Raw genomic sequence first — 63,110 nt, forward strand, 5'->3', positions numbered from 1 at the left:
CACAGAAAAAAGCATACACATACACACTCCCAAAAAGAGAAAAAGGAAAAAAAAATATATATATATATATAAAAAGGAAGAGAACAACCAAATCAATAAACAAATCTACCAATGATAATAAACTCTAGATACTAAACTAAGATAAACATAAGTCCAGAAACAAATTAGATGCAGAAAGCAAACCCCAAGTCTACAGTTGCTCCCAAAGTCCCCTGCCTCAATTTTGGGATGATTCATTGTCTATTCAGGTATTCCAGATATGCTGGGTACATCAAGTTGATTGTGGAGATTTAATCCACTGCTCCTGAGGCTTCTGGGTGAGATTTCCCTTTCTCTTCCTTGTTTGCACAGTTCCTGTGGTTCAGCTATGGATTAGGCCCTGCCTCTGCATGTAGGCCACCTGAGGGCATCTGTTCCCCACCCAGACAGGATGGGCGGGTTAAAGTAGCAGCTGATTTGGGGGCTCTGGCTCACTCAGGCTGCGGTGAGGGAGGGGTACGGAATGTGGGGTGAGCCTGAGGTGGTAGAGTCCGGCGTGACATTGCAACAGCCTGAGGCACGCCATGTGTTCTCCCAGGAAGTTGTCCCTGGATCACGGGACCCTGGCAGTGGCGGGCTGCACAGGGTCCACAGAGGGGAGGTGTGGATAGTGACCTATGCTTGTACACAGGCTTCTTGGTGGCTGCAGCAGCATCCTTAGCATTTCATGCCTGTCTCTGGTGCCCGTGCTGATAATTGCAGCTCACTCCTGTCTCTGGAACTCGTTTAGGCAGTGCTGTGAATCCCGTCTCCTCAGGCACCCTGAAACAATGGTCTCTGGCCTCTTAGGCAGTTCCAGACTTTTTCCTGGACTCCCTCCTGGCTAGTTGTGGTGCACTAGCGCCCTTCAGGCTGTGTTCACGCCGCCAACCCCAGTCCTCTCCCTGGGACCTGACCTCTGAATCCAGAGCCTTAGCTCCCAGCCCCCACCCGCCCCAGTGGGTGAGCAGACAAAACTCTCAGGCTGGTGAGTGCTGGTTGGCACCGATCCTCTGTGTGGGAATCTCTTCTGCTTTGCCCTCTGCCCCCCTATTGCTGTGCTCTCCTCTGTGTCTCCGAAGCTTTCCCCCTGCAAACCCCCGTCTCCACCAGTGAAGGGGCTTCCTAGTCTGTGGAAAATTTTCCCCTTCACAGCCCCCTCCCAGAGGTACAGGTCCTGTCCCTATTCTTTTGTCTTTGTTTTTTCTTTTTTCATTTGCCCTACCCAGGTACGTGTGGAGTTCCTTGCCTTTGGGGAAGTCTGAGGTTTTCTGCCAGCGTTCAGTAGGTGTTCTGTAGCAGTTGTTCCACATGTAGATGTATTTCTGATGTACTTGTGGGGAGGAAGGTGACCTCCACGTCTTACTCCTCCACCATCTTGAAGGTCTTCTCCCATGATTCTTTTTGAATCATGGTTTCCTCAGTATATGCCCAGTAGTGGGATTGCTGGGTCATATGGTAGTTCTATTTTTAATTTCTTAAGGAACCTCCATACTGTTCCCCATGGTGGCTGTATCAATTTACATTTCCACCAACAGTGCAAGAGGGTTCCCTTTTCTCCACACCCTCTCCAGCTTCTATTGTTTGTAGATATTTTGATGTTGGCCATTTTGACCGGTGTGAGGTGATACCTCATTATGGTTTTGAATTGCATTTCTCTAATGATTAGTGATGTTGAGCATCCTTTCATGTGTTTGTTGGCAATCTGTATATCTTCTTCGGAGAAATGTCTACTTATGTTATCGGCCCATTTTTGGATTGGGTTGTTTGTTTATTTGACATTGAGCTGCATGAGCTGCTTGTATATTTTGGAGATTAAACCTTTGTCAGTTGCTTCGTTTGCAACTATTTTCTCCCATTCTGAGGTTTCTCTTTTTGTCATGTTTATGGTTTCCTTTGCTCTACAAAAGCTTTTAAGTTTCATTAGGTCCCATTTGTTTATTTTTGTTTTTATTTCCATTTCTCTAGGAGGTGGGTCAAAAAGGATCTTGCTGTGATTTATGCCATAGAGTGTTTTGCCTATGTTTTCCTCAAGAGTTTTATAGTGTCTGGCCTTACATTTAGGTTTTTAATCCATTTTGAGTTTCTTTCTGTGTATGGTGTTAGGGAGCATTCTAATTTCATTCCTTTACATGTAGCTGTCCAGTTTTCCCAGCACCACTTATTGAAGAGGCTGCCTTTTCTCCAGTGTATATTCTTGCCTCCTTTATCAAAGATAAGATGACCATATGTGTGTGAGTTTATCTCTGGGCTTTCTATCCTGTTCCATTGGTCTATATTTCTGTTTTTGTGCCAGTACCATACTGTCTTGATTACTGTAGATTTGTGGTATAGTCTCACGTCAGGGAGCCTGATTCCTCCAGCTCCGTTTTTCTTTCTCAAGATTGCTCTCACTATTCAGGGTCTTTTGTGTTTCCACACAAATTGTGAAATGTTTTGTTCTAGTTCTGTGAAAAATGCCATTGGTAGTTTGATAGGGATTGCATTGACTCTGTAGATTGCTTTGGGTAGTAGAGTCAGTTTCACAATGTTGATTCTTCCAATCCAAGAACATGGTATATCTCTCCATCTGTTTGTATTGTCTTTAATTTCTTTCATCAGTGTCTTATAATTTTCTACATACGGTCTTTGGACTACTTTGGAAGGTTTAATCCTAGGTATTATATTCTTTTAGTTGCAATGGTAAATGGGATGGTTTTCTGTAATTTCTCTTTCTGACTTTTCATCATTAGTGTATAGGAATGCAAGAGATTTCTGTGTATTAACTTTGTATCCTGCTACTTTACCAAATCCATTGATTAGCTCTAGTTGTTTTCTGGTAGCATCTTTAGGATTCTCTATGTATAGTACCATGTCATCTGCAAACAGTGAACGTTTTAATTCTTCTTTTCCCATTTGGATTCATTTTATTTCTTTTTCTTCTCTGATGGCTGTGGCTAACACTTCCAAAACTATGTTGAATAATAGTGGTGAGAGTGGGCAACCTTGTCTTGTTCCTGATCTTAGAGGAAATGGTTTCAGTTCTTCACCATTGAGGACGATGTTGGCTATGGGTTTGTCATATATGACCTTTATTATGTTGAGGTAAGTTCCCTCTATGCCCAGTTTCTGGAGAGTTTTTATCATAACTAGGTGTTGAATTTTGTGAGACACTTTTTCTGTGTCTACTGAGATGATCAAATAGTTTTTTTCTTCAGTTTTTTAATGTGGTGTATCACATTGATTGATTTGAGTGTATTGAAGAATCCTTGCATCCCTGGGATAAATACTATGTGATCATGGTGTATGATCCTTTTGATGTGCTGTTGGATTCTGTTTGCTAGTATTTTGTTGAGGATTTTTGCATCTATGTTCATCAGTGATATTGGCCTGTAGTTTTCTTTCTTTGTGACATCTTTGTCTGGTTTTGGTATCAGGGTGATGGTGGCCTCGTAGAATGAGTTTGGAAGTGTTCTTCCCTCTGCTATATTTTGGAAGAGTTTGAGAAGGATAGGTGTTAGCTCTTCTCTAAATGTTTGATGGAATTCACCTGTGAAGCCATCTGGTCGTGGGCTGCTGTTTGTTGGAAGTTTTTAAATCACAGTTTCAATTTCCGTGCTTGTGATTGGTCTGTTTTTATCTTCTATTTCTTCCTGTTTCAGTCTTGGAAGTTTGTACTTTTCTAAGAATTTGTCCATTTCTTCCAGGTTGTCCATTTTCGTGGCATATAGTTGCTTGTAGTACTCTCTTATGATCGTATGTATTTCTGCACTGTTAGCTGTTACTTCTCCTTTTTCATTTCTAATTCTGCTGATTTGAGTATTTTCCCTTTTTTTCTTGATGAGTCTGGCAAGTGGGTTATCAATTATGTTTACCTTCTCAAAGAACCAACTTTTAGTTTTATTGATCTTTGCTATTGTTTACTTCATTTCTTTTTCATTTGTTTCTGATCTGATCTTTATGATTTCTTTCCTTCTGCTAACTTTGGGGTTTTTTTTTTTGGTCCTTCTTTCTCTAACTGCTTTAGGTTTAAGGTTAGGTTGTTTATTTGCGATTTTTCTTGTTTCTTTTTCTGGTATTGCTATAAATTTCCTACTTAGAAAAGCTTTAGCTGCATCCCATGGGCTTTGGGTCGTCGTGTATTCATTGTCATCTGTTCCTAGGTATTTTTTGATCTTCTCTTTGATTTCTTCAGTGATCTCTTGGTTATTTGGTAGCATAATTTTTAGCCTCCATGTGTTTGTATTTTTTCCAGTTTTTTTTCCTGTAATTGATATCTAGTCTCATAGCGTTGTGGTCGGCAAAGATACTTGATACAATTTCAATTTTCTTACATTTACCGAGGCTTGATTTGTGACCCAAGATATGATGTATCATGGAGAATGTTCCATGAACACGTGAGAAGAAAGTGTATCCTGTTGGTTTTTGATGGAGTGTCCTATAATATCAATTAAGCCTATCTGGTCTAATGTGTCATTTAACGCTTGTGTTTCCTTATTGATTTTCATTGTGGATGATCTGTCCATTGTTGAAAGTGGGGTGCTAAAGTCCTCTACTATTATTTTGTTACTGTCGATTTCCCCTTTTATGGCTGTTAAAATTTGCCTTAGGTATTGAGGTGCTCTTATGTTGGGTGCATACATATTCACAATTGTTATATCTTCCTCTTGGATTGATCCCTCGATCATTATGTAGTGTCCTTCTTTCTCTCTTGTAATATTCTTTATTTTAAGTCTATTTTGTCTGATATGAGCATTGCTACTCCACCCTTCTTTTGATTTCCATTTGCATGGAATAACTTTTCCCATCCTCTCACTTTCAGTCTCTATGTGTCCCTAGGTCTGAAGTGGGTCCCTTTCAGACAGCATATATATGGGTGTTGTTTTTGTATCCATTAAGCCAGTCTGTGTCTTTTGGTTGGAGCATCTAATCCTTTTACATTTAAGGTAATTATCGATATGTATGTTCCTATTACCATTTTCTTAATTGTTTTGTGTTTGTTATTGTAGGTCTTTTCTTACTCATGTGTTTCCCTCTCAGAGCAGTTCTTTTAGCATTTGTTGTCAAGCTGGTTTGGTGGTGCTGAATTCTGTTAACTTTTGCTGTCTGTAAAGGTTTTAATTTCTCCATCGAATCTGAATGAGATCTCTGCTGGGTAGAGTAATCGTGGTTATAGGATTTTCCCTTTCATCACTTTAAATATGTCCTGCCACTCCCTTCTGGCTTGCAGAGTTTCTGCTGAATGATCACCAGTTCACCTTATGGGGTTTCCCTTGCATGTTATTTATTGCTTTTTCCTTGTTGCTTTTAATATTTTTCTGTGTCTTTAATTTTTGCCAATTTTATTACTATGTGTCTCGGTGTGTTTCTCCTTGGGTTTATCCTGTGTGGGACTCTCTATGCTTCCTGGACTTGACAGACTATTTCCTTTCCTATGTTAGGGAAGTTTTCAACTATAGTCTCTTCAAATATTTTGTCAGACCCTTTCTTTTTCTCTTCTCCTTCTGGGATTCGTATAATTCGAATGTTGGTGTGTTTAATGTTGTCTCAGAGGTCTCTGAGACTGTCCTCAATTCTTTTTATTCTTTTTTCTTTATTCTGCTCCACAGCAGTTATTTTGGCCATTCTATCTTCCAGCTCACCTATCCATTCTTTTGCCTCAGTTACTCTGGTATTTATTCCTTCTAGAGTATTTTTAATTTCATTTATTGTGTTTTTTATCACTGTTTGTCCTTGTTAAACGTTTCTTGTGTTTTCTCCATTCTATTTCCGATATCTTGGATCATCTTAACTATCATTACTCTGAATTCTTTTTCGGGTAGACTGCTTATTTCCTCTTCATTTTTTGGTCTGCTGGGTGTTTACCTTGCTCCTTCATCTGCTGCATATTTCTCTGTCTTCTCATTTTGTTTAACTTACTCTATTTGGTGTCTCCTTTTCACAGACTGCAGTTTCCTAGTTCCCATTGTTTCTGGTGTCAGCCCCCAGCGGCTACGTTTGGTTCAGTGGGTTGTGTAGGCTTCCTGGTAGAGGGGTCTGGCCCCTTGTTCTGGTGGGTGGGGCTGGGTCTTGTCTTTCTGGTGGGCAGCGTTGCATCCATTGGTGTGTTTTGGTTTGTCTGTGAACTTAGTATGACTTTAGGCAGCTTCTCTTCTAATGGGTGGGTATGTGTGCCTATCTTGCTACTTGTTTGCCATGGGGAGTCCAGCATTGGAGCTTGCTGGCTGTTGGGTGGAGCTGGGTCTTAGTGTTGAGACAAAGCTCTCTGGGAGAACTCTCGCCAAGTGATATTATGTGGGGTCAGGAGTTTTCTGATGGTCCAATATCCTGGACTCGTCCCTCACACCTCAGAGTCTCTGGCCTGACAGCCATCCAGAGCACCAAGATGCTGCCAGGCACACCGCTTAGAAGAAAAGGAAGAGAAAGAAAAGAAAAGAAAAGAAAGAAAACAAAAACGTAAAAACGAACAGACAGAACCCTAGGACAAATGGTAAAAGCAAACCTATGCAGACAAAATCTCACCAAGAAGCATACACATACACACTAACAAAAAGAGAAAAAGGGAAAAAATGTATATATAAGAAAGGACGTGAGCAATCCAACCAATAAACAAATCCACCAGTGATAATAAGCGCTAAATACTAAACTAAAATAAACATAAAACCAGAAAAAAACTAGATGCAGAAAGCAATCCGAGAGTCTACAGTTGCTCCCAAAGTCCATCTCCTCCATTTTGGGAACATTCGTTTTCTATTCAGGTATTCTTCAGATGCAGGGTTTATCAAGTTGACTGTGGAGATTTAATCTGCTGCTCCTGAGGCTGCACGGAGAAATTTCCCTTTCTCTTCTTATTTCTCATAGCTCCTGGGGTTCAGTTTTGGTTTTGTCTCTGCCTCTGCCTATAGGCTGCCCTCAGGAGTCTGTTCCCCACCCAGACAGGAGGGGGTTAAAGCAGAGGCTGATTAAGGCTCTCTTGCTCAGTCAGGCTGGGGGTAGGAAGGGGTATGGTAGTCATAATTGGAATGCGGGGTGAGCCTGAGGCGGCAGAGGCCGCCATGACATTGCAACAGCCTGAGGTGCACCATGTGTTCTCCCAGGGAACTTGTCCCTGGATCATGGGACCTTGGCAGTGGCATGCAGCACAGGCTCCTGGGGGGGGTGTGGATAGTGACCTGTACTTGCACACAAGCTTCTTAGTGGCAGTGGCAGCAGTGTTATTCTCTGGGGTCTGAGCTGATAGCCACGGCTCACACCCATCCCTGGAGCTCGCTTAGGCGGTACTCTGCCTTCTGTGGACACCTGGGAAGGAATCCTGTCTCCTTGCGAACCGCAAAACAAAGGTTTCTTGCCTCTCTGGCAGGTCCAGACTTTTTCCTGGACTTTGTCCCAGCTGGCTGTGGTGTACTAGCCCACTTCAGGCTGTCTTTACACAGCCAACCCCAGTCTTCTCCCTGGAGTCTGACTTCCAAAGCCTAAGCCTCAGCTCCCGGCCCCCACCCACCCCAGCAGGTGAGCAGGCAAGCCTCTCAGGCTGGTGAATGCCGGTCAGCACCAATTTTTTGTGCAGGAATCTCTCCACTTTGCCCTTTGCACCCCTGTTGCTGCACTCTCCTTTGTGGCTCTGAAGCTTTTCCCCCAAACACCCCCGTCCCTGCCAGTGAAGGGGCTCCCTAGTGTGTGGAAACTTTTCCACCTTCACAGCTCCCATCCCTATTCTTTTGTCTCTGTTTTTTCTTTTGCCCTACCCAGGTACGTGGGGATTTTCTTGCCTTTTGGGAAGTCTGAGGACTTCTGCCAGGGTCCAGTAGGTGTTCTGTAGGAGTTGTTCCACATGTAGATGTATTTTTGATGTATTTACGGGGAGGAAGGTGATCTCCATATCTTACTCCTCTGCCGTCTTGAAAGTCTCTTCCAATTTTTGGTTTTCTTCTCATTTAGTTTACTCTTTTTTTCTTCCTTCATAAGATTAAATCAAAGATAATTAATTTGACATCTTCTTAATCATCTTATATAAAAGCATTTATGATACAAATTTCGCTTGATGCACTGGTTTAGCTGAATCCCATAACTTTTGATATATATGCTTTTAAAATTCAATTCAAAATGTATTCATATTTCTTTGTGATTTCCTCTTTCAAATATGGGTGTTGTTTAATTATCAAATATTTGGCTGTTTTTCAGACACTCTTCAGTCATTGTTTTCCAGCTCAATTCCATTATACTATAGGACACACATTACATACTGTCAATTGGTTTAGATTTGTTAAGTTTATTTTATGGCTCATAATATGGTTAATCTTGGTGCACATTCCCTGTGCACTTGAAGAAAAGCATATATTCTGCTGTTGCAGGTTAGCGTGTTCTAAAAATGTCAATTAGATACAGTTAGTTGACAGTGTTGTTCAGTATTTCTCTATTCTTACTGATTTTCTCTTTACTTGTTGTATAAATTGAGAGAGGAGTGTTGAGGTCTCCAGCTATAATTGTGGATTTGTCTACTTCTTATAGTTCTATTTGTTTCATGTATTTGGAAGTATTTTTTAAGGGCATATACATTTAGTATTGTTAGGTCTTCTTGGAGAGTTGATCTCTTCATCATTATATAATGTGTCTCCTTATCTCTGAGAATATTTCTGGTGTTGATGCTGATACAGACTGAATGTTTGTGTCTCTCCCATCCCCTGCCAAATTCGTATGTTGAAATCTAATCCCAGTGTGATAGTATTTGGAGGTGGGGGCCTTTAGGAGGTGATTAAATCATGAAGGCAGAGACCACGTGAATGGAATTAGTGCCCTTATAAAAGGGACCCCAGAGAGATCCTTCATTCCTTCTACCATGAAAAGATACAGAGAGAAGGTGGCTATCTATAAACCAGGAAGCAGACCCTCACAACACAGCAAATCTGCCAGTACCTTGATCTGGACTTTTCAGCCTCCAGAACTGTGAGAAATAATTGCTTGTCATTTAAGACAGATAGTGTATGGTGTTTTTGTTATAGCAGCCAGAATAGACTAAGACAGAAATTAATACTGAGAAGTGGGGTGTTATTGTAACATATACCTACAAATGAGGAAACTTCTTTGTAGCTGTGTACTGGGTAGAGGATGAAAGAGTTCTGAGGTGCATGCTAGAAAAAGCCTACATCTTCATGAAAGGAACTTTCAAGGCAATTCTGGTGAGGGCTCAGGAAAAGTTAGGAGAGTGGTAGAAAAAGCCTCAGTCTTCTTAGAGAATACCTAAGTAGTCCTAAACAGAATGCTGGTAGAAATATGGATGGTAAAGACCATTCTGATGAGGTCTCAGCTGTAAATGAGGAACATGTTACTGGACAATGGAGGAAAGGTAATCATTGTTATAAAGTGGCAAAGCACTTGGCTAAATTGGGTTTGTGTTCTAGTGTTTTTTGGAAGATACAACTCATAGGAAATAAAATTGGATATTTAGCTGAGGCAATTTCTAAGCAAAGTGCTGAAAGAGTGGCTTGGCTCCTTCTGGCTATAATAAAGTGTGAGAAGAGAGAAATGCCTTAAAGATGGAATTGTTACTGAAACCACAGAAAAACAAAGGATCATAAGAGACTACTACAATCAACTCTATGAAAATAAAATGGCCAACCTAGAAGAAATGAACAAATTCTTAGAAAAGTACAACTTTCTGAGACTGAACCAGGAAGAAATAGAAAATATGAGCAGACTAATCACAAATATGAAACTGAAACTCTGATAAAAAAAATATCCAACAAACAAAAGTCCAGCACCAGGTGGCTTCACAGGTGAATTCTACCAAATATTTAGAGAAGATTTAACACCCATCCTTCTGAAAGTCTTCCAAAAAACTGCAGAGGGAAGAATACTCCCAAGCTCATTCTACAAGGCCACCATCACCATGATACCAAAATGAGACAAAGATATCACAAAAAAAGAAAATTACAGGCCAATATCACTGATGAACATAGATGAAACAAATCCTCAACAAAATATTAGCAAACCAAGCCCAACAACACATTAAAAGGATCACAAACCCTGAACAAGTGGGATTTATCCCAGGGATGAAAGGATTCCTCAATATATGCAAATCAACCAATGTGGTACACTACATTAACAAATTGAAGAATAAAAACCATACAATCATCTCAATATATGCAGAAATATCTTTTGACAAAATTAAACCCCATTTAAGATAAAAATTCTCCAGAAAGTGGGCATAGAAGGAACATACCTCAACATAATAAAGGCCATATACGACAAACCCACAGAAAATATCATTCTCAAAAGTGAAAAACTGAGAGCATTTCCTCTAAGGTCCGAAAGAAGACAAAGATGTCCACTCCCTCCACTTTTACTCAACATAGATTTGTAAGTCCTAGCCATGGCACTCAGAGAAGAAAAAGAAACAAAAGAATCCAAATTGCAAAAGAAGTAAAACTGTCACTGTTTGCATATGATATGATAGTATACATAGAATATCCTAAGTATGCTACCAGAAAATTATTGGAGCTCACAAAAGAATTTGGTAAGATTGCAGGATACAAAATTAATGCACAGAAATCTCTTGCATTCCTATACACTAACAATGAAATATCAGAAAGAGAAATCAAGGAATCAATCCCATTTACCATTGCATCAAAAAGAACAAAATACCGAGGAACAAACCTACCTAAGTAGGAAAAGACCTGTACTCAGAAAAGTATAAGATACTGATGAAAGAAATCAAAGACGGAGGACCTGTCAGATGGCAGAGGAGTAAGACGTGGAGATCACCTTCCTCCCCACAAATACATCAAAAATACATCTCATGTGGAACAACTCCTACAGAACACTTACTGAACACTGACAGAAGACCTCAGACTTCACAAAGGGCAAGAAACTCTCCATGTACCTGACCGTGTGGCTGACAGGGTCTTGGTACTCTGGCCGGGTGTCAGGCCTGAGATTCTGAGGTGGGAGAGCCGAGTTCAGGACATTGGTCCACCAGAGACCTCCTGGCTCCACATACTATCAAACTGCGAAAGCTCTCCCAGACATCTCCATCTCAATGTTAAGACCCAGCTTCACTCAATGACCAGCAAGCTACAGTGCTGGACACCCTAGACCAAACAACTACCAAGACAGGAACAAAACACCACCCATTAGTGGAGAGGCTGCCTAAAATCATAATAAAGTCACAGACACCCCAAAACACGCCACCACACATGGTCCTGCCTACCAGAAAGACAAGATCCAGGCTCATCCACCAGAACACAGACACTAGTCCCCTCCACCAGGAAGCCTACACAACTGACTGAACCAATCTTAGCCACTGGGGACAGATACCAGAAACAATGGGAACTACAAACCTGCAGCATACGAAAAGGAGACTCCAAACACAGTAAGCTAAGCAAAATGAGAAGACAGAGAAACACACAGCAGATAAAGGACCAAGGTAACAACCCACGAGACCAAACAAATGTAGAGGAAATAGGCAATCTACCTGAAAAAGAATTCAGGGTAATGATAGTAAAGATTATACAAAATATTGAAAATAGAAGGAAGAAAATACAAGAAGCATTTAACAAGGACCTAGAAGAACTAAAGAGCAAACAAACAATGATGAACAAAACAATAAATGAAATTAAAAATTCTCTAGAAGGAATCAATAGCAGAATAACTGAGTCAGAAGAAGGTATAAGTGACCTGGAAGATAAAATAGTGGAAATAACTACCACAGAGTAGAATACAGCAAAAAGAATGAAAAGAATTGAGGAGAGTCTCCAAGAACTCTGGGACAACATTAAATGCACCAACATTCGAATTATAGGGGTCCCAGAAGAAGAAGAGAAAAAGAAAGGGACTGAGAAAATATTTGAAGAGATTTTAGTTGAAAACTTCCCTAATATGGGAAAGGAAATGGTCAATCAAGTACAGGAAGTGCAGAGAGTCCCATATAGAATAAATCCAAGGAGAAACATGCAAAGATACATATTAATCAAACTATCAAAAATTAAATACAAAGAAAAAATATTAAAAGCAGCAAGGGAAAAACAACAAACAACATACATGGGAATCCCCATAAGGTTAACAGCTGATCTTTCAGCAGAAACTCTGCAAGCCAGAAGGGACTGGCAGGACATATTTAAAGTGATGAAAGGTAAAAAGCTACAACCAAGATTGCTCTACCCAGAAAGGATTTCATTCATATTCGACGGACAAATTAAAACATTTAGAGACAAGCAAAAGCTAAGAGAAATCAGCACTACCAAACCAGCTTTACAACAAATTCTAAAGGAACTTCTCTATGCAGGAAACACAAGAGAAGGAAAAGAGCTACAATAACAAACCCAAAACAATTAAGAAAATGGTAATAAGAACATACAAATTGATCACTACCTTAAATGTAAATGGGTTAAATGCTCCAACCAAAAGACACAGACTGGCTGAATGAATAAAAAAACAAGACCCGTATATATGCTATCTACAAGAGACCCACGTCAGACCTAGGGACACATACAGACTGAAAGTGAGAGGATGGAAAAGATATTCCATGAAAATGGAAATCAAAAGAAGAGTGGAGTAAAAATTCTAAAAACAGACAAAATAGACCTTAAAATAAAGACTATTACAAGAGACAAAGAAGGACACTACATAATAATCAAGGGATCAATCCAAGAAGAAGATATAACAATTGTAAATATTCATGCACCCAACATAGGAGCACCTCAATACATAAGGCAAATGCTAAGAGCCATAAAAGGGGCAATCGAGAGTAACACAATCAAAATAGGGGTCTTTAACACACCACTTTCACCAATAGACAGATCATCCAAAATGAAAATAAATAAGGAAACACAAACTTTAAATGATACATTAAACAAGATGGACTTAATTGATATTTATAGGACATTCCATCCAAAAACAACAGGATACACTTTGTTCTCAAGTGCTCATGGAATATTTTCGAGGATAGATCATATCTTGGGTCACAAATCAAGACTTTGGATATTAAAGAATATTGAAATCATATCAAGTATCTTTTCCGACCACAACTCTATGAGACTAGATATCAATTACAGGAAAAAATTTGTAAAAAATACAAACACATGGAGGCTAAACAATACACTACTACATAACCAAGGGATCACTGAAGAAATCAAAGTGGAAATCAAAAATTACCGAGAAACAAATGACAATGAAAATGCGACGACCCAAAACTTATGGGATGCAGCAAAAGCAGTTCTAAGAGGGAAGTTTATAGCAATACAATCCTACCTCAAGAAACAAGAAATATCTCAAATAAACAACCTAACCATACACCTAAAGCAATTAGAGAAAGAAGGACAAAGAAACCCCAAAGTTAGCAGGAGGAAACAACTCATAAAGATCAGATCAGAAATAAATGAAAAAGAAATGAAGGATACAGTAGCAAAGATCTATAAAACTAAAAGCTGGTTCTTTGAGAAGATAAACAAAATTGACAAACCATTAGCCAGACTCATCAAGAAAAAAAGGGAGAAGACTCACATCAATAGAATTAGAAATGAAAAAGGAGAAGTAACAACTGACACTGCAGAAATACAAAGGATCATGAGAGATTACTACAAGCAACTCTATGCCAATAAAATGGACAACCTGGAAGAAATGGACAAATTCTTAGAAATGCACAACCTGCTGAGACTGAACCAGGAAGAAATAGAAAATATGAACAGACCAATCACAAGCACTGAATTTGAAACTGTGATTAAAAATCTTCCAACAAACAAAAGCCCAGGACCAGATGGCTTCACAGGTGAATTCTATCAAACATTCGGAGAAGAGCTAAAACCTATCCTTCTCAAACTCTTCCAAAATACTGCAGAGGGAGGAACACTCCCCAACTCATTCTACGAGGCCACCATCACCCTGATACCAAAACCAGACAAAGATGTCACAAAGAAAGAAAACTACAGGCCAATATCACTGATGAACATAGATGCAAAAATCCTCAACAAAATACTAGCAAACAGAATCCAACAGCACATTAAAAGGATCATACACCATGATCAAGTGGGGATTATTCCATGAATGCAAGGATTCTTCAATATACGCAAATCAATCAACGTGATACACCATATTAACAAATTGAAGGAGAAAAACCATATGATCATCTCAATAGATGCCGAGAAAGCTTTCGACAAAATTCAACACCCATTTATGATAAAAGCCCTGTAGAAAGTAGGCATAGAGGGAACTTTCCTCAACATAATAAAGGCTATATATGACAAACCCACAGCCAACATCGTCCTCAATGGTGAAAAACTGAAACCATTTCCGCTAAGATCAGGAACAAGACAAGGTTGCCCACTCTCACCACTATTATTCAACATAGTTTTGGAAGTTTTAGCCACAGCAATAAGAGAAGAAAAAGAAATAAAAGGAATCCAAATTGGAAAAGAAGAAGCAAAGCTGTCACTGTTTGCAGATGAGATGATACTATACACAGAGAATCCTAAATATGCTACCAGAAAACTACAAGAGCTAATCAATGAATTTGGTAAAGTAGCAGGATACAAAATTAATGCACAGAAATCTCTTGCATTCCTATACACCAATGACGAAAAATCTGAAAGTGAAATTAAGAAAACTCTCCCATTTACCACTGCAACAAAAAGAATAAAATATCTAGGAATAAACCTACCTAAGGAGACAAAAGACCTGTATGCAGAAAATTATAAGACACTGATGAAAGAAATTAAAGATGATAGAAATAGATGGAGAGATATACCATGTTCTTGGATTGGAAGAATCAACATTGTGAAAATGACTCTACTACCCAAAGCAATATACAGATTCAATACAATCCCTATCAAACTACCACTGGCATTTTTCACAGAACTAGAACAAAAAATTTCACAATTTGTATGGAAACACAAAAGACCCCGAATAGCCAAAGCAATCTTGAGAATGAAAAATGGAGCTGGAGGAATCAGGCTCCCTGACTTCAGACTGTATTACAAAGCTACAGTAATCAAGACAGTTTGGTACTGGCACAGAAACAGAAATATAGATCAATGGAACAGGATAGAAAGCCCAGAGATAAACCCACGCACATATGGTCACCTTATCTTTGATAAAGGAGGCAAGCATATACAGTGGAGAAAAGACAGCCTCTTCAATAAGTGCTGCGGGGAAAACTGGACAGGTACATGTAAATGTATGAAATTGGAACACCCCCTAACACCATACACAAAAATAAACTCAAAATTGATTAAAGACCAAAATATAAGGCCAGACACTATCAAACTTTTAGAGGAAAACATAGGCAGAACACTCTATGACATAAATCACAGCAAGATCCTTTTTGACCCAGCTCCTAGAGAAATGGAAATAAAAACACAAATAAACAAATGGGACCTAATGAAACTTAAAAGCTTTTGCACAGCAAAGGAAACCATAAAGAGGACCAAAAGACAACCCTCAGAATGGGAGAAAATATTTGCAAATGACACACTGACAAAAGATTAATCTCCAAGATTTACAAGCAGTTCAATAACAAAAAACCAAACAACCCAATCCAAAAAATGGGCAGAAGACCTAAATAGACATTTCTCCAAGGAAGATATACAGATTGCCAACAAACACATGAAAGAATGCTCAACATCATTAATCATTAGAGAAATGCAAATCAAAACTACAATGAGATATCATCTCACACCAGTCAGAATGGCCATCATCAAAAAATCTAGAAACAACAAATGCTGGAGAGGGTGTGGAGAAAAGGGAACACTCTTGCACTGTTGGTGGGAATGTAAATTGATACAGCCACTATGGAGAACAGTATGGAGGTTCCTGAAAAAACTAAAAATAGAACAACCATGTGACCCAGCAATCCCACTACTGGGCATATACCATGAGAAAACCATAATTCAAAAAGAGTCATGTACCAAAATGTTCATTGCAGCTCTATTTACAATAGCCAGGACATGGAAGCAACCTAAGTGTCCATCATTGGATGAATGGATAAAGAAGATGTGGCACATATACACAATGGAATATTACTCAGCCATAAAACGAAACGAAATGGAGTTATTTGTAGTGAGGTGGATGGAGTTAGAGTCTGTCATACAGAGTGAAGTACGTCAGAAAGAGAAAATCAAATACAGTATGCTAACACATATATATGGAATGTAAGGGAAAAATAAAAGGTCATGAAGAACCTAGTGGCAAGGCGGGAATAAAGACACAGACCTACTAGAGAATGGCCTGGAGGATATGGGGAGGGGGTGGGGTGAGATGTGACAGGGTGAGAGAGTGTCATGGACATATATACACTACCATATGTAAAATAGATAGCTAGTGGGAAGCAACCGCATAGCACAGGGAGATCAGCTCTGGGCTTTGTGACCACCTAGAGGGGTGGGATAGGGAGGGTGGGAGGGAGGGAGATGCAAGAGGGAAGAGAATGGGAACATATGTATATGTATAACTGATTCACTTTGTTATAAAGCAGAAACTAACACACCATTGTAAAGCAAGTATACTCCAATAAAGATGTTAAAAATAAAAAAAATAAAAAAATAATAAAAAATATCCAAAAAGATGATTTTCCTAGCTCAAGGGTAAAAATCTGAAACCTCCAGTGGCATAAAATAGTGAAGTTATGAATATTTAAAAATAAGTAGGTATTACGTTGGATAAGAAACCCACCGCACACACTTTGGTTTCTCTTAGTTGTCTTTCCTGATCGTTTTTCGTCACAGGTACTGTCTGAAAAACAAGGTAAGAACTATAATCAGTTTCTGGTGAATCAAATTTCATCTCATATGACAACATATCCATTTTATACTATAGTGTAACACTAGGTGATGCTAGACTATGAAATGGTACATTAAAATTAACAAGCTAGAAGAGATTTCTGTAGAATAATTGTTAAGAAAAAATAGATCTCCTTCCAATTTCTAGTTCATTTAAAGTGTTTTCAAACCCAGTCGTGTAGAGACATAAGTGCAAATGTTCATTGTGACACTGCTTATAATATCAGCATTGTTGTTAATAGCTGAAAATCAGAAACAATTAAATGTCCAAAAGCAGGAAAGTGGTTAAGTTATAGTGCATCCATTCATACAATGCGATTTTGTCAGCCATTAACAATGATGATATAGTTGTATTTATACTGATATAGAAGGATGTCCCTGACATCATGTTTGTTTGTTTATTTATTTATTTATTTAAAATTTGAGATTTTGGATCCTTTTTTATTTTTTAATTTTTATTTATTTTTTATATTTTCACTTTCTAAAGCATTCACAAGAAATGTATTTATTTTGTGGAAAACAACTATTTTATTTGCAAGTAAGTAACCTAGAGAATGCTACTACGAGACCAAGGCACATCTCCTGCTTTTGCATTCAGTTACTTCTGACTTCAAAACAAAGACTTGAAATGGACTGTGATGCTGTAAATGAGATTGCCTTTAAACTACTAAAGAACATCTAAAACGTCGTATCCACTAGCATTTTCTAGGCCAATAGAGCTGATTAGCTAATAAACATAGCCTACGTTATACAACCCTGGGCCTGTCTCATCTCACCCTTTTGAATGTACTTCATATAAGATATCCCACTTAATGAGTTCTATTATTGTCAGAGTGCTTGGGATGAAAAGGTCTCTCCTTGATAGTGTATGGTTTTGACACTTGAAACTGCTATCTTACTACAGAAGCTTTTTCCTTACTGCACTTGATTTTAGAAAGAGAGCAAATTCTTTCATCAGAAGAGAAATGAGATTTTAAACGCTTCAGGATTGAGAAAGACCCATAAAATATAAATCATTTTCACCATCCTCCTGATACCTGAAAGAAACTTCTCATCAGAATGCTTATCCTACTTACCAGTTACAAAGCTCATTCTTTTTCCTCTGACCATTCGATATAAGCTTAGTGCTGATACCTGTGGAAGACAAATGAGAACAGGCCCATGCTCTGCAAAACTGAAACCTTGCACGTTCAAGTACATGGCAAAATAAAATTACATTTATAAAAGACTCTGACCAAGGGTCTCTCACTAAATGACATTCACAAAAGCACCACACAAAAGTCCTAGGGTCTAGGTCTGTGTGAAAAGGCAGGATTTTAGATTAGTTCGGGCCATAATGAAATCTGCCTGCTTACACTGTAACCAAAGAAGTTTCAGTTGAGTCCAGCAGAGATTTTCCATAGCACATTCTATTTGGAGATAGGCATCAGGACCACCTGTGGGGTTTTTGTTAGTTTGATTCACATGCACATGCCAGGTCCCCATCCTGAGAGGTTATCTCAGGTAGGCACAGGTTGTTCTAATACCCAACCACTATCCAAACAATTACTTGTGTGCCTTCTACGTACAAGCAGGTACTTTGCCAAGGATACTTAGGGACTCAACCAACAGGTAATTCCCGAGCCCAATCAAGAACCCATCCTCTTTGAGGATGACAGTGTTAAGCTATTGCAGTGACAGGAATGTAGCAATGAATGCGGACCAGGAAAATAGAAGAGGCTCCTTAAAATGAATGGCATCTGAACTGGGCCTTGGAGGATGGGAAGAATATTAATAGGATGGGTGTGACAAAGGGAGAGAACAACAGGAGCACAAGCAGGGTGAAGAGGAGTCTTCAAGGAGACAAAGCTAGTAATACAATATGGCTGGGGCCTCCTGGAGAGGAGTTTGTGGGAGACAAAATATGCATGAGAAGGTAGAGCTAGGTTATCAAGGGCCTTGAATGTCATGCTAAGAAGTCTGTCGGAATAGGTACTTGAGCCTAAGAGACATGCTCATGCTCGGATCTACATTTAGGAAAAGGATTCTAATGGATGAATGGAGTAGGAGGAGAATGAGAGCACAGAGACCATGGAGGGAATTTCTGCAATACATTTAGCAAGAGGTAATGCAGGCCTGAATTAGGATGGTGGAAATGTAAAGGAAGGCATATATGCGATACACATCAGAAGTAGGATAGGAGGAGTCATGGAGGAAATGACAGAGACATTTAAGTTTACCCCAAGCACCCAGGACAGGTGGGGTCTGAGGAGCCAAGTTTTAGTGAATAGTTGCATGAAGGGGATGAGAAATAACAGGCAGTGAAAGCAGATTACAGCTGGGAGGTAAAGGGGGAGAAACGATCCATTAACTTGAGAGAAGAATAAGGTGGACAGAAAGTTAGGAGAGAGAAAGAGCACCTTATCAGGCTAATGAAAGAACAAGTGAATAAATAGAATCTGAAGAGATGAGGAGGAATATTAATTACAGAGCATCTTCAACAAAACAGAATGGGAATGCACGTGTATATTTACAACAGAGAATTATGTAATTCTCCTTAATTGTAAAAGCAGATTAAGCTGGTATTTTATATTCTCTTAAGCCCTAGCTTCCCTCTCAACTCCATCCCTCCATGCCTTAGAGCTTTTCATTTATGTGAACCTCAACAACAACAAAAGTTTTCACCCCTAGTACATATCCCATACCTAGAATTGTAATATGATGTTTATTCTAAGGCAGCTGCAGAAACTAAATTAAGCAAGTCCACCCAAGCACTTAAAGTATGTGCTCCCAAAGTTCCAACACATTTGAAATGAAAGGCTCGTTCATGTTCGCTAAAACAAATGAAACACTGTAGAATCTTATGAGCCATAGGATACCAAATCAATTTGGCTGCTGAATTACAATTACTTTCCAAATTAGCAAGGCAAAGGTACTCATGTGTTAACTTCTCTGTGTCAATGGGATAAATAATCTACACTTTTCTGTAGCTCAGTTTCCCTCATAAAATGAAGTTGAACTAGACATTGAGCTCTAAGTTGTTTTCCAGGTCAAAATTTATATTTATAATAGAATCTATATAAGTATAAAACAATTTAAACAACTTCACTTTGTTTCAACTCAGTTAATGGGATTTGAACAGACAAAAGATTGATAGGTAACCATCATCTGTAGAAAAACATGAGTGCATGTGTATCTTCAATTCTTTAAAACAGCTTAGATTTTAACATCCAGTTGGAATATAAAACTGCTCGGGATTGCTTGGTATACAACACGAGCAAAGTTTCGTAAAATGCATGCAACAGATTAGGCCATTTTTGGAAAGGGTTGTCCCTGCATTTTTGAATGTATCTTTTAAATGGAGGATAATTTCAGAAGTTAACATTTTGCCATGGGTTATAAAAACAGGACTAACAACCATTATTTTGTTCAATGACAGTTTCATCCGAAATAAGGTCTCCCAAAGCAGTTCTGTGTCTTAGAATGTATATAATTAAAGGTGATGTGAATGACCTAAATCTACAGTCAACCTAAGAGAAAACATTTTTCAAAAATTATGCCAAATGTTCTAGTTGTCTTATGAATTGACACTACTTTAAACAATGACCTGACAAAGAGACAGCTCCTACCAGCTTAAAAAAGGGGGTGGAGTAGATTTTATAGAATTCTAATTTTTAAACATAGGTGGGGCTCCTGGTTCTGTTTCTCTCTCATTAGTCTCGTTTCTGATGCTCCCTTGGAATTCTAGCATTAGGATATCAAATCTTTTCCAATTCAGGTACAGAAGAGAAAAAGGCAGAGATATGTTCCCGATAAGCCAATTCTGTTCATATCTACACATTTTTTCACTCTCAATTTCTTGCTACTACTTGGCAATCTGAAATATAAAATGAATGGTCTTGGCAAGTAAGAGAGACTAATACAAAAAACATTAGTGTCTTTGTGTTTGCACTTTCTAGAAGGCTTATACTTATGTACAAGGGCACAGATTTACAGGAAAAGTGGTGATGTAATTTGTAAAGATGTAAGGTTGAGCAAAAAAGAGCAGTACTCCTGAACATGCAAAGATATTCAACGAAAAAGGCCAGCATCTAAGAGAGCAAGTTACATGAGTTATACCTAGTTACAATTTACCCATCCAAGTAGCTGCCCAGGATCTGGGACTATCACCACCTGCGTACAGGTTCCAGGAGGAGCACAGGGATCGATAATCATTTCACTTTTTGCTCACAAAAGGGACAAGTGAGCACTACTTAGTCATTAACTAATAGGATTCATACATAAAGACTTAACAAGGTTCCTTTAATCCTCTCCTAGTAAACTATACCTCAATTAAAACAATATTATGCTAATGCCACAAGTCATTAAAATTCAAGCTCTTCCATTCAAGCACCATTAAAGCTTTGCAAAATCACCAGACTCCCCCATCCTCAATTTCATTTTCACTTTTCCTAGCCAGAAATCAAGAATCTCCTTCTAGCCAATAACACATCATTATACTCCTGAAAATTTATTCTCCATCTAAAAATAAGGGAGGGGGTTAAGATGATTATTCCCTGCTCCTATGACTAGAGAAAAGTCTAAGACCTAGCTTTTCCTGATTACATTTTCACTAAGTCTTTTTCTGTGCTTCCTTACCACCTTTTGTGAGATACTGCATACCATGGCTAAGGGCTCCAGCTCAAAAGCCACTGCAATCAAGTAAGAATACTTTTTTGAAGGTTTCCTGGAATGATACATTTCTTTTAATTGCAGGGCACCAATTGGATAATGTAACTTAGGCAGTGGATGAACTAGAGAGAGGCTATCTGACCATATTCCTACCTCTGCATCCTGAGACTCCTGAAAGACAGGGTTTCTCTTACTCCTTTTGGACTGGGGAGAATGGTGATTGTCCTCTTTATTATGATTCCTTCTTCTTTTCCTGAAAATAAACCACAAGAGAGAGGAGAAAATATCACCCAACAATTGATCTTTTGGACACTTAATTTGCGAGCCAGTGGCATATATATATGTGAAATCTTGTCAGAGAAAATACAAGTCATCATCTGCTACTCCAATAATTTAAAGTCGGAAGCACACTTCACCCGGCATGAAGAAGGAAAATATGAAACAGGAACTCTAAGTTGAAAAGTCAAGCTGTAAATTTCATTTCTAAACATTAGCTTCATAATTTTAAATGACTCATTTCCTGAAGTTACAATTCCAGGTTAAGTGATTTTTTAAAAATTTTATTTATTTATTTATGGCTGTGTTGGATCTTCGTTTCTGTGCAAGGGCTTTCTCCAGTTGTGGCAAGCGGGGGCCACTCTTCATCGCGGTACGCGGGCCTCTCACTATTGCAGCCTCTCCTGTTGCGGAGCACAGGCTCCAGATGGGCAGGCTCAGTAATTGTGGCTCATGGGCCCATTTGCTCCGCGGCATGTGGGATCTTCCCAGACCAGGGCTCGAACCCATGTCCCCTGCACTGGCAGGCAGATTCCCAACCACTGCGCCACCAGGGAAGCCCCCAGGTTAAGTGATTTTTAACCCCTTCTACATAACACTTAAGACAGGTGTGGCTGCCTGTGTCTATTTACTGTTAATGCTCCTGTGAAAGTGGTATAGGGACAGACAATGGAGAGACGCTCCAAGTGTGCTGTTAGCCAATTATTGTTGCCGTACCAACTACTATTATGACATAATGGTTACTTCACTAGATTGTCATCATGAGATTGTGACTGATTACTAACTTGAAATACGGCCTCTCAAAAATGTTTTTAATGGTTGGTAAGATTACATCTTCAGCCCCAATTCCCCTCTCAGAAAGTAATCAGATTGCAGCATTTGACAGTACAGTTCTTGCAGACACCTTATAATTGAACAGACATTCTTCCAAGCCATCTACTTAGAGAGTACTTTTAAGTTTATGGTACCCCTAAGGATGGCTGAGTCTACCCATTTTTATAATTTCATTTCTCTTCAATCTTTCTCCCATCTCTGGGAGACTGAGTACTGATACCATAAACCAGTGATTTCAAACTCTTTGTTAAAGTAAAAGAAATTCCTTTCTTAACAAAACAAACATACAAACATACAAACAAAAAAAAAGCAGCAATAAATAAGAGAAAAAAGAGGAGTCACTGCATCGAGAACACAGGCTCTTTAACCACACCCTCCCCTGGATCCCCCTCCCTGCGCTACCCATTAGCTTAGCCTGATTTCTTAAAACTGAGGAAACAGCAGGCCCAAAGAAGCAAAGTGACTCAGAGTAAAATAAAAGGCTGGTAGAGCTGGAACTGCAAGGGAAGTTCTCTTGAGCCCTGGCCCAAGGGCCTCCACAAAGCCCTACAGGAGGAAAACTTTAGTAGAGAACTGCACGTCCAATCAAACGATGTCTTTATGATAAAGAATTTGTCAGGATAAATTAATTCAGATAATTTGTGTGCAGTGCTGTTAAGAAAACTTTTTTTTTGGTAGAAAATATGTGCTATTTTTTCAGATGTATGAGCATGCCAAGGAACCTTCAGAAATGTTAGCTGGACTTGGTAAGAGAAAGACCATTGCAGTCAGTTCAGACTTCATTCGTACATACTGCTTATTGTCCAGTGACTGTGTTCCTAATTCCAAAAGCATGTCCGTAATTGGGCCCCTACGTTCATATTTAGGACCAGAGAACACACTAGTACCAGCCGAAGCGTGGCGATATTGGCCGAAGAAGCAAAGCGGGATGATGGTGAGGACCAGAGATGGACCGGTACAGGCCACAGTTGCCCTGACAAACCTTCCCGGCACTGCAGCCTTCCTTAGTCCAGCCCCCCGGAACCATAGCAACAGGGGCAGGAAGTCCTGGTGCCCCGGAAAGTCGCCAGCCCGGGGGGCGGGGCTGCGCGCCGGGGGGCGGGTTCTGGGCCTGCGCGCCTGTGCCCAGTAACGTCAGTGCTAGTCTCCCCGCCCGGGTCCGCTAGAAGTTTGCTCCCGGGCCCTGTTTCGAACTCTCGGCTAAGGGACCTGACCGGTGGTGTCCGGGTCCCGTCGCCCATTGCCCCAGCCCCCCACGTGCGGGACCGGTACCAATCCCCTGGTCATTCTCCTCCCGCCCACCCCCGGCCTGTGAACGCCCTCGTCCCGTGGCACACTGAACTGTGCTCCTGTCAGCCCTCACTCGTCTGATCCGTCCCGGCGACCTCAGTGCCCGCGAGGCTCAGCCGGTCACCCCGGAGCCTCTCCGACCTCAGCGATGTTCTTCTCCTCCCCACCCGAGCATCCCCCTGCCCACGGTCACGCCCTGGGTATCAGGAAGACCGCGGCCCTCATGGTGTATAGCATTCCTCCCTCTCATCACCCCCAACACGACGTCCTGTCCTCCAGCTCCCTCGCTCTAGTGCTCCTGCATTGATAGCCCCAACCTCCTGGAAACCGCCAGCTCACCGACCACACATCCTTCCACACCATCCGCCAGGCCACTCCTTACTCCGCTGACCCAGGGCTGGAAACTGTCCCCCACAAACACACCTCCTGTGCTCCTTGCACCCTCCTCCCTACTCACCCCCTGCCTGTATCTGAGCACCTCAGCACTGAGGACGAAACTTTGAAACTTTACGGAATTGTTTTATCTTAAATCCATGACCAGGGGAGAATTGCTTTTCATTTTCACTCTCACCTACAATACTACATTACACACTAGCAACCCTCCTCCATTCTAATGACCACCAGTCTCCCCCCAACCCCCAATAATTCGTGGAGAAGACAGAAGCAGTCCCGTGGATTTTTCAAGCTTCCCATTCCCATTCTGCCTGTTTCTACCCTGGCACTCTGCTGCCCCTCTGAAGGAAGTGACCAGATCCCATGTGAGGCCAAGCCCTTCACCTGGATCCCATATCCTTTCTCCTTCTCGAGGAGTGGGCCTTTGCAATGATCATCCCTTTTTCTTGAATCGTCACGTTCCCCATTTCTTCTGGATCATTCCATCATCTACAAAGTGGGCAGAAGGATGGCTGGAGTTTAGGAATTTAGCCTTCTGGAACTGATCCTGGTTCCTGCTGTGGTGGTGAGACCCCTAGGGCCTTCATTCCCTGTAGCGGGAATGTGGAAATTGGTTGAGTCCAGAGCCAGGGGTTCTACCATGAAGGAAACCTAACCTGTCTAAGGGGCTTAGATGACCCTGCAGCTGAGGCTGTGGAGTCAACACCCTGCGCAGGGGTGGGATGGAGGATGCGACCCAGATTCAGAGGGGTCTGCAGATGCCAGCAGAGTGAGCTGAGGCTGAGTTGGCCAGGGAGCACCAGGACCCGACCAAGAGGAGAGAGACAAAAATGCAAGTTTCACCAGCCCCACCCATGGGCGGTGCAGGTCAGCATTGCCAGCTGGACCCGGGAGAGGAGAGCCGTCCTTCCCTCAGGGACCACCAAGGATACTGTGAGCAGCGTTAAGAATTTCATAGACCCCCACCCCTTCCCACATCACCCAGGAGATTTGTAAACCATACATACGCCTTCCGCACCTTGGAAAGGAGCAGGGAAGTGGGGTGGAAATCTGAGAGACTGAGCATTTCACCAAAACAGACAGCATTGTTTTAAATGAACCATTCACATGATAGCATCAGATTGCACTTACCAGATTAGATATAAATTCAGTGGGTTTTTTTTTTTTTTTTGCCACTTACTATCCACTCCAGAGAGCGGGCACTCGTGATAAAGATCAGATCAGATCGGCCAGAGAGAATAAGTTAACCAAAGTGCCCATGCCGTCTGAGGAGTGCGAGTGAGTCTGTGATTTCAGCACACCATCCCCACCAGCTCCTCCTCTGCCCACCATCTCATCGGTCCATGTTTGAGGAGATTGGGGCATCCTCGCCTCATCCTCCCCTTTAACTGAGGACAACGTTTCACATCCCATAAAGAGAGCCCCCCCACAAAAAAAGGGAGCACAGAAGGAAGAACGGACCAGACAGACACACAGAGTGGAGTAACAGATGAGAGTTGTCACTGAGGTGAGCAGGGCCTCCTCAAGGCCATCCTTGCCCTCCATAAGCGATGTCAGGCTCCATTCTCCTTTAACAAACAACACAGGCCCCATTTTCCGAGGCCTGAGGCATGGAGCTTGGCTTCAGAAAATGGTTGTAGTACTGTGTACTGCTGGAGAAAATCACGGAACCACACGTTAGAGCCACTGTGCTTTCATAGTCTTCATTGTCTCCCGAGATCGCAGTGCTGTACACAATGCTTTCTTTGTGACTCCCGCACCTCCCCCAGTCCCTTCTGAAGGCTCCCACGATTTCACCTCCCTCCTTAAATTCTCTACCATGCATCTGTCTCTTCACTCTTAGCCAAAGCACATTCCCATTCTCAGGTGAGATCCAAGCGTGCAGGGAGGGGGAGGGAGAAGTGCCTCAGTGCTGGACAGGAGTGTGGGATTCTGTTGTCTTGGCAACATTCTTCTGCTCATCCTCACTGGATCACTCATCTCAGGCGACAGCCCAGCTGGAAGGGCCAGGACCGATGGGAGATTCTTCTCTCCATCTTGCTGTCTTTCTGTGACCAGAGGCTGAGATAAAATACCGGTGTTGGTTACCAGGGAAACTGAAGCTTAATCCATCTGACTCAAGAGAAAAAGAAACCAACAAAAGAGTGGAAACTAAGACACAGGATGTATTGTGGGAGGCCACGCACAGACATGGAATTGTGATTCTCAATAGATGCGCTTCTCCCAAGTGTCCTGTGCATGCACAAACATGTGTACTCACGAGCACCCCTTCCAGCCCAGAGCAGCACAGTGACTGTGGCATAAGGTTCACAAGGGGGAGGCAATGAGGCAGGAATGGAGGCAAAAGCCAGATCTTGAGAGAGGAGGAGGAGGCACTACCTATCCTTTGATATTATTGCCTATCATTTATCTCAACGTTTTTAAAAAAATAATAGACTATTTCTTTTAGTGGTTTTAGAGTTACAGAAAAATGAGCAAGAAGTACAGATGATTCCCAAATCCTCCCACCCTCACCTCCATATCCAGTTTCCTCTATTAGGAACATCTTGCATTAGTGTGGTACACCTGTTACAAGGGATGAGCCAATGTTGATACCTTATTACTAGCTAAAGTGTATATTTTATATTCGGTTTCACTCTTTGACTTGCACTCTCTGGGTTTTGACAAATGTATAATGTATAATGACGTGTATCCACCATCATAGCTGGTGAGTAAATATCATTTGAGTAAATATCGAGGAGCACAACTATTGGATCATATGGTAAGTGGATGTTTAATGTTGTAAGAAACTGCCAAACTGTCTTCCAAAGTGGCTGTACCATTTTGCATTGCCACAAGCAATGAATGAGAGTTCCTGTTAACCCACATCTTCAACCACCATTTGATATATTCAGTGTGTTGGATTTAGCCATTCAAATAGGTGTGTAGTGGTATCTCACTGTCGTCTTAATTTGTATTTCCCTAATGATACATGATATTGAATATCATTTCATAGGCTTAATTGCCATCTGTACATCTTATCTGGTGAGGTGTCTGTTCAGATCTTTTGCCCATTTTAAAATCGTGTTGTTTTCCCATTTTTGAGTTTTAAGAGTTCTTTGTATATTTTGGGATACCAGTCCTTTATCACATATTTTTTACAAATATTTTCTCCAGTCTGTGACTTGTCACTTCATCCTCTGAACAGTGTCCTTCACAGAACAGAAATATTTAATTTTAACAAAGTCCAATTTATCAATTTTTTTCTTTTGTGGGTTGTGCTTTTGGTGGTGTTTTTAAAAGGTCATTCATTGCCAACACAAAGTCACCTACATTTTCTCCTACGTTGTCTTCTAGGAGTTTTATAGATTTGCATTTTACATTTAGGTCTGTGATCCATTTAAAGTTAATTATTGTGAAAGTTGTAAAGTCTGTGTCTAGATTTTTTTTTTTTTTGGCATGTGATGTCCACCAAGGCTTACGTTGACGTTGCATTAGGTTCAGAGTCTTATCTACAATTATTTACAACTATTTATTTAGAGAAAACTCTACACTAAACCAACTTCATCTAAAAGAAGGTGCAGCCCTCTTCCAAACAGCTTAGGAACAGAAAAAGCAAACATATCCTCTCTTCAGATAAATCAGGCTGGAAATTTACCTAGTGATAAACTGAATGAGCAAATTGATGGTGAGACGGTTGTTCAATACAGCAGCAGACTTAACCTACACTTCCAAAAAAAAAAAAAAACTGACCCCCAAATTGTACCTTTTTGAACACGGCTTTAGATGTTGCACTTCCTGCTCCAGGATGCATATGAGTTGAAAAGCATCATTCACGTGGATATGTGGCTCTTAGGTCATGTGGTACTAGGGACTTTCTAGTTATTTGCTCTTGGTCAGTAGGAGGAAGCCCAATGATCTACCACCTGGAAAGATGTGTAAAAAGCCTGGTTGCATCTGAAATCTTTTGTTTATGAGCTGGAGACAAATATGTCACAGAAAACTCAAAGGAGGCAATGGGCCCAGAAGAGACCACAGAGGATCAGAATTTCAAAATTAGGGAAAAAGTCCTTTCAAAGGGTCCCTCATAGGATGATGCTGAAGCTTTTTAGTGCCATGTGGACTGTAGTTCAGTTCATGGCCTATGGAGGATCTCAAAACATAGTTTTTGGATGGATAGATGGATGGAGTCATGATATCATGCAGGCATGGATGGATCGCTGGACACTTAAATTCCTAGCTTCTCTGATGAGGTCACAAGGGTGCTTTCCAGTCCCTGTTAATTTACATGTTTTATATTTGCTTTTAGGCTTAAAGTAATAATCATTGGTGTTCACCAGGAAGAAGTTCTCTGTGCCAATCTAGTTGCCCATCAGAAGAATATTGTGATCTGGGCTGAGTGCCTATCAGAGGACGCTACAGAAAACCAGTTAATCAATATAATCCGTCATGCATCATGAAAAGTAGAGATACACATCTATAAGCTAATGTATATGCACATGCTCTAGTATCTATGAAGCCAGCGTGACAATTCTATTCATTTCATCCCACAGGGGAACACCCAGGCACAAGGACTGGCGTCTGAAGTTTCCCAGCTAAAAGCAGGAGCCACAACATGCCAGGGTTCACCACTGTGGGGAGGAATCTCTGATTCCCACTGTGGGGAGAGTGTACCACCTGCCTGTCTCTGAAGGCACTTCTTCTGTCCAATGCCTGGTTTTGGGTTTGGTTTAGTCATTCACTCAGATTATATCTTTTTTTCCCATGTTTGAGTCACTGCTCCTAAGTTCTGACCTTCAGTGGAACCCAGGAGGGTTTTAGTGAGTTTTAGGACACACTAATTTAAAATAATCCACTCACCATCTTAGTATTTTATAACTTCAAATAGAATCTAGAATCCAAAAATGTATTCAGACCACCAGCTTGACACAACTTTCAATTGAGCTTTATCCTCCATAAACTCCCATGAGGAGATTCTGCTTCTGGCTACCATGGAGTAAGCCCAGTACTGCCTATCTCTCCTGCTGATTACAACTAAAGACTCTAGACAAATACACAAAGCATGTATGTACCTGAGGAATCAGAAAAGTAGGCAAAATAGATGAACTGTGCTAAAGAATCAAAACATGGAATCCATCCAAATGACCCAGACTTGTCTAACCTACCTGACTTCCCTGTTTGGATGACTCAACATGTCTGAAACAGATCTCTTGGGTTTGTTGTATATTGTTTGTTTTTTACTAATATCCATCAGCAAGTCCTATTGATTCTATATTCAAAATATATCCTGAGGGCAGCTATTACTACCACCATTCTACAAGGAATTCCCATTTTCCTTTGAATGAAATCCATTCTCCTTAGCGCAGCCTGCCAAACCCTACACTTTCTGGCTTCTGCCTACCTCTCCAACCTCTCCCCTCATTCAGTACAATCTAGCCACACTGGTCTTTAACTGTTCCTTCATCATTCCAAACTTGTTTCCTTCATAAGGCTTTTCAATTTTCTGTTTCTCTGATGTGTTATTTTTCTATTGATGCTTTCAAATTTTCCTTTCAGACTTTGACTTTCAGCTTGTGCTTTTCTTTGTTTCTCCTGCTTAGAGTTATTTATTTCCTTGATCAGTAATTTAATCATTTTACCAAATTTGGGGATTTTTTGGCCATTTTTTTTCAAAAAATCTCTTCTGCCCCTTCTGTTTCTCCTGTCCTTCCTGTATTACAATTGCACATATGTTGGGATGTCTGATATTTTCCAACAGATCTCTGAGGCCTTGTTCACTCTTTAATCTCTGTTCTTCAGATTGAATAATTTCTATTGATCTATCTTCAAGTTTTGTGATTGTTTCTTTTGTTTGTCTGTTTGTTTTATTGAAGTATAGTTGATTTACAATGTTGTGTTAGTTTCAGGTGTACAGCAAAGTGATTGTGATTGTTTCTTTTGCCATCTCAATTATGCTCCTGAGCAAATCTAGTGTTTTTTTTTTTTTTCATTTCAGTTATTACACTGTACACCTCTAGAATTTCAATTGTTTTTCTCTCATAGGTTTTTATTTCTTTGTTGATATTCCCGATTTTTGACCCAGATCCACAATTGTTTTCCTTGAATTTTTAAACATTTATTTCTTAAATTGGTTTGACATATTTATAATAACTGCATTGAAGACGCTATCTGCTAAATTCAAAATCTAGTCTCACATAGAGTCAGATTCTATTGACTCATTTATTTTCTTGACAATGGGTTATACCTTCCAGTTTTTTTCACTATTCTTGCTAATTTTTTGAAAGATGAACGTTATAGATAAAATGTTCTAGTGACTTTGTTTTGTGTTTCTGAACGTTGTTGGCTTTTTTTGTTTTGTATTAATGGATAATTATCGTGACCTCACCTGGACTCATACTGCTAAAACTGTCTCCCACATCCTGTGTAGGTAGTGATATCTCCACTTGGCTTTTTTTTTTTCCTAGAACTTTGGCAGTCTCCCCTTCACCTGTGTAGTTTTGTATTCAGCCAATCATCTGGGTAGAGTTTATGTTCATACACCTCAATCCTAGGGTTGCCAGATTAACATACCAGATGCCCCATTAAATTTGGATTTCAGATAAGCAATGAAAACTATTTTAATATCTTTAAAATTCAAATTTAACTGGGCATTCTCTATTTTTATTTGCTAAATCTTGCAACCCTACTCAAGCCATAAGGTCGCCTCTCTCTGCCACACAAGTGGCATGTGGGTTGAGGAATACATCCAAATGCACAGCAACATCCACCCCTCACAAGCTGTCCCAGACTTTCAATTTTTGCCTGGCTCCCTGGGGTCTCCCGCGTGCATGCATATTTTAGCAGTCAGAGGGGTGGAGAATTTAACTTCTTGGCCCTTTCATGACTCTTCACTTCCAAACTCTCCCTGTAAAATTTCTATCTGGCCTGCCAACATCCCCAGATTGAGTCCACCACCTTTATACAGTAAAGGTGTGGATTTTTACCTTCTGAGCTGGAGTGTAAGGATGAGACCACCCCCAGGAAAAAGGCCACAAAGTTACCTTCTTACCCAACACAGTAGCAGTGTTTCATAAAGAAACACTTCTCAGGTTATTGTCTGTCAGTGCCATGAAATAGTTGTTTTCAATAATTTTGCCCAGGTTTTTACTTGTGTTCTGTGAACATGAATTGTGCAAACTCCTCACACCACCATTCCTGGAAGGAGAATCTCCACAGGGTCGATTTTTAAAGACAAACAGAAAGCCCAGATAAGTGAGTCAATCAGTGTTACTTGAGTACCTACAATGTGCCTACATCCACTTAACTGGATGTCAGAGGTACATAAGAGTGAGGCATTGTGGTCACTGTCTTCAATAAGCCTACGGTTGACCTGGGAAGTCATCTGTAATGACATTGTACATTGCTAAAACAAAGCACAGTTTTTCTGAGCAGAAAGGTTTTGCAGTTGCTTATGAGTGAAGGTGGATTTTAAATTACCAAAGCCTGGTATATGCGGCCCTAAGCTATTCTGGGTACTGAAAACTGTGATTCTCTCTGTGTGAGATGGCCAAAAAAGGTCAAAGTTGTAGCCATGCAAAGTATTCACAACTCAATACAGGAGCTTCTCTAGCACCTAGGACCTACACAGATAATATCTACATTAGAATTTACAGAAAAAATCGGGTATTCCTTCTATCAGAGCCATCACAAAGATAAATTTGTCTTTGTAATGTAAGCAAATAGTTATGCCCACCATGTTCCAGGGATATTCTAGAAGTGGGAAATGAAAGAAGAATAGATCCTAGTCCCTGGCATCTGGGATCTCACAATCACTTGGGGCAGACAGACATATAAACAGAAAAGCAGCGGAAGTGCAAAGAAAGGACACAGGGGAAGGGGACCCTGTAAGAAAACACACACAGAAGTTGTGGCCAAAGAAGCAGGAGGAAGGCAAAGAGTGAAGTTTCGTTTTGAGTTTGAAAGAGCTCACCTGCACTCATCCAAGGTCACTGAGCACTGAGGTCATGTCCTTGATTATGCTGTTGTAAGCCTGAGTGACATCTACAACCACTCACTGAAGAACTAAAGTAACCTGATGGCAGTGTTATATTCATCAAACAAGTATTTATTGAAGCCCAACTCTGTTCATCAGTCATTTTGTATTTAGGTTTATGAAAGGGAAAAAGTGGAGAATACAATGGTATCAGAGTATTCTGGACAAAATATGGGGATACAAGCCATCACCAATCACTACCACCCCTAACCGCATTCTCATGAACATAAATTTAAGCAGAGACTTTCTATGTTCACTCATTTTCAATATATTATTTCTTATGAACAAACTGAACCTATAATAATAGCTATAGTGTTTTGGGTGAGTAACATGTGTCACCATCACTCATCTGCTGGGTACCAGGCTCCAGGCACTGGGTCAAGCAGGACCTGGAGACACAGCGATGATTCTTTCAGGGAAACAGTATTTGAATAGCTCATAGTCTAGTAAGCAGACAGCCACAAATTAAATAGTTGAAAAATAAACGTGATGAGAGCTGTGGCAGGAGTGAGCTAGGGACTCTCAGAACACAGAGGAGAACCATGTAATCCAGGTGGTCTGGAACAGCTTCACAGAGGGAGTAATATAATATTACTACTCACATTTACAGATGAGATAACTGAGGATCAGAGAGGTTAATTCATTCACTCAGCATTATATACCCAGACAGTGATGGAGACGGTTATCCACCTAAGCCTGTTTAAACGCAAAGTACTATGAAAATGCACCATACATTACAAGAATCCTTCCCTCTTTTAAAAAAAAAAATTTATTTATTTATTTATGTTTGGCTGAATTGGGTCTTTGTTGCTGCGTGTGGGCCCTCTCTAGTTGCAGCGAGCGGGGCCACTCTTCATTGCGGTGCGCAGGCTTCTCATTGCGGTGGCTTCTCCTGTTGCTGAGCACGGGCTCTAGGCACCCAGGCTTCAGTAGTCATGGCACGCGGGCTCAGTAGTTGTGTCTCGTGGGCTCTAGAGTGCAGGCTCAGTAGTTGTGGCCCGTTGTGGCACACGGGCTTTGTTGCTCTGTGGCATGTGGCGTATTCCCGGACCAGGGCTCAAACCCGTGTCCCCTGTATTGGCAGGCGGATTCTTAACCACTGCACCACCAGGGAAGTTCCCTTCCCTCTGATTATTATCCTCTTTTTCAATCCACATTCACCACCTCTACTTCAACTTGGTCCTGCTTTTCCTTTGATTCTTGCCTTCCTATTTTTTATTTTGAGATTTTATTGCAACAGTTGTAAATCCACATGCAGTTGGAAGAAGTAATACCGAGAAGATTTTGTAAAACTACAGTACAACGTCACAAATTGATATGGGTGCAGTCCACTGATCTTATTCAAATTTCCCAGTTGTACTCATTTGTGTGTGTGTGTGTGTACTTAGTGCTATACAATCTTATCACATGTGTAGGTTTGTGTATCCAACACCACAATAAAGATACTGAAGTGTTCCTTCATCACAAGGATTCTACCTATGATTCTTTGATAATGACACATATTTCCCCACCCTACCAACCTTAAACCCCTTAACCTGGCAGCTACAAATATGTTTTACATTTCTAAAATTTCGTCATTTCAAAAATGATGCAATAATGAAATCATACAGTGTGTAACCTTTGGGGTTGTCTTTTTTTTTTTCCTTCAGCATAATTCCCCGAAGATTAATCCAAGTTGTTGAGTGTATCAAGAGTTTGTTCTTTTTTATTTTTGAGTAGTACACTGTGAAATAGATGTATCACAGTTTGTTTAAACATTCACCTGTTGAAGGACATCTGGGTTGTTTCTAGTTTGGGGCTATTACAAATAACACTGCTATGAACATTTGTATAACAGATTTTTGTGTAAACATAAATTTTTATTTCTCTGGGGTAAATGCCTGAGAATAAAATTGCTAGGACCTCTGGAAATTGCATAATTAGTTTTGAAGAAACAGCCAACCTGTATTGCAGAGTGGCAGTATCATTTTACACTCCTATGGAAAATGTATGAGAATGAGCGATCCAGATTATCCACATCTTTACCAGTGTTTGGATTGTCACTAGTTTTTATTTTGGCCAGTCCGATAAGTGTGTAGGGCTATCTTTTTGTCATTTTCATTTGCTTTTCTCATGGCTAACAGTGTGTAATATATTTTCATGTGTGTGTGTGGGTTTTTTTTTTTGCCATTTTATATCCTCTACAGTGAAATAGCCATTCATATCTTTTGTCTATTTTCTATTTGGTTTATTTTTTAACTTTGTTTTTTAAAGAATTCTTTATGTATTCTAAATACTAATCCTTCTTCAAATATGTGGCTTGCAAATATTTTCTCCCGGCCTGTAGCTTGTCTTTTCATCATATTCACATGAGTTTTCTCAGAGCAAAAGTTTTTAATTTTGATGAGGTTCAATTTATCATTTTTCCTTTTATGTATCATGCTTTTGGTGTCAAGCCTAAGAACTCTTTTCCTAGCCCTAGACCTCAAAGATTTTTCTATGTATTTGAAATATTTTTATTGTTTTATGTTTTACTTTTATATCCATAATCTATTTTGAATTAACTTTTATATATTGTGTGAAGTTTAGGTCCAGATTCATTTCTTGAGCCTATGGACATCTGATTGCTCTAGAATCATTTATTGAAAAAGCTATTCTTCTTCCATTGGATTCCTTTTGTACCCTTCTCAAAATTCAATTCAGTGTATTTGTGTGGTTCTATTTCTGGACTCTCTATCTATTCCACTCACATATGTATCTATCCCTCAGCAAGTGTCACACTGTCTGGATTACTGTAGTTAAATAGTAAGTCTTAATATAACGCCTATTTTACTCTTAATCAAGATTATTTTAGCTGTCCTTGGGCCTCTGAATTTCCATATAAATTTTAGAATAGATTCATCTATACCTACAAAACATCCTTCCTGGGATTTCGATAGGAATCACATCAAACCTATAAGTCTGTTTGGAGAGCCTTGACTTCTTTTCTAGTAGAACCTTCCAATCCATGAACATGGTAGGTCTCTCTGTTTAGGTCTTCTTTAGTGTCATTCATCAATATGTTATGATTGTCATCATGTGGATCCTGCATATGTTTTATCAAGTGTATAGGTAAGTGTTTCATTTTTTTGGAGTGATTTTAAATGGTAATGTGGGTTTAATTTTGGTTTTCACTAATCATTTTTAGTGTATAGAAATGCAATTATTTTTTAACCTTGATAAAAATGTTTATTTAAAGTCATATTTTAAAGATGGCAGTGAATCTCAGATTTACAGAACAGTTTGCAACCAGCAGTGTTTTGGGTAACAGAAATATCAACATGGCCAAAAGGTTAATTCTTTTCACTTTAGTGTTAATAACAAACTAATATTTGTAATATAAAGTGTTACTGAGCAGGTATAAACACTGGACTTATTTTGTTTTGCTTTTAAAATCACTATTTAATAAATAATATCATAGCCCCAAAAGGTGCATTCTGAAAAGTTATGAAAATTAGGGGAGAGGAAGATTCAGTTCCATTTTTTCGCATGTCTCAGTCGTCATTCTTTCCTGTTTGTTAAAGTATGATTTTTATTGTAGTTGTAAGTTTTGATTCATTTTAACATGACAACATATTAACAAATTAATTTTTCCCAGCTTTACTGAAATATGAACGGCATATAATAAATTATTTTTGGTGTAGGCTTTTCAGTTTGCTCAAGATTATGAATTGTAAGTGGAATGAAGCAGCATTTCCAGTTGATAAGTGGATCTACAGGTAATGCGGTATCTCCCAAAGTAAGCTTGTGGCAATCAAACCAATAAACTGCAGCAATGAGAAAACTATTGAGAAAATACAGCCAGGGAATGTTCATCCCAGTGTAGGCTGGAATGTGTACTTTAAGTAAAAGGATGGTTACTTGAAGTAGTGCAAATGGCAACCGGGTACCAAGAAAACAGATACTAGCTTGGTCAGGAATACTTGTTTAGAGCTCACAGTGTAACTAGCAGAATGAAAGGGAAAATATAGGATAGTCTCATTCATATAGGAAGTTATCCTAATAGCTTGTACCAAGGTAATGACTTCTGACCAAGAGGTTATAAAAGCCACAGATAAAATCATCACCATGGAAAATGACAGACAGTAACTGAACACTGAAGTAGAAAGGACATTGAAAAGAATAAACAATCTGTGCCTTCAGGCTTTGGTAGATAGCTGCATCTCCCAAAAGATAAGCAAGGACTGAAATATAAATTCAAATTACTGTGAAGAAATAAAATCATTTTTGACGATTAAATGGAAGCTTGGCAGTTTTGGAGAGATTCAGGTAATAACTTGTACAAACTCTCAGGAAAACTGTATAATAGAAAAAGCCATAAGTAAAGGAAATAATTTGAGTAAATAGGCAGATGTGGTATTTAGTAAACCTAATGTCTAAAAGTACAAGACTCCATGAAGTATGATAGCATGGAAATGTTTACCAAAAATAAAAGACGAATGCTAGTGAGATGCGAAAAAAGAAAAGAAAACAAACAAACAAAAAAACCTGTAAAATTCTGTTATGTGTTTTTTTCTTCTCATTCTTAGCTGGAAGATATTTAATAATATGTTCCCAAGTATAATCAAGAATAACAAACAGCTGACATCTAGGGTCTGGTTGGTTTGATTGAAGTGGCAGTGAAAAGAGCAGTCCTCTAAAGAAAAAGTAGTCATGTTTTTTAAATTTCAAAAGGCCTGCTGAAATACATATGATAAAACACTGCTTTATTTTATTTTCCATCCTATGCTTTCTCCAGTGGGTCTTTCTGATGATGTTTATGTTTTATTTCAGCTTTACAGCCTTCAATTATCTTACTTTTGATTCCTTGCATTTCATTTTGCTACACCACAATGCCCGGTGAATAAGTTCCGAGTCACTTGCACAAGTGTGGAGGAAGGCAGTGCATTTCCTCTTAGCTATACTTTTCCCAGCAGGCCAGCTCCACCTGGTTGCATCCCCCTGAATGTGGAGGAATGGCCCTGCAGCCACCTCTGGACACCACCCCAGACATAGCTTCTCTGGCTGGTGCTGGGCTTCCCAGGCGCTGGGGGCATGACCAGATGTGCCATGAGGTCACTGCCCCAGCACCAGCAGCCCTGGACCCCAGGTGACTGCCCCAGGGAGGGGCAGGAACCCCTCACACCCTCTTGGCTCTGTCCTGCCCACCCCGTGCAGTGCCCTGGAGCAGAGGCAAAGGTGTGGGCCAGGGAGCAGGGCCACTAGGACCAGTTACAATCCTGTCCAAGTTCTGAGGGTTCTGAGGGCTCTTGACCAGGAAGTGCAGGCCTAGGCTCCAAGCCACAATTGACTTCTGAGTGCTGATTTTATAGCCACAGACTTGATTTAACTCAATTTTTGTTTTTGCTTTTTGTTTTGGGGGTTTGTAGGTGCTTGGGAGTGTTTTTTTTTGTTTAGGTTCTTTTTTGTAGTTTTCTTGCTATTTTCTATGTAGACAATGTCATCTGCAGATATGGGCAGTTTTATTTCTTCATTTCCCATCTATATGTTTTTCATTTCTTTTTCTTATCTTACTTATTTTAGGGGCTAGAACTTCCTTTTTTTGAATAAGAGTGGAGAGGTTGGTCATCCTTTCCTTGTTCCCAATCTTAGTGGTAACCATTCAGTCTCTCACTATTAAGTATGAAGTTAGCTGTAGGGTTTTTGTCAATGTTCTTTACCAAGCTTAGGTAATTCATCACTATCCCTAATGTTCTGAAAATTTGTTATCATGAATTGGTGTTGGATTTTGTCAATAATCTTCTCTGTTCCTGGATGTAATCATATTATTTTTGTTCTTTAGCCTTTGTGGACTACATTAATTGATTTTTTGAATGTTGAAACAACACTGCAAACCTGGAAAAACTCTCACTTGGTCATGATGTATAATTTTTTTATACAGTGTTAGATTTGGCTTGCTAATATTTTGTTAACAATTTTTGTGCTTATATTCATGAGAGATTTGATACATAATGGCTTTTTTGGTATTGTCTTTGTCTGGTTTTGGTGTCAGGTTAATATTGGCCTCATCAAATGAGTTGGGAAGATTTTCCTCCTTTTAATTTTTGAAAGAGGTTGTGTGGATTGGTGTGACTTCTTTAACTGATTCATATAATTTTCTATTTAAATCATCTGGGCCTGGAAATTTTTTTTTTCACACACACACACTGTATTTTATTTTTACAAGAGATGAATAGACTGACACCAAGCATTGTACATGGATGACCACAACAAAAGCAACAATGATTGCAATTACCAAACATGAAACACACTCATACTATGTCATAATATTGACATTCAGTCCAGTAATCCTCCACTGTAACAACTCCTTTACTTTGCAGTGAAAATTGATTTGTATATTCTTTGCCTCTGAGTCCTTGTGGGATTTTTTTTTTAAATTCAGACAGAAAGTCACAAAAATTATACTCATCCTCATCAGTTCACTCAGTCCCATGTAATTAATTTTTTTTTCATCTTGATCATTTGTTAGCACTTTTATGAGTTCATCAGTTTTTCATTAGAGTTCTGAAAATGCTTATTCATTCAATTCAGCAGTACAGTCAGTTACCAGAAACCTGTACTTGTCAGAGTCTTTTCCATGAATTTCTTGAAGATGAAACCCTTTTATAGGAACATATTTGCAAAAGCATCAGAGTACACCCAGAACTGTCTGTAAATGACAAAAGACTTAAAAATGACCACCGTTAAAGATTTGATGAAAGTTCATAATAATGCAGTTGACAAGAAAATTCTTTATTTCTGAGATATACATTTTAAAGTAATAACTAGGATTATGACTTATAACATTATACCAGAACATATAAGATTTTTAGAAATTTCATGTAATGTCTAAAACATTTATATTAACATATTCCCATACAAATAACCCAATGAAAGTTTAGTATTAGTTGTTTTGTTTGTTTTTTTATACTGCAATTTCTTATTAGTCATCAATTTTATACACATCAGTGTATACATGTCAATCCCAAACGCCCAATTCAGCACACCACCATCCACAACCCACCACAGTTTTCCCCCCTTGGTGTCCATATGTCCGTTCTCTACATCTGTGTCTCAACTTCTGCCCTGCAAACCAGCTCATCTGTACCATTTTTCTAGGTTCCACATACATGCGTTAATATACGATATTTGTTTTTCGCTTTCTGACTTACTTCACTCTGTATGACAGTCTCTAGATCCATCCATGTCTCAACAAATAACTCAATTTTGTTCCTTTTTATGGCTGAGTAATATTCCATTGTATATATGTACCACTACTTCTTTATCCATTCGTCTGTTGATGGGCATTTAGGTTGCTTCCATGACCTGGCTATTGTAAATAGTGCTGCAATGAACATTCGGGTGCATGTGTCTTTTTGAATTACGGTTTTCTCTGGGTATATGCCCAGTAGTGGGATTGCTGGGTCATATGGTAATTCTATTTTTAGTTTTTTAAGGAACCTCCATATTGTTCTCCATAGTGGCTGTATCCATTTACATTCCCACCAACAGTGCAAGAGGGTTCCCTTTTCTCCACACCCTCTCCAGCATTTGTTGTTTGTAGATTTTCTGATGATGCCCATTCTAACTGGTGTGAGGTGATACCTCATTGTAGTTTTGATTTGCATTTGTCTAATAATTAGTGATGTTGAGCATCTTTTCATGTGCTTCATGGCCGTCTGTATGTCTTCTTTGGAGAAATGTCTATTTAGGTCTTTTGCCCATTTTTGGATTGGGGTGTTTGTTTCTTTAATATTGAGCTGAATGAGCTGTTTATATATTTTGGAGATTAATCCTTTGTCCGTTGATTCGTTTGCAAATATTTTCTCCCATTCTGAGGGTTGTCTTTTTGTCTTGTTTATGATTTCCTTTGCTGTGCAAAAGCTTTTAAGTTTCATTAGGTCCCATTTGTTTATTTTTGTTTTTATTTCCATTACTCTAGGAGGTGGATCAAAAACGATCTTGTGGGCTTCCCTGGTGGCGCAGTGGTTAAGAATCCGCCTGCCAATGCAGAGGACACGGGTTCGAGCCCTGGCCTGGGAAGATCCCACATGCCGTGGAGCAACTAAGCCCATGCACCACAACTACTGAGCCTGAGCTCTAGAGCCCGTGAGCCATAAATACTGAAGCCTGCGTGCCTAGAGCCCGTGCTCCGCAACAAGAGAAGCCACCACAATGAGAAGCCCGCTCACCGCAATTAGAGAAAGCCTGTGCGTAGCAATGAAGACCCAATGCAGCCAAAAATAAATAAAATAAATAAATTAAAAAAAATAGTGAATAGTTTAAAAAAATAAACTGATCTTGCTATGATTTATGTCAAAGAGTGTTCTTCCTATGTTTTCCTCTAAGAGTTTTATAGTGTCCAGTCTTACATTTAGGTCTCTAATCCAATTTGAGTTTATTTTTGTGTATGGTGTTAGGGAGTATTCTAATTTCATTCTTTTACATGTAGCTGTCCAGTTTCCCAGCACCACTTATTGAAGAGACTGTCTTTTCTCCATTGTATATCTTTGCCTCCTTTGTCATAGATTAGTTGACCATAGGTGCGTGGGTTTATCTCTGGGCTTTCTATCCTGCTCCATTGATCTATATTTCTGTTTTTGTGCCAGTACCATATTGTCTTGATTACTGTAGCTTTGTAGTATAGTCTGAAGTCAGGGAATCTGATTCCTCCAGCTCTGTTTCTTTCCCTCAAGACTGCTTTGGCTATTCGGGGTCTTTTGTGTCTCCATACAAATTTTAAGATGATTTGTTCTAGCTCCGTAAAAAATGCCATTGGTAATTTGATAAGGATTGCATTGAATCCGTAGATTGTTTTGGGTAGTAGAGTCATTTTCACAGTGTTGATTCTTCCAATCCAAGAACATGGTATATCTCTCCATCTGTTGGTATCATCTTTAATTTCTTTCATCAGTGTCTTATAGTTTTCTGCATACAGGTCTTTTGTCTCCCTAGGTAGGTTTATTGCTAGGTATTTTATTCTTTTTGTTGCAATGGTAAATGGGAGTGTTTCCTTAAATTCTCTTTCAGATTTTTCATCATTAGTGTATAGGAATGCAAGAGATTTCTGTGCATTAATTTTGTATCCTGCAACTTTACCATATTCATTAATTAGCTCTAGCAGTTTTCTGGTGGCAGCTTTAGGATTCTCTATGTATAGTATCATGTCATCTGCAAACAGTGACAGCTTTACTTCTTCTTTTCCAATTTGTATTCCTTTTGTTTCTTTTCCTTCTCTGATTGCCGTGGCTAGGACTTCCAGAATTATGTTGAATAATAGTGGTGAGAGTGGACATCCTTGTCTCGTTCCTGATCTTAGACGAAATGCTTTCAGTTTTTCACCATTGAGAATGATGTTGGCTGTGGGTTTGTCATATATGGCCTTTATTATGTTGAGGTAGGTTCCCTCTATGCCCACTTTCTGGAGAGTTTTTATCAGAAATGGGTGTTGAATTTTGTCAAAAGCTTTTTCTGCATCTATTGAGATGATCATATGGTTTTTATTCTTCAATTTGTTAATATGGTGTATCACATTGATTGATTTGCGTATATTGAAGAATCCTTGCATCCCTGGGATAAATCCCACTTGATCGTGGTGTATGATCCTTTTAATGTGTTGTTGGATTCTGTTTGCTAGTATTTTGTTGAGGATTTTTGCATCTATATTCATCAGTGATATTGGTCTGTAATTTTCTTTCTTTGTAGTGTCTGTCTTTCTCTGGTTTTGGTATCAGGGTGATGGTGGCCTCATAGAATGAGTTTGGGAGTGTTCCTTCCTCTGCAGTTTTTTGGAAGAGTTTGAGAAGGATAGGTGTTAGCTCTTCTCTAAATGTTTGATAGAATTCACCTGTGAAGCCATCTGGTCCTGGACTTTTGTTTGTTGGAAGATTTTTAATCACAGTTTCAATTTCATTGCTTGTGATTGGTCTGTTCATATTTTCTGCTTCTTCCTGGTTCAATCTTGGAAGGTTATACCTTTCTGAGAATTTGTCCATTTCTTCCAGGTTGTCCATTTTATTGGCATAAAGTTGCTTGTAGTAGTCTCTTAGGATGCTTTGTATTTCTGCGGTGTCTGTTGTAACTTCTCCTTTTTCATTTCTGATTTTATTGAGTTGAGTCCTCTCCCTCTTTTTCTTGATGAGTCTGGCTAATGGCTTATCAATTTTGTTTATCTTCTCAAAGAACCAGCTTTTAGTTTTATTGATCTTTGCTATTGTTTTCTTTGTTTCTATTTCATTTATTTCTGCTCTGATCTTTATGATTTATTTCCTTCTACTAACTTTGGGTTTTGTTTGTTCTTCTTTCTCTAGTTTCTTTAGGTGTAAGGTTAGATTGTTTACTTGAAATTTTTCTTGTTTCTTTAGGTAGGCTTGGATAGCTATAAACTTCCCTCTTAGAACTGCTTTTGCTGCATCCCATAGGTTTTGGGTCATCGTGTTTTCATTGTCATTTGTCTCTAGGTATTTTTTGATTTCCTCTTTGATTTCTTCAGTGATCTCTTCGTTATTTAGTAACGTATTGTTTAGCCTCCATGTGTTTGTCTTTTTTACGTTTTTCTCCCTGTAATTCATTTCTAATCTCATAGCGTTGTGGTCAGAAAAGATGCTTGATATGATTTCAATTTTCTTAAATTTACTGAGGCTTGACTTGTGACCCAAGATGTGATCTATCCTGGAGAATGTTCCGTGTGCACTTGAGAAGAACGTGTAATCTGCTGTTTTTGGATGGAATGTCCTATAAATATCAATTAAATCTATCTGGTCTATTGTGTCATTTAAAGCTTCTGTTTCCTTATTTATTTTCATTTTGGATGATCTGTCCATTGGTGTAAGTGAGGTGTTAAAGTCCCCCACTATTATTGTGTTACTGTCAATTTCCTCTTTTATAGCTGTTAGCAGTTGCCTTATGTATTGAGATGCTCCTATGCTTGTGTATATATATTTATAATTGTTATATCTTCTTCTTGGATTGATCCCTTGATCATTATGTAGTGTCCTTCCTTGTCTCTTGTAACATTCTTTATTTTAAAGGCTATTTTATCTGATATGAGTATAGCTACTCCAGCTTTCTTTTGATTTCCATTTGCATGGAATATCTTTTTCCATCCCCTCACTTTCAGTCTGTATGTGTCCCTAGGTCTAAAGTGGGTCTCTTGTAGACAGCATATATATGGGTCTTGTTTTCGTATCCATTCAGCAAGCCTGTGTCTTTTGGTTGGAGCATTTAATCCATTCACGTTTAAGGTAATTATTGATATGTATGTTCCTATGACCATTTTCTTAATTGTTTTGGGTTTCTTTTTGTAGATCCTTTTCTTCTCTTGTGTTTCCCACTTAGAGAAGTTCCTTTACCATTTGTTGTAGAGCTGGTTTGGTGGTGCTGAATTCTCTTAGCTTTTGCTTGTCTGTAAAGCTTTTTATTTCTCCAACAAATCTAAATGAGATCCTTGCTGGGTAGAGTAATCTTGGTTGTAGGTTCTTCCCTTTCATCACTTTAAGTATATCATGCCACTCCCTTCTGGCTTGTAGAGTTTCTGCTGAGAAATCAGCTGTTAACCTTATGGGCATTCCCTTGTATGTTATTTGTCGTTTTTCCCTTGCTGCTTTCAATAATTTTTCTTTGTCTTTAATTTTTGCCACTTTGATTACTATGTGTCTCGGCGTGTTTCTCCTTGGGTTTATCCTGTATGGGACTCTCTGTGCTTCCTGGACTTGGGTGGCTATTTCCTTTCTCATGTTAGGGAAGTTTTCGACTATAATCTCTTCAAATATTTTCTCTGGTCCTTTCTCTCTCTCTTCTCCTTCTGGGACCCCTATAATGTGAATGTTGTTGCGTTTACTGTTGTCCCAGAGGTCTCTTAAGCTGTCTTCATTTCTTTTCATTCTTTTTTCTTTATTCTGTTCTGCAGCAGTGAATTCCACCATTCTGTCTCCGAGGTCACTTATCCGTTCTTCTGCCTCAGTTATTCTGCTATTGATTCATTCTAGTGTAGTTTTCATTTCAGTTATTGTATTGGTCATCTCTGTTTGTTTGTTCTTTAATTCTTCTAGGTCTTTGTTAATCATTTCTTGCATCTTCTCAATTTTGCCTCCATTCTTATTCCGAGGTCCTGGATCATCTTCACTATCATTATTCTGAATTCTTTTTCTGGAAGGTTGCCTATCTCCACTTCATTTAGTTGTTTTTCTGGGGTTTTTTCTTGTTCCTTCATCTGGTATATAGCCCTCTGCCTTTTCATCTTGTGTATCTTTCTTTAACTGTGGTTTTTGGTCCACAGGCTGCAGGATTGTAGTTTTTCTTGCTTCTGCTGTCTGTCCTCTGGTGGGTGAGGCTATCTAAGAGGCTTGATGGGAGGCTCTGGTGGTGGGTAGAGCTGACTGTTGCTGTGGTGGTCAGAGCTCCGTAACACTTTAATCCACTTGACTGTTGATGGGTGGGGCTGGGTTCCCTCCCTGTTGGTTGTTTTGCCTGAGGCAACCCAACACTGGAGTCTACCTGGGCTCTTTGGTGGGGTTAATGGCAGACTCTGGGAGGGCTCATGCCAAGGAGCACTTCCCAGAACCTCCGCTGCCAGTGTCCTTGTCCCCACGGTGAAACAGAGCCACCCTCCGCCTCTGCAGGAGACCCCCCATCACCAGCAGGTAGGTCTGGTTCAGTCTCCCCCAGGGTCACTGCTCCTTCCCCTGGGTCCCAATGTGCACACTACTTTGTGTGTGCCCTCCAAGAGTGGGGTCTCTGTTTCCTCCAGTCCTGTCAAAGTCCTGCAATCAATTCCCACTAGGCTTCAAAGTCTGATTCTCTAGGAATTCCTCCTCCCGTTGCCGGACCCCCAGGTTGGGAAGCCTGACGTGGGGCTCAGAACCTTCACTCCAGTGGGTGGACTTCTGTGGTATAAGTGTTGCCTGTCTGTGAGTCTCCCACCCAGCAGTTATGGGATTTGATTTTACTCTGATTGTGCCCCTCCTACCATCTCACTGTGGCTTCTCCTCTGTCCTTGGACGTGGGGTATCCTCCTTGGTGAAGTCCAGTGTCTTCCTGTCGATGATTGTCCAGCAGCCAGTTGTGATTCTGGTGCTCTCGCAAGAGGGAGTGAGAGCACGTCCTTCTACTCCGCCATCTTGGTTAATCCCTGGGCCTGGAAATTTTTTTTGGAAATTTTTTTTAAATTAAAAATTCAAGTTCTTGAATAGTTTTAGTGCTATTCAGATGTCTATTTGTTTAATCTTATTTGAGTTTTGATACTTTTTGGTTTTCGAGGAATTGGTCCTTTTCTTCTAAATTGTTGAGTTTATGGGCGTATTCATAGTATTCCCATATTATACTTTGTAATAGCTGCAGACTCTGGAACCATATCCTCTGTTTAACTCCTGGCACTGGTGATTTGTGTCATCTCTCTGGTATTTTTGTCAGTCTTGCTAGAGGGTTGTCAATTTCAGTGACAGTTTTGAAAAAATAACAATTTCTTTGATAGTCTCTGTTGTTTTCTTTTTTCAATTTGATTTCCATTCTGATGTTTATTATTTCCTTTTTTGTGATTTCTTTTGGTTTATTTTTCTCTTTTTTCCTAGTTTCTTGGGATAGAAACCTTTACTTGAGACCTTTTCTCTTTTCTAATATAAGCATTTAGTGCTATAAATTTCCCTGTTGGCACTGTTCCAGCAACTTCATTTTTATTCTGTTCCATGTATATTTTATTTCCTTTGTGATCTCCTTCTTGAGCCATGGACTATTTATAAATATGTTGTTTCATTTCAATGTGTTCAGAGATTTTTCCTGTTGTCTTTCCATTATTGATTTCCCGTTTTGTTCCATTATGGTCAGAGGACACACTCTGTATGAATGATATCATTTCTTTTCAACTTGTTAAGGTTTGTTTCATGGCCCAGGATAAATGTCTATGTTGGTGAATGTTCTGCGGGAACTTGAAAAAAATGTATCCTGCCTGTTATTGACTGGAGTGTTCTATATATGTCAATTAGATCATGTTTTAGTTGACTGTTTTTTCAGATCTACAATATTCCTTTTGATATTCTATTTATCAACAGTTGTTTTATCAGTTGCTCAGAGGACTTTGATTTGTCTAATTCTCCCTTGATGACTCTTCTCTCTTTTCTGCTCTTGGGGAAGCTGTTCAGGTAGACAGCAGGTCTGGATGGTACCAGGGCTGAGGGTCAATTTGCTAGGACAAATTAATTAATACCTACTTAGCTTCAATAGTGTACAAAATACAGCTCCTACACAGCTCTTTCCATTATTTCTTCAAATATTCTTTCTGCCACTTTCTCTCTCTCCTCCTTCTGGGATTTCTGTAATGCATGCATTGGTGCTAACGATGGTGCACCATAGTTCTCTTGGTCTCTTTTCATTTTGCTTCATTATTTTCTCCTTCTGCTAGTCAGAATGGATGATCTCAAGTGCCTGACCTTCAGATTTACTGATTCTTCTGCGATTTTAAATCTGCTATTGAAAACCTCTACTGAATTTTTTAAAAAAATTCTTTCACCTCTTTTTACTTAATGTGGCCACAAGAACATTTAAAATTACCTATGTGGCTCGTGTTATATGTTCCTGTGTGTGTGTGTGTGTGTGTGGTGTGCATGTTTATTTATTTTTAAGAGCAATTTTGGCTTCACAGCAAAATTAAGTGAAAGGTACAGAAATTTCCCAATTACTCCTTGCCTCTACATATGCATAGCTTCCCGCATTATCAACATCCCTAACCAGAGTGGTACATCTGTTATGGTTGGTGAATTCGCATTGTCACATCCATCATAAGCACCCAAAGTCCATAGTTTGTATGAGGGTTCACTTGGTACTGTGCATTCTATGGGTTTGGAAAAATGTATAAATGACATGTATCCATCATTATAGAACCATATAGAGTGTTTTCACTGCCCTAAAATTCCTCTGTGCTCCACCTATTCATGCCTCTCCACCTGAAACCTTGGCAACCACTGATCTTCTTATTGTCTCCATAGTTTTGCCTTTTCCAAAATATCATGAAGCTGGACTCTTACAGGTGTGTAGCTTTTTCAGATTGGTTTTTTTCACTTAGTAATATGCATTTAAGGTTCCTCATTGTCTTCTCATGGCTTGACAGTTCATTTCTTTTAAGCACTGAATAATATTCCATTGTCTGGATGTACCACAGTTTATGTTTCCATTATACCTACTGAAGGTTGAACTTGAAGGTTGCCTCCAAATTTTGGCAAACATGAATAAAGCTGCTATGAACATACATGTGCATGATTTTTTTGTGGACATAAGTTTTAAAATTCTTTGGGTAAATACCAAGGGGTGTGATTCCTGGATAATATGTTAGAGTGTGTTTAGTTTCATAAGAGATTGCCAAACTGTCTTCAAAAGTTGGCTATACCATTTGTATTTCCACCAGCAATGAATGAGAGGTCCTGTTGCTATACATTCTCACCAGCATTTGTTCTTGTCAGTATTCCAGATTTTGCCCATTCTAATAGGTGTATAGTGGTATTTCATTGTTTTAATTGGAATTTTCCTGATAACATATGATGTGGAGCATCTCTTCCTACCTTTATTTTCCATCTGCATATCTTCTGAGATGAGATGTCTGTGAAGGTCTTTGGCCCATTTTTTTGATTGAGTTTTTTGGTTTTTTATTGTTGGGTTTTAAGTGTTTGTAAATTTTGGATAACAATCCTTTATCAGATATGCTTTTGTAAATATATTCTCTCAGTCCATGGTTTGTGTTATCATTCTCCTGATAGTGTCTATTGCAGAGAAGATGTTTTAAATTTTAATTAGGTCCAACTTATCAATTGTTTGTAATGGATTGTGCCTTTGCTGTTGTATCTAAAAAGTCACTGCCATATCTAAAATCTTCTAGACTTTTTTTCTTACATTATTTTCTATGAGTTTTACAGTTTTACATTTTACATTTAGGCCTACAATCTATTTTAGTTAATTTCTGTGATGTAGTGAATTTTTCATTTGTTATCTGACATTCCAGCTCCAGAATTTTATTGGTTCCTTTTCACAGTTTCAATCTGTTTATTACAATTTTCTATTTTGTGAGACATTGTTCTCCTGATTTCCTTTAATTCTTTATTCATAGTTTCCTTTATCTTTTTGAGCATATTTAAAGCACGTATTTAAATGCCTTTTCTAGTAATTCCAATATCTGTTCTTCCTCAGGGACCGTTTCCACTAATTATTTATTTTGTAAATGGTACTGTAGACAAAGAATGTCACCTGCCATATCAGTAAACAAAGGATGTTGCAGCCATCAAGCCATCAACCACTGCAGATGCCCCCCACCCTGAAGGTGTACCCTGAGGGGATTCAGGATGGAGAAAACAGGATACTGCTCCTAGACAGTTAAGGTGCACATCAAAGGAATGATTTCAATGAGCCCCAACTCTTGCATCTTCCCATACATAGAAAAGTGCCTAATTCATTAACTTGAGATGTCTGGTTTTTCCTTCCAACTACCTAGTGTTTTTTGGCAGAAACTCCTATATATCCTGGCTCCTTCCTTACCTCACTGGAGTAGTCCCTGAGAGCTGAGAGGCTGTCTCCCAGGCTTAAGTCCTCATTATGTCTGCTGAATAAAACATATTTCTCAACTGTTAGCTTGTGCAATTTTTTTCAGTTGACAGTACATAGGTTCTTATCTCTTCTCATGCTTTGAAATTTTTGTTGAAAACCACATTTGGAATGTTATAGAGAGGCAACTCTGGAGATGAGATTCTCCTCCCTTTCTTGAGTTTATTGTTGTTTGTATTTTTAGGAACTTTTAAAATTATTTTTGAGAGACTCTACCCTTTGCCATATGTGGTCATTGAAGACTCTATCTCATTACCTTTGTTCATTAGCTTTTATTAGTTCATTTATTTGTTCATTAGCTTTTATTTCATTAGCCAGTGTTTTCACATAGAACCCCTTAAATGTCTGGATAAAAAAAAAAACTCAGTCTTTTCAGGTAGGCTATGTGTGTGTATTTGGGCACAACTTCAACATTTACCTAGGCAGATTACAACTCTGCGTTCACCTTCATTTCTTGTTTATACACACACACACACACACACACACACACACACACTGCACATACATAAAAAGAGAGAAAGAGAGAGAGAAGAATTTAGTATAAGGAATTGAAGCATATAACTTGTAAGACAGAACAGCAGGCTGAAAATTCAGGTGAAAGATGATTTTACAGTCTTGAGTCTGAAATGTTCAGGGAAGGCCATCAGGTAGGAAACTCAGGCAGGATTTCTATGCAGCAGACTTGAGGAAGAAAAAAAGCTTGTTCAGGAAACCTTAGACTTTGCCCTTAGAGCTTCACTTTGGATGATACCCACCCAAATAATGAAGAGTAATCTGCTTTACTCCAAGTCTACTAACTGTAAATATTAATCACGTCTAAAAATATCTTCACAGCAACATCCAGACTGGTGTTTGGCCAAACAACTGGGCACCATAGCCAGGCATGTTGACAAAAAATATTAACTATCACAATTTGCATGTAAATGTTTTTGAGGAACACTGTCCCCAAAGTCACTTCTCTGACATGAGAGAGATCAGAATTAGGTGAAAAAAAGGTAAGTCCTTTGCATTAGACCTTCAGGGAGCCACCAGACATTTCCAAATGGACAATCACAATTCTTTGAGAACAAGGATCTGCTGCTTTCACCAGCACCAGGAAACCACACTGGGAACATGGGTTGACATCAAACCCGGGAGGTGGGGTGGGACAAAAGTAAGTTAAAATGTCACAATGCACTCCTACCAGGTTTTAGTCACCTTTTTCTTGTTTAAGCATTTGATTGGTTGCTATAAACCTTTGACTGTTTTCCAGACATCTGAAAAGTTGATTTTGACGTTCATTTTACCAGTGTTTTTGTAGAGGGATGGTCCTTTGGAACTCCCTACTCTGGCATTTTTGTTGATGTCACTACTATCAAGATGCATTTTAAGGAACATTTAAAAAAAAAAAGAATGTTTTTAAAAGAAAGTTTATCCTCCATAGAATGCAGTGTATTTTTCACCATCAGTCGACCACAGTCTGGAAATTTTTACAGTAGTGGACTTACTCATAACCATAGTACTGACTAGAATTAATATGATTTGTTGAGCATTTTATTCTGTGCAATTGATGCCCAAATTGCCTCACATGTGTGATCTCCTTTGATCCACACAGACACTGAAGCACTATGTTCTATTTAACCTAAGAACAGAAGAGGCAGATCATATAGGAACGTTCCCTATTTTATTGAATAAGAAACTGAGGATTAGCCACTGACACAATATCAAAAGGAGAAAATCTAGCAAAATTAGGTTTGTCACTCAATTTGGGACAAGTCAACTTCTTGACCCTTCAGTTTCTTCCTTGTAAAATGGGAACAAGAATATCTACATTCTAGGAAAGTTCTGAAGGTATAGTGGTTTGACATATGTTCAATTGCTAGCAGACATGTGCTCAACTAATATTTAGACTAATATTTAAACTAACAATGATAATGAGGATTAGGGCTGCTATGTTCTCAGCCTCCACTATGAAAGTCCAGCACTAAATAGCTAATTTCATTAAATAAACTGCCAAATTGCACTGACTGTACAGGAGAAATAACAAGTCATTTCATGTTGTCATTCATCAGAATATTGCAATATGGACCTAGCCTCAAAGGAAATTTATGTTTGAAAATTAATATTCAGGCATTGAGATGTAACACAAGGCCCAAAGAGTTGGAATATTGTTGCTTAATTTGGTGAAAAATCTAACCTTTCTAATTCTCAGTTTACAATTTACTGTAAAAAGACATCATAGGGCTTCCCTGGTGGCGCAGTGGTTGAGAGTCTGCCTGCCAATGCAGGAGACACGGGTTCGAGCCCTGGTCTGGGAAGATCCCACATGCCACGGAGCAACTGGGCCCGTGAGCCACAATTACTGAGTCTGCGCGTCTGGAGTCTGTGCTCCGCAACAAGAGATGCCGCGATGGTGAGAGGCCCGTGCACTGCGATGAAGAGTGGTCCCCACTTGCCGCAACTAGAGAAAGCCCTCGCACAGAGATGAAGACTCAACACAGTCATAAATAAATATAAATAAAAGAACGTGAATTTCTTAAAAAAAAAAAAGACATCATAAGAAATCATTGGAGAAAATCTGAAAACCAAAAGCAAATACTTTGAAAAGACCAATATAATTGACAAGCCTCTATCCAGGCTAGCTAAGAAAAAAAGAGGATATAAGTTGCTAATATAAGAAATGAAAGAGAGGAGATCACTACAGATCCCATAGGCACTGAAAGGGTAACAGTATATAATGAACAACTCTATGCCCACAAACTTGATAACCCTGACCAATTCCTAAAAAGACACAATTATCCACAAGAAGAAATAGACAATCTGAATAGGCTTCTATTTATTAAAGGAGTTAAATTAATTATTAATACTTTCCAAAGCAGAAAACCACAGGCCAAGATGGGTTGGCCATTGAATTCTAACAAATATTTGAAGAAGGAATTATACCAGTTCTGTAAAAGCTACTCCAGGAGATAGAACAAGGTAGAATACTTCCTAACTCATTCTATGAGGCCAGCCTTGTTCTAATACCAAGCCCAGGCAAAAACATTATAAAAAATATACACATCAATATCTTTCATTAACACAAATGCAAAATCCTCAATAAAATAGTAGTAAATCAAATACTATAATTTATAAGAACAGTGCATATATCATGAACATGTGAGATTTTGAATTTACCAAGAGAAAAGTGACTCATTCCCTACAAGAGAAACTCCATAAGACTGGGTTTCTCAGTAGAAACCTTACAGGTCAGGAGAGAGAATGATGTATGCAAAATGCTGAAAGAAAAAAAAATGTCTACCAAGAATACTTTACTCAGCAAAGCTGTCCTTTGCATATAAAGGAGAGATAAAACTTTGCTAGCCAAACAAAAAACGAGGTAATTAATCACCACTAAACCTGCCTTTACAAGAAATCCTAAAGGGAGTCTTCAAGCTGAACCAAAATGATGCTAATTAGTAACATGTAAACCTGTAAAAGTATAAAACTCACTGGTAAATGTAAGTATATAGTCAAACTCAAAATACTCCAAAACTGTAATGGCAGTGTGTAAATCACATTTAACTCGAGTGTAAAGGTTAAAAGACACACACACAAAAATAAATTAAAAATAACTTTAGCTAAATAATTTGATAATGGATACACTAAGTAAAACAATATAAATCGTGACATCAGAAACATAAACGTGATGGTAAAGTAAAAGTATAGAGTTTTTGTATGCAATCAAAATTAAATTGTTATTGCCACACAGCTCGCAGTGCCATGTTGGCAGGGGTGTCTGGAATGACTCTGTTTCAGAGGAGAGAAGACAAGATGGTGGAGTAGAAGGTCTTGAGTTCACCTCCTCCCACAAGAACATCAAAATCACAACAAACTGCTGAACAATCAACAATAAAGAAGACTGGAACCTACCGAAGACAAAGAAGAAATCACAATGAGATGGTAGGAGGGGTGCACTCACAATATAATCAAATCTCATACCCCCTGGTGGGTGACCCACAAACTGGAGAATAATTATATCACAGAAGTTCTCCCATGGGAGTGTGAGTTCTGAACCCCATGTCATGCTCCCCAGGCTGGAGGTCTGGCTACAGGAGGAGGAGCCCTAAAAGCATTTGGCTTTGAAGGTCACCAGGTCTTGTTCGCAGGAGCTCCAGAAGAGTGGGGGAAACAGAGACTCCAATATTGGAGGATGAACACAAGGTCTCATTTGCACTGGGACCCAGGGCAAAAGCAGTGACTTTGTAGGAGCCTGGACCAGACCTACATGCTGGTCTTGAATTTATTCAGGTATGCAAGAGTGGTTCAAAATTTGAAAATCAATTGATGTAATCTGTCCTATCAACAGTCTGAAGAAGATAATTGCATGAATATATATGAATATATATATATATGCAGTAATTGTATTGAACAAAATCCAATGCCCATTCAGCAAAGTAGGAACATGGGAACTTCCTCAATTTGACAAGTTCATCTACAAAAACCTACAGTTAATATCACATTCAGCAAGATGGTGGAATACCATCCTTTCTACCATTCTCTTCCCACAGAGGTATAGATTTTCATAATCACCCCAGCATAAGAGTACCTTTGTGGAAGTCCTGGAGTCCAGAGAAGTTCCAGCACACCAATGGAGCAAAAAAAAATCCAAGAATAGACACACTGAAGAGGGTAAGAAGCACAGTTTCACCTGACCCACATCATCCCTCCCCCAAGGCAACACAGCTCAGTGCCAAGAGAGATCCCGTCAACACAATTTCTCCCACAAGGGAGAGTGAAAACATAGTGAGTGAACTCAAGGCTTCCCCAGCAAGAAGTCCACTTCTTTCTTACCCCACCCAGAATACTGAGGTAGGTGGAAGAGTTTGGGTGCAGGGAAAAGAAGTGGGGACTCACAACAACCAGCGCTCAGAATTCAATAATGGGCCATAGATCCTATTGTCAGCTTCACAGACTGCAACAGGAGGCATACCCATGAGTCACTTGGTATGCCTCACCTTCAGAGCACTCCCTCTCCCAACTGGCCCACAGGAATTCCCAAAACACAGCTCTATTCAGCCTCCCCTGTGTCCAGCTCCCATTGCTTGACTCCACAGATGGCAAGTGTGATCCTCTGCAGACAGCTTGAGAAAACATGTCAACGGCCATCTCAACTCTGCAGAATTGGGAGAAGGCACACAAACTTGAACATTTCAGGGCACTGCACTATAGAAAACAAACAGGAGGCTCTCAGCACCTTGCCTGGTATTGTGGGATCAAGAGAGGCATAAAATCTTAGGAATTCCCTCCTCCTAAGAGGGAACAAGAAGTGCAGAGTTGATGCATCCATAGAAATGGTCTGAAAGTGCCTCAAAATCCATAGCTGGGCTGACTGGTGAAGGTGTTTCTCTCCTATAGCCAGTCAGTAAGAACTGTAGGAGGTGACTGCATCTTCAAATGTGAAAACAGCAACACAGGACTTCAAGGTTAATGGAAAATCAAGAAAGCATGATACTACCGAAGGAACATAATAATATTCCAGTAACTGACCCCAAAGAAATGAAGAGCTATGAACTGTCTGACAAAAATTCAAAATAGTTGTTTTAAGGAAGCTGGTGAGCTACAAAAGAACACAGATAGATAACTCAGCAAAATCAGGAAAACCATACATGAACAAAATTAGAATTTCAATAAAGAAATAGAAATAATGAAAAAGAACCAAAGAGAAATTCTAGAGCTGAAGAAAACATCGAATAAAGAAAAATTCCATAGAGAACACCAAAAGCAGACTTCATCATGCAGAAGAAAAATCTGTGAACTCAAAGACAGGTCATTTGAAATTATCATGTCAGAGGACAACAAAGAGTGAAAGGATCAAAGATAGCCTACAGGATTCATCAGACACCACGAGGGAACTAATATACAGATTATGAGAGTCCCAGAAGCAGAAGAGAGCAAGAAAGAGATGTAAAGCTTACTTAAAGAAATAATGGCTGAAAATATTCCAAATCTTAAAAGAGCTATTTATGGATATCCAGGAACATGAAGGTCAAAGGTGCCCAAAGAGGTTCAACTCAAATTGAATTTCACCAAGACACATTACAATCAAACTGTAAATAATCAAAGACAAAGAGAATTTTGAATTCACCAACAGAAAAGTGATTCATTCCATACAAAAGAAACTCCATAAGAGTCTAGATTTCTCAGTAGAAACCTTGCAATCCAGGAGAGAGTGAGATGATACGTTCAAAATGCTGAAAGAAAAAAAAAAAAGCCTACCAAGAATACTTTACCCAGTAAAGCTGTCCTGTGGAAATAAAGAAGAGATAAAACTGCCAGCCAAACAAAAAGTGAGGTAATTAATCACAACTAAACCTGCCTTTACAAGAAATTCTACAGGAAGTTCTTCAAGCTGAACCAAAATGATGCTAATTAGTAACATGTAAACCTATAAAAGTATAAAGCTAAAAGTATAAAACTCACTGGTAAATGTAAGTATGTAGTCAAACTCAAAATACTACAAAACTTTAATGGTGGTGTGTAAATCACATTTAACTCGAGTGTAAAGGTTATAAAAACAAAAGAATTAAAAATAACTATGCTGGGAGGACCTTCAAGATGGTGGAGGAGTAAGACGTGGAGATCACCTTCCTCCCCACAAATACATCAAAAGTACATCTACATGTGGAACAACTCCTACAGAACACCTCCTGAACACTGGCAGAAGATCTCAGACTTCCCAAAAGGCAAGAAACTCCTCCCGTACCTGGGTAGGGCAAAAGAAAAAAGAAAACACAGAAACAAAAGAATGCGGACTGGACCTGCCCCTCTAGGAGGGAGCTGTGAAGGAGGAAAAGTTTCCACAAACTAAGAAGCCACTTCACTGGCAGAGACGGGGGGATGGGCGTGGGGGGGAAGCTTCGGAGCCATGGAGGAGAGCACAGCAACAGGGGTGCAGGGGGCAAAGTGGAGAGATTCCTGCACAGAGGATTGGTGCCGAACAGCACTCACCAGCCTGAGAAGCTTGTCTGCTCAGCCACTGGGGTGGGTGGGGGCTGGGAGCTGAGGCTCGGGCTTCTGAGGTCAAATCCCAGGGAGAGGACTGGAGTTGGCTGTGTGAACACAGCCTGGAGGGGGCTAGTGCACCACAGCTAACTGGGAGGGAGTGCAGGAAAACGTTTGGAACTGCCTAAGAGTTAAGAGACCATTGTTTCGGGGTGCACGAGGAGAGGAGATTCAGAACACCACCTAAATGAGCTTCAGAGATGGACTTGAGCCATGGCTATCAGTGTAAACACCAGAGACAGGCATGAAATGCTAAGGCTGCTGCTGCAGCCACCAAGAAGCCTGTGTGCGAGCACAGGTCACTATCCACACCTCCCTCCCTGGAGCCTGTGCAACCCACCACTGCCAGGGTCCCGTGATCCAGGGACAACTTCTCTGGGAGAACACGTGGCACGCCTCAGACTGTTGCAATGGCACACGGGCCTCTGCCCTCACAGGCTCGCTCCACATTCCGTACCCCTCCCTCCCCCCAGCCTGAGTGAGCCAGAGCCCACTAATCAGCCGCTTCTTTAACCCCTCCATTCTGGGTGAAAAACAGACGCCCTCAGGAGACCTACATGCAGAAGCGGGGCCAAATCCAATGCTGAACCCCAGGAGCTGTGCAAACAAAGAAGAGAAAGGGAACTTTCTCCATGCAGCCTCAGGAGCAGCGGATTAAATCCCCACAAGCAAGTTGATGTATCCTGCATCTGTGGAATAACTGAATAGACAATGAATCATGCCAAAATTGAGGTGGTGGACTTGGGGAGCAACTGTAGACTTGGGGTTTGCTGTATGCAACTGACTAGTTTCTGATTTTTATGTTTATCTTAGCATAGATTTAGCGCTTCTTATCATTGGTGGATTTGTTTATTGGTTTGGTTGCTCTCATTTTTATTTTTTACTTTTTAAAATTTTTAATAATACTTTTTTAGTTTTAATAACTTTATTTTTTTTCTTTCTTTTATTTCTCCCTTTTCTTCTGAGTCATGTGGCTGACAGGGTCTTGGTGCTCCATCTGGGTGTCAGGCCTGAGCCTCATAGGTGGGAGAGCTGAGTTCAGGACATTGGTCCACCAGAGATCTCCTGGCTCCACGTAATATCAAACAGTGAAAATCTCCCAGAGATCTCCATCTCAACGCTAAGACCCAGCTCCACTCAACAACCAGCAAGCTACAGTGCTGGACACCCTATGCCAAACAACTAGCAAGACAGGAACACAACCCCACCCACTAGCAGAAAGGCTGCCTAAAATCATAAGGTCACAGACACCCCAAAACACACTACCAGAAGCGGACCTGCCCACCAGAAAGACAAGATCCAGCCTTATCCACCAGAACACAGGCACTAGTCCCCTCCACCAGAAAGCCTACACAACCCACTGAACCAACCTTAGCCACTGGGGGCAGACACCAAAAACAACAGGAACTACCAACCTGCAGCCTGGGAAAAGGAGACCCCAAACACAGTAAGTTAAGCAAAATGAGAAGACAGACAAACACACAGCAGATGAAGGAGCAACGTAAAAACCCACCAGACCAAACAAATGAAGAGGAAATAGGTAGTCTACTTGAAAAAGAATTCAGAGTAATGATAGTAAAAATGATCCAAAATCTTGGATTTTTCTTTGTATTTATTTTTTGATAGTTTGATTAATATGTGTCTTAGTGTGTTTCTCCCTGAATTTTTCCTGTAGGAATGGGACTCTCTGTGCTTCCTGGACTTGGTTGACTGTTTCCTTTCCCATATTAGGGAAGTTTTCAACTATAATCTCTTCAAATATTTTTCAGTACCTTTCCTTTTCTCTTCTTCTTCTGGGACCCCTATAGTTCGAATATTGGTGCATTTAATGTTGTCCCAGAGGTCTCTGAGACTGTCCTCAATTCTTTTCCTTCTTATTTCTTTATTCTGCTCTGCAGTAGTTATTTCCACCATTCTATCTTCCATGTCACTTATTCGTTCTTCTGCCTCAGTTATTCTCCTATTGATTCCTTCTAGTGTATTTTCCATTTCAGTTTTGTGTTCTCCATCACTGATTGTTCTTTAGTCCTTCTAGGTCTTTGTTAAATATTTCTTGTATCTTCTCAATCTGTGCCTCCATTCTATTTTCGAGGTCTTGGTTCATCTTTACTATGATTACTCTGAATTCTTTTTCAGGTAGATTGCCTATTTCCTCTTCATTTATTTGGTCTTGTGGGGTTTTACCTTGCTCCTTCTTCTGTAATATATTTCTCTGTCATCTCATTTTGTCTAACCTACTGTTATGGTCTCCTTTCCTCAGGCTGCAGTGTCTGTAGTTCCTCTTGCTTTTGTTGTCTGCCCCCAGTCAGTGAGGTTGGTCCAGGGGCTTGTGTAGGCTTCCCAGTGGGAGGGACTGGTGTCTGTGCTTGGGGGTGTGGAGCTGAGTCTTTTCCCTCTGAAAGACAGGGCCACATCAGGTGGTGTGTTTTGGGGTGTCTGTGATCTTAGTATGACTTTAGGCAGCCTCTCTGATGATGGGTGAGGCTGCGTTCCTGTCTTGCTTGTTGCTTGGTGTGAGGTGTCCAGCACTGGAGCCTGCAGGCTGTTGTGTGGGGCTGTGTCTTGGTGTTGATATGGTTACCTCCGGAAGTACGCACACCGATTAATATTCCCTGGGCCCAGGTATTCTCTGGTGGTCCAGTGTCCTGGACTTGGCACTACCACCCCAGAGGCCCAGGCCTGACCCCTGGATAGGGAACCAAGTGCCCACAAGCTGCCCAATGTAGCCAGAGATAAAAGAAAGAACAGAAAAGAAACCCAAGGCAAAGAGCAAAAACAACAGCAAACAAACAGCAGCAACAACAACACAACACACACACACAGAATAAAATAAAATAAAAAAATTTAAAAAAACAAGAGAACAAACAAAAGAATTCAAACATGAGAACAGTCAATAAGGCCTTAGCCAACAAAAATAAAAAATGAAAAAGAAAACAAAAACAGATAGCAAACAAACATCAAGAAAAGTGAAGAAAACAAAATATACACATATAAACAATCAAAAAAATAAAGAAAAAATAAAATGAAAAAACAAAGAACAAAACAAGTAAAAACAGAAAATATATATATATTTAAAAAATAAAAATAAATGATAAAAAAATAATAAAAGGAACAACACCAACAACTGAACAAAATGAAACAAACAAAAAAAGAATAATAGAATTAAGAATATTTTCCTGGGCCCTCCTCTGTCAGTGTCCTTGCTCCCTCAGTGAGCCACAGCCAATCCCCACCTTCCCATGAGGACCTCCAATACCTCTAGGTAGGTCTCTGGACCTGCTGTGGGCACTGTGGGGCCAGCTCAGACTCTGACCTGGCTTGACGCCCACATGTATGTTCCCTCAAACTCCAGTGCTGTGAAGGCTAGATCAGTCTCAATTGTGGGAACACTCATTGTCTATTCAGGTATTCCACAGAGGCTGGATTTACCAAGCCAATCTTGGGGATTTAATCCATGTCTTGTGCAGCTGCGTGGAAAGATTTCCATTCCTCTTCTTTAGTCGCATGGCCCCTGGGGCTCAGTTCTCGTTTTGACCCCACCTCTGCATGTGTGCCACCCTCAGGCATCTGTTCCTTGCCCAGGTGTGAGTGAGTGAAACAGTAGCTGCTTGGGGCACACTTACTCAGGCCAGGGAGGGGTACGGCAGCCATAACTGGGGTGTTCATGAGTTGCCTGCAGCAGCAGGGACCAGCAGGCAGTTGCAACACACTGGGGCATGCTCACTCTGGTGGGAGTGCCTGGCAGTGCCTGCAGAGGCAGGAGCTGGCATGTGGGGACAGTGGTGGCCCCACCCCCCTCACGCCTCTCAGCAATGGTGCCCCACTTTCCAGGCAGTGCATGCTTCCTCTAGGGGCATTCCCAGCTGCGCATCCCCTCACTCCTGTCCCCACTGCTATATATGTGCAGCTTACAGCACTCCTCTGCCCGGATCTGTTCTCCCAACCCCACGCTTTAGCACTCAGCCCCAGCCAGCATCGGCAGACTCTCATCCCAGGCGGGGAGCCCAGGGCTGATTCCCAAGGAGGCTTTGGGATGGGCAGCACTCAGGCCCCTGGAGCCCACATGGGCAGAGGAGACCCTGGCCTGAGGGATGAGTGTGCCCGCTCAGATGGGAGCCCTTCCCAATGCCCATGGAGGCTGAAGAAGCTGGCAGGTGGGGAAAGGGGTTATAATGGCAGTTCTGCCCCTTGTACGCCACTCGAAAATGACGCCTTTCTTTCATGGTGTCCCAGGTTTTTTCTGCAGACTTTCCCGGTTGTGCAGCTCCTTACTCTTGTCCCTTCAGGCTATCTTTTCACAGCCAACAGCTGTCCCCTCCCTGGGTCCGTGCTCCAAACCCCAATTTCCAGCACCCAGCCTCCCTTCGCAACAGGTGACTCATGACTCAGGCTGGAATGTGCAGAGCTGCAGTGTAGACCATGCAGTTCTTACTTTTTCTTGCCTTCCACAGATTGTCCACTGCATTCTCCTTTGATTCCCTGAAGGTCCTTTTCTGTCCCAGCTGATTTCCCCACCATGAGAGAGTTTTTCTGAGTGTGAGGACCTCCCCTCACCTTCAGCTTCCCACCAGGGTTGTTGGTCCCTTTTTTGATTCCTCTTTTCTTTTTTTCTTCTTTCTTTCATCCTAGTCAGTTGTGAGGGGATGTTTCTTGTCCTTTTAGGTGTCCAAAGTCTTCCACTAATGTTCAGCAGGTGCTCTATGAGAACTGTTCCGTTTGTAGATGTATTCTTGATATACTTGAGGAGCGACGAATTCCGCATCCTCCTATTCCACCATCTTGACTCCTCCCGTCTCTTGTTTCTTGATGTAGGCATTTATCAGTATAAATTTCCCTCTTATAACAGTTTTCGTAGAAACACATGGGTTTTGATGTGCTTCAATTTTAGTTTCAAGATATTTCTTGATCTCGCTTTTAATTTCTTCTTTGACCCATCAATTGTTGCTGAGCATGTTGTTGTTTTTGTTGTTGTTTTTAACATCTTTATTAGAGTATAATTGCTTTACAATATTGTGTTTCTGCTGTATAACAAAGTGAATCAGTTATACATATACATATATCCCCATATCCCCTCCCTCTTGCATCTCCCTCCCACCCTCCCTATCCCACCCCTCTAGATGGTCACAAAGCACCGAGCTGATCTCCCTGTGCTATGCAGCTGCTTCCCACTAGCTATCTATTTTACATTTGGTAGTGTATATATGTCCACTGAGCATGTTGTTTAATTCCCAACTATCTGTTAATTTTCCAGTTTTCCTCCTGCCATTGATTTCTAATTTCATACCATTGTAGTCAGAAAATATACTAGCTATAATTTCAATCTTTTTAAAAATTTGGTAAGACTTGTTTTGTGACATATTATATAATCTATCCTGGAGAATGTTCTGTGTGTGCTTAAGAAGAATATTCTGCTGCTCTTGGATGGAATATTCTGTACATGTCTGTTAGTTCCATTTATTCTGTAGTATGGTTCAAATCCAATGTTTCCTTATTTATTTTCTGTACAGATGTCCTATCTGTTGTTGAAAGTGGGGCATTGATGTCTCTTACTATTATTGTATTGCTCTCTATTTCTCTTTTCAGAACTGTTAGTATTTGCTTAATATATGTAGATGCATATATATTTACAATTGTTATATCTTCTTTTTAATTTAATTTATTTTATTTTATTTTTTATTGGAGTATAGTTGCTTTACAATGTTGTGTTAATTTCTACTGTACAGCAAAGTGAATCAGTTATACATATACATATATCCACTCTTTTTAAGATTTCCTTCCCATTTAGGTCACCACAGATCATTGAGTAGAGTTCCTTGTGCTATATAGTAGGTTCTCATTAGTTATCTATTTTATACATAGTAGCATATATATGTCATTCCCAATCTCCCAATTTGTCCCACTCTCCCTTCCCACCTTGGTAACCATAAGCTTGTTCTCTACATCTGTGACTCTATTCCTGCATTGCAAATAAGTTCATCTGTAGTATTTTTCTAGATTCCACATATAAGCTATATTATACAATATTTGTTTTTCTCTTTCTGACTTACTTCATTCTGTATGACAATCTCTAGGTCCATCCACTTCTCTGCAAATGGCACTATTTCATTCCTTTTTATGTCTGAGTAATATTCCCTTGTATATATGTACCACATTTTCTTTATCCATTCCTCTGTCAATGGACATTTAGGTTGCTTCCATGTCCTGGCTATTGTAAATAGTGCTGCAATGAACATCAGGGTTCATGCATCCTTTACAATCGTTATATCTTCTTGATCCCTTTATCATTACATAATTACCATATTTGCCTTCTGTTACTATTTTTTGCTTAAAGACTATTTTGTCTGATATACATATAGCTACCCCTCCTCCCTTTTGGTCTCCACTTGCATGGAATAACTTTTGTCATCCCTTTACTTTGAGCCTATGTGTGTCCTTAAAGTTGAAGTGAGTCTCCATAGGCATCATATAGTTGGGTCCTATTTTTTCATCCATACAACCACACTTTGCCATTTTATTAGAGAATTCAATCCATTTACATTTAGAGTAATTCTTAATAGGTAAACGATAGGTAAAGACTGACTAATGCCATCCTATTAATTGTTTTCTGGCTGTTTTGTAGCTTGATTGTTCTTTTCTTCCTTTCTTGCTGTCTATCATTGAGGATTGATACTTTTCCAAAGTGATATTGTTTGATTCCCCTCTTTCTATCTTTTTTTGTAACTGCTTTGCAGTTAACAAGGAGGCTTACATAAATCTTCTTATATATATAACAGTCTATTTTATACTGATAACAATTTAACTTTGATTGCATGCAAAAACTATATACTTTAATCCCCTTTCCTTTTATACTTTTTATGTCACTATTTTAATCTTTTTTTATTGTGTATCCATTAACAAATTGTTGAAGCTATAGCTATTTTGGGTACTTTTGTTTTTTAACATTTATGCTAGAGTTAACTAGTTAACACATCACCATATTACAGTATCAAGCTGTTTCGAGTCTAATTATATGTTCACTTTTGCCAACGTGTTGCTTATTTTCTTATGTTTTCATGTTAGTAATTAGCATTCTTTTGTTTCAGCTTCAAGAACTCCTTTCAGCATTTCTTGTAAGGTAGCTTTAGTGGTGATGAAATCCCTCAGCTTTTGCCCGGGAAACTCTTTATCTCTCTTTCATTTCTGAAGGACAACTTTGCTGGTTAAAGTATTCTTGGTTGGCACTTTCTTTTAGCACTTTGAGTATATCATCCCACTCTCTCCTAACCTGTAAGTTCACTGCTGAGAAATCCACT

At 39.8% G+C, this 63,110-nt stretch overlaps 1 pseudogene across 1 annotated transcript; it reads right to left on the reverse strand.

The window, feature by feature from the left end:
* Positions 1-26,046: 26,046 nt before the first annotated feature.
* On the reverse strand, positions 26,047-41,401 carry LOC309620259 (putative G-protein coupled receptor 160 pseudogene; annotated as a pseudogene). Its single transcript has one exon. The product of its transcript is annotated as a putative G-protein coupled receptor 160 pseudogene (transcript).
* Positions 41,402-63,110: the final 21,709 nt, after the last annotated feature.

Source organism: Balaenoptera borealis (assembly GCF_965194805.1).
Source record: "Balaenoptera borealis genome assembly, chromosome: X".
Classification (NCBI taxonomy): domain Eukaryota; kingdom Metazoa; phylum Chordata; class Mammalia; order Artiodactyla; family Balaenopteridae; genus Balaenoptera; species Balaenoptera borealis.